The sequence below is a fragment of the Onychostoma macrolepis genome, chromosome 01 (assembly GCF_012432095.1).
Source record: "Onychostoma macrolepis isolate SWU-2019 chromosome 01, ASM1243209v1, whole genome shotgun sequence".
Lineage (NCBI taxonomy): Eukaryota > Metazoa > Chordata > Actinopteri > Cypriniformes > Cyprinidae > Onychostoma > Onychostoma macrolepis.
Window position 1 is genome coordinate 9,552,610 of NC_081155.1, and position 55,262 is coordinate 9,607,871.

Sequence of the window (55,262 nt, forward strand, 5' to 3'; positions counted from 1 at the left end):
TTGTTAAGTCTCCCTGATCTTCACACTTTATTAAAAAGACGCAATAAAAAGTTCAGAGAAAAATCAGATACATTTTTTATCATCATATAACATCTCATCCTTTCCTGGTGAAGTTTTTCCTGGTGAACTCTTCCAACAGCTCTCTTTAATTCATTTAGTGAGAATTCCACATCAAGATGTTCATTTGAAGGCCGTTTCTCCATCCTAATATTTGGACGTTCCTTTATACCTTGTTCTCTGTTCATTTTCATTTCTTCTGATATATTATCATTGCTACGTACTTTAACAAACACCTCTGCTAACATTTCTGCCTCATCAGCATTTGTCACAGCTATTCTTTCCCCATTATTTAAAACAGGTATTCCAAAAATTATCTTAAAACCACCCATCTTTCTAATCATACCCCATACTTCACTGCCATCAACCTTTTCTCCTATAGGATTACACTAATTTCTCCAGTAATTCTTTTTAGCATCTCTAATTACTCTCCTCACATTCACTTGTGTTTTTTATATATATATATATATAAAATAAAGTAATCAAATATTAACTTCTTCCTAACCTTTTTAAAAGCCTTATTTCTGACTTGTATTGCTTTATACATAATTCTGTCCACCACGGCACTGATTTCTTTCTTTTTCTCTCCTTTACTTTTCCCAATAACCTCTTCAGCTGTACTGTACAATACTTCACATAATTTCTCATATTTTTCTATATCCTCCATTTCCTCATTAATACTCAACTCTTGAAACTTAACTTCAGTAATATATTTAAATGCTTCCCAATTTGCTGATTTAAATTTCCATCTACCTACCTTTTCCTCTAAATTTTCACTAACATCTATGCCTATTTTACAACAAATAACATATGATCACTTCCTATCATAGAGTCCTCCTAAACATCCCATGTCAAGCATTCTGACACTATTGTTAGATCAATATAGGAACAGCTACCCCGAGCCAAATCAATTCTAGTAGCCCTACCATCATTCATACATACCAAACCCTTCAAATCCAGCATTTCTTCTATTATCTTGCCATTATGATCAGTATTATCACTTCCCCATAAAACATTGTGCACATTAAAATCCCCACACCATATAACTTTTTGACTACCTATTCCCAAGATACTTTCTAACACTTCCATACTTAGTCTATTGCAAGGATTATAAAAATTAATCACCTTGATACACTGTCCTCTTAAGAACACCTCTACTATGATTGATTCATGTTCATCACTCACTTCTATAATCCTATGTGAAATTTCATTTTTAACAAATATTGCCACCCCTCCACCATTACCTATCTGTCTATCTTTCCGAATAGATATATAACCTCGTATTACAAAATCTAAATGTGATTTCAACCATGTCTCTTGGATGCATACAACGTGTGGTTTGAATTCTTTATCATCTATCGCCTTTTTAAATTATTGCCCATTTGCAATCAAGCTCCTAGCATTCCACTGTAAAACTGATATTACCATTAAGAGCCTCCATATGAAGCCTGTGTATCTGCTATTTAACCTTTAAGTTTAACATTTACTTGTTCCTGAGTAATTCCCTCAATCTGAAGATGTTTTTCAGCTGCCTTGATTATTAATTTTATCCTCTCAGTTCTACTTTCAGTTTGTGCACAGTTTATTACTTCAGCTAAGAAAGTCATGGACTCAACTCTTCCAACTTTTAGAAAATCTTCATTTAATTTGTTTTGTGATAAAGGCCTACTATTTTTGTTCATCAGGACTGTTGCACCATTTCCTTGCCCAACTTCGGTCTGTTACACCTTTTTAACAGCCTCGGCATACGATATTCCCTTTTGCATCCTGACGTTCTGAATTTTTACAGCGTTCCTATGCACCTCACAACCCCCGAAGCCAGCACTGTGCTCGCCTCCACAGTTACAGCACTTTAAATGTGCCCCTTGCTCACATTTTCCATATTCATGGTTACCACTGCATCTAGCACATCGCTGTTTTCCCTTACAGACTGCCGCAACATGCCCATATTTTTGACATTTGAAACTCCTGATTGGAGGTGGTACATATGCTCTTACCGCATAGCTGAAATATCCAATATATACTCTCTCTGGCATTTTTCCTTCATCAAACTGAAGCATTACAGAAAGATTATCTTTCTCTTTATTAAGTACACATTTCAGTCTTTTCACTTCAATCACCTTAGCCCCCTTTATGTTGCTCTTTATTGAATCGATAGATACATCAATTGGAATTCCATGAATCGCTCCCCTTAACCAAACTCTCTTACTTGGTACTGTGCAACTCACCGATTGTCCTAGCATTGATTTTATGCCCTGTGCCACTTTCTGTTGTTTTTCATTTTTACAGAAAATCAGAATATTCCCATTAATCAAAGTCCTGGCACTCTCTACATCTCCTAGTATTTTCTTTATTGCTTTGGTCAGTTTTACAGGATTGATCACAAAATCATCTGCAAATTTCATCAGTACCTTGAAATCCTCCTTGCTTGTCCGTACCAGCATACTGTCCTTTTCACTGTCAGTTCCAGATTCTTGTCTACAAGTTTTCTTTCTTTTACGATTAACAATTTTACTCCAATCATTTGCTCCTGAACTCCTACCGCTACATTCTTCCTCCATCTTCGGATCACTTCCGGTACTACCGTCACTTCCTTCCATCAGTACTCCAGTCACAGTCAGTCCAGTGTTGTCAACCTGCCTGCGGACGTCGGAGACAATCAAACACAGGTCTTAAGAACACTGGGAAATTAATCAAGGGGACTAACATCCCTGTGTTTGTTACAGAGTTGGGAGGGTCTGTTTTGGACATCTGGATTGATTACCATTAGTATAATCACACAAATACCATGGTGAAGCTAAATGGCTACACTCTCAGAAATAAAGGTACAGAAGCTGTCACTGGGGCTGTACCCTTTCAAAAAGGTACATGTTTGTACCTAAAGGGTCCATTTTGGTACTTTAAAAGTACATATTAGTAATATGTACTTTTAAAGTACCAAAATGGACCCTGTAGGTACAGACATGTACCTTTTTGAAAGGGTACAGCCCCAGTGACAGCTTCGGTACCTTTATTTCTGAGAGTGTAGTAATAACCATGTTAATGTGTGGTTACTTTACTCTTACTTTAGTTATTTATTTGCAGTAAACCCGTGTTTAATTTTCATAAAGGTACATATGTAATTAAAACATTATGTAATTGAGTGCAGAAATGAACGTGAGTAATTTTACCTGATGCTGATATTACAATAGCCAGTCTTAACAGTTTACGTGATCTGGCTCTTGATTTTATTGTTGTTGTTTTTTTTGTTTTTTTTTCTTTGCCGGGAGACAAATATATAAAATGTGCACGCGGTAAGAGTGTCTACGGTAATTGACGTTGGCCAAAACACACAAGGAAACGTGTTGTGGAAAAAAAAATCACTGGCAATCATACACATCGCATTTGGATGGGATTAGTTTTCTCAGAGGGTCAGTGAGTTTGCTGAAAAACAGTAGGTAATTTGCTCTGGAATTATTTCAGAGGTTGTGTGAGAAAAACACAGACGTGGCAGATTTGGATGGGATTAAAATCACCAAGTACGTCTGTGAAACGCTAATTTCTCTAATGATCCCCTGGAAAACTAGTCCCATCCGAATCGGGCTATAATCAAACTAAACAAGAACAGGAAACAGGAAAAAACAAATAAGGACATGGAAACACTGGGAGCACGTGGAAACACAAGACACAAGGGACAAGTCTGACACATGTGGTTAAATGTACAAGATACAGTCATAGTTTGGGTCTGAGCAGTTTCAGACTGGAAGTCTATATTCTTATTTAATGCCAATATCCAATGATATCACTTCCCTCATAGGTTTAGCACCATTAAAACAAAAGTAGTCATCATTCTAAGGACCACAGCTCATCTGTGAAGATGTACTGGAAGACACAAAAGAACAAAAAAAAAAAAATGCAATTAGAGGACTTTTATGATAATGCTACATGCAGAAGTGTTAAGAATACAACTGGACATCAAACACACCGCAACGATGAAAGAAAAGCTCGCAAACACAGTAAGAAGAAAGTTTAATTTGAAACAAAAAGGATGTCAGAGTGGTTTCAGGAAATGAGAATTGTTAGATTCAATTACATTATTATTATTATTATTATGTCATTTTTATGTAAGATGTCAAGATGTCAATATTTCAGCTTTTCTGGGGTTTTTTTTTTTTTTACTTTTTACCATATGATCTTGTTTGAATATTTTACTACATTATTCCAGATGTTTGTCATTATAAATCAGTACTTGATATTTGAGCCTAACATGAAATGGGTGGATAATTCACCACTGAATCAAGGGTAAGAGATAAAACACTCACAGAAAACCACTGTGGATTTATTTGTTTTAGTCTTTTTATTCTTATTTTAAAAATAAGACCAACGAGAAGATTTGCTGAATACACAATGCTGAAAGACAATTCTCACAAATACATTCTATTAAAAGAATATTCTCCTCCTCTCTTATGCTTTTCTTAAAATTTCATTTCTGCTTTCTTTAGTTTACTCTTGAAACTGTCGTGCTGCTGTGAGTATGGTTGATTACTAAACTGTTTGTGACATTCCTCGTGTAATTACTAAATGGATGAAAACTTTCAGTAAACATTCAGATCACTAAAAATCTGACACATTTTATTCAGGTTCTGGGCTGAAGGTGAGCCAAATAACCATCATAGTAAAAATGAGAACTGTATTGAATCGTATCCTTCAAAACACAGCCTGAGCAACTGGAATGATCTCTCATGCTCTGATAAGAGAAAAGGGATTTGTGAGAAATAGTGTTTATCCTGTCTTATCATGTCTGTACTTGTTTTGTTGAATCATTAATACCTGTCTTTAAATCATTGTCTGTCATTTGTTGGTCTAAAGCGTTGAGGTGACAATCACAGTAGACTGCAGAAGTCTTAAAGTAGCCCTGATTCTGCCTATTATTCTGATGTTGAGTGTCTGTAAAATTGCTTTTGAATTGAATGGCTTTCTCTATAAATAAAGTGTTCAACAACAATTTTTACCATAGCAAACCATAGCATATTTGTTTTTATTTCATTCTTGTGTATCTGCTTCATTGTCCTTGATTGACAATTAATCAGTGTTATCATTTTTAATTGACTTTTTATCTAATATTGATGAAAGTATACATAGTATTGTGGTTGTTGTTTTAACTGCACATTTATTTGTTGTTATACTACGGGGCCGTTGAATGCTTGAATCTGATTGGCTGACGAACGTTCTAAGGCGTGCAATTATTTTCAGGGAACGGCACGGCGAATGTAGTTCCAGGCAGCTCTTGACCGCATTACATGACCATATCACTTCGCCAAATGATTTCTGTTATTTCAAAGGTCTTACAACAGCAAAATAACCAAAACCCACAATAACACTGGCCAAACAAATAAATGTAGTAAACAAATGGATAAAAACGACAGATTATGTCCATGTTTTTGCCACAAAATTATGCTTTATTATGTACTGAAAACACATACTCTATCTCTCCCGTTCTCTCTCCCTCAAAGACCGCACATACATAACAGTTACAGTTTGCACACACACCAGCATACATCGCGCTACTGTTGTTAGCGCTACTCTGACAATTTTAACAGTAAACAACTTAAAAACTACATGACTTCTCACAAGCGAGGTAACAACAACGGCGCTGTTCGTGAACAAAAGGAACAAAGTTTCACTATAACTAGAGATATTGCTGCCGAACACTATTGAGAGACGCACAGAGGTAATCTCTCTCTCTCTCTCTCTCTCATATAACTTACTTTTTAACTGTATTAACTGCATCCCAGTCAACAATTTGATCTCACAGTGATGTCACCATGAGCTCACAGGATACTTGTGACGAGGTCACAATGTGAGGTAACAGTGAGCTAAAAGTGTAACCTCACAGCGCCCTCACTGTGTGCTCATACTAATGTGAGGTCAAAGTGCACTCACTGCAAGTCACTACACAAAGCTATTATAAAAATTTTAGATTACTAACTCCTCACAAAGACTGCATACTGAATTATCATCAGTAACAAACCAATATCACCTGGTTGCAGTCTCTTTTTTGGGTTTCCTTGCCATAACAAATGCGCTTTTCAAACACAGTTACAGCAGCCCCAAAAAATATAATGTTATAAAGTCAAGGGTCAAGAGCCCAACTAAAGCAAACTCTACTCACCACGATGGTAACGTCAAACAAAACAATAAAACATCATCTAAATCTGTTAATTCTCAATAAGCGGTTTTGTAGATGTCTGACAGAAATAAGAACCCCGCTCATCTTTCTGAGTTCACAATGAGCTCATATATTACTCACACTGTGAGGATCACCGTATGAGAATGATGTGATGTCACTGTGATCATCGCGTGATCTCACGTGTTGACTGGGATTATTAGTCTGCTATCAACGGCTCAAGCCTCAGTTACCAGGTTTAAAATGACATTTTGGAATTAGCAATGGAGGCGTTGGATGAAATTTAAGTAGAAATACCGGACGAATGCCTTGAAATATATCATCTGATCGATGTCTTGAGGTGTGGCAACCGTACTATAAGCGGGATAATTGACTCCGCTTCGCATCGTGACCGCATCACCACCTCTGGTGTGCATTATTTTTCTAATAATCCAACGGCCCGTCGTCAATTATTCCTTACTTATATTAAATCTATGTTTGATTATTTCTTAGAGACGCAAAAGGCACAGATTTAATGGAATGACCCATATGCAGTCTATATAAACTATCCTATAGGCAGGCTCTCAACTAATTATAGTGTTTTTGAATGAATGAATGAATGAATGAATGATGCATTTATATAGCGCTTTATTGTGTATTGCTATACACCCAAAGCGCTTTACAATCATGTGGGGGGTCTCTCCTCAACCACCACCAGTGCACAGTAAAACCTCCAGTGTTAAATCAACACTCCCAGTGTATATATAATCCACACTCATAGTGTTAAAAAAGTAACACTGAAGCAGTGTTAAAGTTAATGAGATAATTAGTTTAGTAATTGAGTGATGATTAAGCATTAATGAAGAACACCTGCTGTTAACAAACTGAACCATTGAAAAAAAGAGACGAAACGAGCAGAAAAACAAGATCTACAACTGACTTCAACCACGGCCTTAGATGAAATCAACACAAGATAAAAGAAGACATTAAATCTCTCAAGATCTCAGCAGAGGATGATTAAACAACTCCACAAACAGCATCACCTGCTTCACACGTTACTAACCAGATTGACTTTAGATGTTGATGTTTTAGTTTTGTTTGAATTACCATTATCGAGGTCAGTGTTTGCTTTAGTTGGGCTCTTGACCCTTGACTTAAAACATTACAGTTCCTTTGGCTGCCATAACAGCGTGTTTGTTTAGACATGTTAGTTATGGCAATCAGGTGTCGTTGGTTTGACTTCTATAAAGAAATCACCAGCATTTAGTGATGCACATAACTGGTTTCATGCAGAGCATTGTCACTGAATGATTAAAATTTATTTTGTTCACATAAAATATAAAGCTTGATCCATCAGTTTTAAGATTAATCTGAAAGACTTTTGAAAGTAAATCGGCACTGAAAGGTTAAAACTGCATTATCATACAGACATCAAGACTCAGCGTATGAATCTCAACAATGGTGACAATCAACATATTCAGATAAACAGATACTCTGTGAACATTACAAAACAAGCTACTAAAAGTCACAACAAAATAGCAAAACAAAAGGAAATGGTAAGAATAAAAGAAAATACTAAGACAACTGCATAATTTATTCATGTCGCATTGCATGCTGGGAGCCATGGATTAGTTTTGATTGGTGCTCCCAGAATGCACTGCAAAATGGAGCTTTATGTTGATTGTCACCATTATTGAGATTCATATGCTGATTCTTGAAGTCTGTGTGATGAAGAAAAGTACATTTTCAGTGCAGAATATGTTTCAAAAGTCTTTCAGATTAATCTTTCAGGTCGTTATGTGCAGAATCTCAACAACAAAGTTAACTAATAAATCTATCAGTGACTATACTCCAAATTAATTCAGTTACTCAAGCCACTATACGCTGATTACATCTTTATAAACGTAACCAACTACTGATCACATTTTCTCTTGGCTTTTTTTCTTTTCGCCATAACTAACATGTCTAAACAAACACGCAGTTATGGCAGCCAAAGTAACTGTAATGTTTTAAGTAAAGGGTCAAGAGCCCAACTAAAGCAAACACTGACCTTGATAATGGTAATTCAAACAAAACTAAAACATCAACATCCAAAGTCAGTCTGGTTAGTAACATGTGAAACTGGTGATGATGTTTGTGGAGTTGTTTATTAATCATCCTCTGCTGAGATCGTGAGAGATTTAATGTCTTCTTTCTTGTGTTGATTTCATCTAAGGCTGTGACTGAAGTCAGTTGTAGTTCTTGTATTTCTGCTCGTCTTGTCTCTTTTTTTTCTCTTTCTTTCAGTGATTCAGTTTGTTAACAGCAGGTGTTCTTCATTAGTGCTCAATCATCACTCAATTACTAAACTAATTATCTCATTAACTTTAACACTGCTTCAGTGTTACTTTTTTAACACTCTGAGTGTGGATTATATATACACTGGGAGTGTTGATTTAACACTGGAGGTTTTACTGTGTGTGCAGCATCCACTTGGATGATGCGACGGCAGCCACAGGACAACAGCGCCAGTGCGCTCACCACACACCAGCTACAGGTGGAGAGGAGAGACAGACATAGAGCCAATCAAGTGCATGGGGATTATTAGCAGTGTTGGGCACGTTACTTTAAAAAAGTAATTAGTTATAGTTACTAGTTACTTCTCACAAATAGTAACTGAGTTAGTAACTGAGTTACATCATTATAAAAGTAACTAATTACCAAGGAAAGTAACTATTGCGTTACTTTAAAAAAAAAATTCAAATGTCAAATTTGGGTGCCCCTAATATTAAATATGTTAAATTAATGAAATGGACACTAAAAAGAATAAATTATTATTATAAAACATTGTACATGAATCTACACTATGTATCTACTGACACTTAGTATCAGTCAGTCAAGCATTATAATATAATATTATGATAATTTAATATTATATGATGATAGAACTTTAGTAATTAGAATAACCAAGTATGAATGCATATTTGTCATCAATATAAAACGCACTAAGGATTAACGAGCTGCTGGGTTCATGAATATTAATCACGTTGTCTGCGTTCGCTCAAAATGATTTGCTGAAATCAAAACAGTTATGATAATAGGTGAGCGCCAGCCAATGAGATTAGTTCCATTACAAGAGAAACCGGCAGTTCTTAAAAGCTGAAGAATTCCGAAGGAACTCCGTTATTTTAACAGGAAAATACAACAAAGAATATCGTTTACATGTAGCGCGTCAATTCTGCATGTTATGAAAGACTCTCGTGCTCTGTATCTTTCTTTGCGTGCGTGTATGTGAGAGAAAGCGACGGCGAGGCGTGCGCCTTTACACTAGAGTTTATGGTACGTCAAATACAGCTACACTGTGCATCCAACTGAAAAAATAAATTCTAATAATATAATATAGTAACGCCACATTTTATTGTCAGTAACGATAACGGCGTTGTAACGGGGAAACAGTAATTCGTTTGATTACTCGTTACTGAAAAAAATAACGCCCTTAGTAACGCCGTTTATTTATAACGCCGTTATTCCCATCACTGATTATTAGGAGGCCATGACAGGAATTTTTCATAACTGAATGTGACGAGACAAGAAGAAATAACAGAGTTGTTTTCCAAAAATTAAGCATACTTTTAAAAATATATGTAATTTGTATTAGTTTAAATTCTAAAATATTTCAACTCATTTTTCCTTCTTTTGCTTTATTCCTTTAAACTGCTGAAGACAGCTCTTTTAAAAACCACAACCATAAATATATTTTACTAAAAGATAAGTACTCTCGATTTCACATTTCTGCACTTTCACTTCTGCTATAGCTTCTGATTAACTTATCTTTGCATTACTGAAAAGGGCGTTTTTCTTCCAAGAATTCGAGGGAGAAGTCAGTGTCTCCTCAGAAAACAGATGAGAAAAAAACACTAAAAGGAAACAATGCAAATATTAGGCCTATAATTGTTACAAATCATAAATAAACATGACATCTGATGTGTTGTAAACGTACCACTGTGTTACATATACAAATATAGTCTCAAATACAGCAACTCCATTGGCTGATGAATGTGTTGTTGCATTAAGGCGGAAAAACAGAGCGTATTGACATGGTCAAATTTCACACGTTCTGTTTAAAGACTTTTGGCCCCTGTTCCTGCAGTGCTTACCAAGCTTTGATGACTGATGATCTGAGAGTAAGTTGACTCGTAAAAGAAAAGCTGAACATCAGTTAAGAAATGAAATACACCTTATATTTTATATTATTTAATATTCTTTAATAATTATTTTGAAATAAATGCAAAAATGCTTAAAAAGCAAAAACTGGATGAGAAATATACATTACTTCATTACAATAAATAGAACAATAATTGCATTGTTATTATAAAAATAAAAAATAGAGTTATATTGGTTGTTGTGATTGTTTTCTTGATAGTGTAAGTAATGTTTGTTTATTTAATCTGAAAAATGTGTTAATATTGAGTATAACTGGAACATGAATTTATGTTAAAAAAAATAATAATTAAAAAAAGTATATTTATTTTAATTTATTTTTTTAAATCTTGGGGCTGATAGAATTGAGCATTTGGGATTCTGAATAATTTAAAGCAGGGGTGTCAAACTAAGTTCCTGGAGGACCAGAGCCCTGCAGAGTTTGGGTGCAAATTAAACACACCTGATCCAGCTAATCAAGTCAGGCTTATTTGAAAACTGCATGGTTTGTGTGTTGGAGCAGGATAGAAACTAAGCTCTGCAGGGTTTGACACCCCTGGTTTAAAACCTGGCATATTCTGGTTGTGAGACTTCAAGTCTCTGGCAGATCAAACTCACAGAGAGCAGGGAATACAAAAGAACAGTCTAATAGTTTAATAGAAATCTCAGAAACAGGCAGGAAAACTCAGGAATCATACAAGCAAACATGTAACATAGACAATAACTGGCAAATGACCTGGGGTGAACTCAGGACTTAAGAACGCAGGGACTAATGAGATAATTAATGACACAACAGGTGGAAACAATGAACTCATCAAGACACAGACAAAACTAGGTCACAACAAAAACTCAAAACACACAGACATGTAACACTTCAACAAGACCCCCATACAATCAGATAACACCAAAGTCAATTTCTTTTTCTGGAAAAGAAACAAAAACAAAAAAAAACTATTAAGATATTCTCCACAGCCAAAGAATAACCAAAGCATTGATGTTTTTGGTCATGTATTAAACTCAGATGTACGTCACAATATGGAAGAAAAGATCTGTCAATTACCTAGAATACATCCTCATTAATGTAAATTATTATTATGCCCATTATTATACCCATTCAGTTAATTGTCATCAAAAATAAAGGTCCAGTTAGACCTGCTTAGGGTGGTCTTTTGGGTGGACAGATTCCTCTTGTTGGATTTTGTAGCTGCTAACATAGTTGTGTAATTCCGTACATGTGGCTGTGTCTGAGGAGAGTTTCAGACTGGAAGTTTATTTCCTTATTAAAAGCCAAATGAAATCACTTCCCGTGTAAATTTACCAATATTAGGCTAAAAGTAGTCATCATTCTTAAGATCACAACTCATCGGTGAAGATGTACGGCAAGACACAGGAGCAAAACATGGAATTTGAGGCCTTTTATGAAAGTGATGAAGACACTACTGGACCTCGAACACTGAGTTACATCCAGGCTAAAGGAAAAGCTATACAGTGCAGTAAGTAGAAAGTTTCATTTGAAGCAGAAACAGTTTTAGTAATGTTTGAGGAAATGAGAACTGTTACATCTACAATCTCAGTCACTGTTTTCTCAACAATATGTCAAAGTTTCTACATTTGTATTAAATACATTAACACAAAATAATTACATTAAAATATTAAATATATTAAAACAAAATAATATTTCTGTCTATTTTTTGGTCAACTGAAATTTTCCGATAACACAATTATGCTGATATATCAAAGTATCTCAATCACTGTGATTATAAAATAATGTAAAAAGGCATGTCTGTTATCTAAAGACAAGGGTAGATTATCTAAAAAGCCTGAAGTGAAACATAATTTCTAATAATGCAAAGTGTATTAACTGATATTTGTGTTTTATGTCCTGTTTGTCAGGAGGAAGTAGATGTTTGGTGTTGATCGCAGTGGGTCTCGGGCTCATATGTCTTCTTCTGCTGGTCTTCATCATACTGCAGAACATCACCATCACAGCAGAGAGAGACCTGATAAACAGTTACAAGAACACAGTTGAAGAGTTCAATCAAACCATCAACAGCTTACAGGACAATTACACTGATCTAATGACTGAAAAACACCAACTGCAGAACAACAAGCTGGAGCTGGAGACCAGAGTCAATGATCTCACTGCTGAGAAAAGCCAGTTACAGAGAGATTTTGACTCTCTGGGTCAGAGGAATCTGGATTTTGAACACAAAGTCACGACTCTGAGTGATGAACTGAAGAAGAATGTTTCTAAAGGAGGTTGGTATAAATCTGTTTTTGTATAAGTATCCCCCCCACCCCCACCACCAAAGTTTTCGTTATCCTTTTATGTATAGAGTTTAAAAAAAAAGAGTGTGTCTCTATTAGGAAATCAGTGTAGTCTAGATGGCTTGTTCGTTTCCAAAAAGGCGATGAGCTGGTCTGACAGCAGGAAGTACTGCAGGGATCGTGGTGGTGATTTGGTCATTATCAACACTGAAGAGAAGCAGGTGAGTTTGTGTGAGTGAGTTTATGTCTGTCAATGAATGAGAGAATCACACTTAATGTATTCCTGTTTTTATTCACACACAGAGGCTCATGTCGTCACTAGTCAGACTCAGTGAGAGAGCGTGGATTGGTTTGTCTGACAGAGAGAACGAGGGCAATTTGACATGGGTGGATAATTCAACACTGAAACAAGGGTAAGAGCTAAAACACTCACAGAAAACCACTGCTGATTTATTTCAGTCTTTTGTATTCTCATTATAAAAATAAGACCATCACAACCTTCAGAAAACAGCTAAAGACATCTTTTCTAAAACAGCCACAATTGTAAAATTGTCAAATTTGTAAAATAAAATAAAATTGTATTAAAAAACGTATTTTCTCTGTTTTAGTTTTCTGCATTTTCACTTCTGTACTACTTTAACTTACTCGTGAAACTTGCTTTTGTGGTGCTATGAATAATGTTGGCTATTTTATAATGAATTATTTGTGACTTTTCCATTTGTTAAATACACATAAAGGTATCTGCTTATTTCCTGGATCCTAAATGAGAAAACCTTTGGGATGTAATAACTGAAAATTTGGGATTCTGAATAATAAAAAATTTGATCCATGTTCAGGTTTTGGTTTGAAGGTGAGCCGAATGACGAACATGGAAATGAGGACTGTGTTGAAATTATGGTTTTTTCTTCCACCCTGAACAACTGGAATGATCTCCCATGTTCAGAGAAGAGAAAAGGGATTTGTGAGAAATAAGATTCATCTCGTCTTGTTTTGGTTTTGCTTATATTATCTCATGGAATTATTCTTATTGTGATTGCAAAATTTCTGCAAAATGTACAACATTTCCAGCAGATGATCACTATTCTCTTAGCTATAATAAACAAATAAAATATCTTTACGTTCACTTATTACGTGAATTATGGTTATGGAACACTAAACCTCTGATTTGTTCATGTTTTGCTCCATCACAAGCAGCTCTATATTAATATGATCTTATTCTACTGTTATCATGAGTCTCGTTTGTCCGACTGAAGTGTTGAGGTGACAGTCCCAGTAAACTACAGTGTTCAGATTGCTGTAACTTACCATATTATTCTGATATTGAGTGTTCATAAAACTGCTTTTGAGTTAATTTGCTTTCTCTTTGAATAAAATTGTAAATTACCATAGTAAACTGCTTTTTTATTTGCATTGCTCTATGGCTCTATTGAGAGGTTTCCTCCAGCCCAGCAGGACGAAGTGATGCTAAAGTGTTTTTCTACCAAATTAGATATTTACATGTTTCAATCTTCTGCAGTATATTCAACAATAATATAATTATATATATAAAATAGCTCAATAGCTCTATATTAATATGATCTTATTCTACTGTTATCATGAGTCTCGTTTGTTGCTCTGAAGTGTTGAGAACACAATCACAGTAAACTACAGAAGTCTAAAGTGTCCAGATTGCCCTGATTCACCCTGTTATGTTTATATTGAGTGTCTGTGGAACTGCTTTTGAGTTGAATCAGTTTCTCTTTTGAATAAAACGATCACTGCATTTTATTTGCATTGTCATGGTTACATTCTGGGTGCAGATACTGCACTTCCGTTTGGAATTTGCTGATAGCCTCACTTTCTGTTCAGTGATTCAAAGATTTAGGGTAAAGTGGAGGAAAACACCCCCTTAAGGACTTTTTTTTAAAACAAGATTTAAATGTGTACAGAATAGTTATCATAGTTTTAGTGACAGTGGCATCAGTAATAAACCAAGTATGAAAAAATGTCCAGTTTTCATGTCATTAGAATTAAAAAAAAAAAAATAATAATAATAATAATTTGTACCATGGGGCCGTTTTGCCCGACAGGTGAGGTAAAATGCTCCCTGTCTGACAAAGCAATTCGTCTTATGCATTTACAGAAAAATCAGTGCACAGGCAGTTTTAGCTTACATTAAAAATAATATAATCAGTAATTATGAATTACAAAATTATAATAGCCTATTTAAAAAATATTGTTAGCTGATCATAACCGACTAGCTAACTAGCTACCTGATGGTCACTAGTTAGGATACTTTATACTTTTTATACTTAATACTTTTTAATATAATTATATTTTCCTTAAATAACACAAACTCCCTATCTACAGGCCTTATTCTCATATCATATAGGCCTAGCCTAACTGAGATGTTCTACAAAACAACAACAAACACTTTTTTCTTACTGCAGAAAATTACATCACATACTGTTCAAGACTCATTTCCTCATGGTCCGTGTACTTTTGCGTCAAATTCATTTTTCGTTTTTTTAACCCAGAAATTAAATACGGAAAATGCGGTTTCTTCTATAATGGTTCGAACTCTGATGAATAGAATAAGCACCCAGTCAACACGTGAGATCACGCAATGATCACAGTGACATCACACCATTCTCATACGGTGATCCTCACAGTGTGCGTAATATGTGAGCTTATTGTGAACTCAAAAAGATGAGCGGGGTTCTTATTTCTGTCAGGCATCTACAAAAGCACTTATTGAGAATGAACAGAGATTTAGATGATGATGTTTTATTGTTTTGTTTGACGGTACCATCGTGGTGAGTAGTGTTTGCTTTAGTTGGGCTCTTGACCCTTGACTTTATAACATTATATGTTTTGGGGCTGCTGTAACTGTGTTTGAAAAGCACATTTGTTATGGCAAGGAAAACCAAAAAGAGACTGCAACCAGGTGATATTGGTTTGTTATTGATGATAACAGCGCAACCGTCACCTAGATTCAGTATGCGGTCTCTGTGAGGTTTTATTAATCTAAAGTTGTTAATAATAGCGCTGTAATTATACAGTATAATCGTTTATGAAGGATTTTAAAAGGCTGATAAGACACAAACATTTTGAACTACTGTGTTAATTAAACACAAAGAGAGACATCAAGAATCAGTGTATGAGTCTCAACAATGGTGACAATCAAAAGCTTCATGCTGCAATGCATGCTGGGTACCTAGTCTCTGTGCAGTGAGTGCACTTTGACCTCACATTAGTATGAGCACACAGTGAGGGCGCTGTGAGGTTACACTTTTGAGAAGGGTCTGTCTGCGGACTGCAAGAGAGGGGCGTACCTGGAAGGAGGCGTAACTTGAAGAAGGGGGCGTAACTTGAAGTTGTCCAAATCACACAGAACCACGCGAGATGTCAAAACGAGATGTTGTCGAGCTGCGTCCGAAACCGCATACTTTCTTCAATAAGTACTTACTTAACGAGCGCTAAAAGAGTACATACTCTACAGCCTGAATGCGTTAAGTATGAATGCGATTTGGATATCATCCGCTATGTTGACGTTATTATGTGACCTTAGACGTTATAACAAGCGCAACAACTTAAAATATATGAGTGACAGGTTTAATTAATCTAAAGTATCTTGATACTGACGAAATTTGCTTATTTTGTGGTCTTGTTGAAGAAACAGCTGCCCTTTTATTTTGTGATTGTAGTAGTCAATACATTTTGTGTTGATTTAAGTTCTTAGATTTGTAACTCCACTAATGTGATCCAGTTTTATCCTTAAAGAATTTTTAATTTTTATTATTACGAAAACCCAAAATTGTTATCTCTTGAAAATTTTGTTAATTATTGTATTTTTTCATCCACAAGCAAAAGTGTCTTAAATTTCCTGTTTTCTTCTTTTTCTTGTTGAATTTAACTTTTTTCATCCCTCAGGCTTCTAAAAAAAAAAGCATCATGATGAATTATTCAAAGATATTTAACCTTGTCACTGTGCTTTTTTTCTGTGTATATTATCTCATACTATGATGAACACATGACATTTTTGTTTACTGTTTTATGCCATTAAGATTGTTCATTGTTAGATACAACCATCTTTCCCTGATCTTTTATGTAATAAGTTCGCCAATAATAATAATAAAAAAAGAGGGACAGGTGCACTAACACCTCATAGCATCACTAACTCAACTATCTAGTGCGGTTTTCCTCAGCATTTGAAATGTCAGCACAAAGGACATGTCGGCAGCTGCTCGAAGATCTCGCCTTTGGAGAAGACTGTTGATTTTATACTCTAAAAATGAAAGTATTTCTACTTAAAAATTAAGATTACCCCAGAATGAATTGCATTGTTTGCCCACCCCAACACTTACACGCAATAATAATGATAAGTGCTAACCAATAATTAAAATTATTAAAATTAAAATAGACTTTGTTTTTTTGTTTTGTTTTGTTTTTTTACTTAAAATGACATTTTAGTAAAACAAGCAAAATGTAATTTTTGTCGTGACATAGCTATACATGAATACACACTAGTTGAACAAATGCAGTCGATGTGAATACATCAATTTTCAGTCAAGCAATTAATACATGAATTAATAAAATATATTTTATTTAATGACAACAATAAGAAACATGAATAAATGAGCAAAAGAATTAATAAAAGCAAGCATCACAATAAATACATATACAGTGGGTACGGAAAGTATTCAGACCCCCCTTAAATTTTTCACTTTGTTATATTGCAGCCATTTGCTAAAATCATTTAAGTTCCTTTTTTTTTTTCCTCATTAATGTACACACAGCACCCCATATTGACAGAAAAACACAGAATTGTTGACATTTCAGTTTTTCTTTTTTTAATAAATCTGCAAAAATATCACATAGTCCTAAGTATTCAGACCCTTTGCTGTGACACTCATATATTTAACTCAGGTGCTCTCCATTTCTTCTGATCATCCTTGAGATAGTTCTACACCTTCATCTGAGTACAGCTGTGTTTGATTATACTGATTGGACTTGATTAGGAAAGCCACGCACCGTGAGCTGTAAGGTCTTATATAGACAGGTGTATGTCAGAGCAAATGAGAATCATGAGGTCAAAGGAACTGCCTGAAGAGCTCAGAGACAGAATTGTGGCAAGGCACAGATCTGGCCAAGGTTACAAAAAATTCTGCTGCACTTAAGGTTCCTAAGAGCACAGTGGCCTCCATAATCCTTAAATGGAAGACGTTTGGGACGACCAGAACCCTTCCTAGAGCTGGCCGTCCGGCCAAACTGAGCTATCGGGGGAGAAGAGCCTTGGTGAGCGAGGTAAAGAAGAACCCAAAGATCACTGTGGCTGAGCTCCAGAGATGCAGTCGGGAGATGGGAGAAAGTTGTAGAAAGTCAACCATCACTGCAGCCCTCCACCAGTCGGGGCTTCATGGCAGAGTGGCCCGACGGAAGCCTCTCCTCAGTGCAAGACACATGAAAGCCCGCATGGAGTTTAAGACGGTGAGAAATAAGATTATCTGGTCTGATGAGACCAAGATAGAACTTTTTGACCTTAATTCTAAGTGGTATGTGTGGAGAAAACCAGGCACTGCTCATCACCTGTCCAATACAGTCCCAACAGTGAAGCATGGTGGTGGCAGCATCATGCTGTGGGGGTGTTTTTCAGCTGCAGGGACAGGACGACTGGTTGCAATCGAGGGAAAGATTAATGCGGCCAAGTACAGGGATATCCTGGACGAAAACCTTCTCCAGAGTGCTGAGGACCTCAGACTGGGCCGAAGGTTTACCTTCCAACAAGACAATGACCCTAAGCACACAGCTAAAATAACGAAGGAGTGGCTTCACAACAACTCCGTGACTGTTCTTGAAAGGCCCAGCAAGAGCCCTGACTTAAACCCAATTGAGCATCTCAAAAATGGCCGTCCACCAACGTTTACCATCCAACCTGACAGAACTGGAGAGGATCTGCAAGGAGGAATGGCAGAGGATCCCCAAATCCAGGTGTGAAAAACTTGTTGCATCTTTCCCAAAAAGACTCATGGCTGTATTAGATCAATAGGGTGCTTCTACTAAATATTGAGCAAAGGGTCTGAATACTTAAGAAAAACTGAAATATCACATGGTCCTTTTTAATAAATCTGCAAAAATGTCAGCAATTCTGTGTTTTTCTGTCAATATGGGGTGCTGTGTGTACATTAATGAGAAAAAAAAAAAAAAGAACTTAAATGATTTTAGCAAATGGCTGCAATATAACAAAGAGTGAAAAATTTAAGGGGGTCTGAATACTTTCTGAACCCACTGTATATACAAGTCAACAACAGATGAAACAAAGCTTCATTCAAATTATTGCTCTAACAATCATGTATTTACAGACGGTGAACCCCACATCCTACTGCCATCTCAACACAGATGTGTCAATTCTGCAGCTGCGCTGTGCTTCACAATCTTGCTCTTCTCAATGGGGACATCGTTGACCCAGAGGATGAGGAAGACCATGATGATGCCCCCTGAACCACACAACCTTGAAGCAAGAGCGGGAGAACATGTGCAGGAGAATAAACTTGACCAATATCACATCCTCAATGTATTTTGATCTTTCTCTAGATGTTCTCGCTGGCTCTGGGGTCGCTGATGATGAAGAGACCACAGCAGCATCTGGTCCAGATGAGGGCAGGTGGAGTGATGGAGCGTCTCATTCATGGCACTGGACCATTTCCAGGATGCTGCTGTGGACTCTCCATCCTCACTACTCACAGCAGTCTGCAGACATTTCAGATCATACAAAAACGCCCAAACATAATACAAAAGCAGTCATTTTAACAGCACAATGTCATCTGATCTCTGTATTAGAAGTAACAAAATGATCTTACTTTATCCTTTTGTTTGAGGTTTTCCCTTTTTTTCACAAATGTCGCTGTCACCTTGCCTTGCAGGTCCTGCTCCACCACAGAAGATCTGCAGCAAATGCACAGGAATCAAGAATCAGAAATGTGCTGTAATAGCACTGTTTGAAATTACAATAATTACAATAAACTACAATTTAAGATTTAAAAGATGTTTTATTGATGTCTGTAGTGTACTCACTGAGAGGCTTTGATGGCAGCATTGCTTCATCAGGCACTCTTCAGCGGATAAACACTCGTGTGTCTCATCTGTCCCTGTAACATCCAGACAAGAGTCAGTCAGCTCTGTGATTTATCTGCTCAATACTGCATTTACATGTTGAGGTAGTTGCTGATGTAACTCCCTTTTTATCCAACACAAATGTTCCTTAAATTATCAATATTACTAATGGATAAATAAAATAGATAACTTATGTTTAGTTAATTTATGTAGATTTGTTTGTTTAGATGACTTACTTTCATCTAAAGCAGTGTTGACAACAGTGAACTCTACATAACAGCACACATACATAACACACTCAGATCTGTTTCATGTCTATTAGATGTGCTCATCTGCAATACCTATCAAAGATAATCCTGTCAGATGTTAAATAGACATTTAGTAATCATCTTTAAGATGTATATGGTTTTTGTAAATCAAGACAGGGTTTAGATTAAGCCAGGATTAGGTCCTAGTTCAATTAGGACATTTCAGTAGCTTTTATAAACGTGCCTTGGATAAAAACACTACTGATGGGCATCTTGAGACAAAACAATTATTTTAACATCAGTCAGTTCAAGTTGCTTTCAGTTAAAACAGCCCAGACATGCATTTTAGTCTGGGACTACTCTTGACTAGCCTTGTCTGTGAAACCGGGGATAACGTCTTTACACCTTTGCTTATATATTGGGGAGAATACACTTGTGACAGCCCGGTTGAAGAATAAAGGATTTAACTCGTGCACTGATGTTGTACTGTCTTCCTTACTGTGTTTATTACTTGGGTAAAGTTGGTTATATATTCACACATTCACAACATTCACACATTTCCGTGTTCAATAACTTTCTAATTATATGTGCAATAAAGTTATTTTTGCAGATTCTAATCAGCGACATCATTGTCAACCTACTACATTTTTTTCACAATCGATCAAATTGGGCAAGTATTGTTTTAATGTCATACTTACTTGCGAATGTCTGCTGAATGTCCAATGTAGTGTGATTAACAAAGTAATTGAATGCAATAGTCCGAATGTGCGAATATAAAACCAACTTTACCCAAGTGAACAGATGAATAAACAATATTCGAAATTGTAATGAATTCACATTCATAAAAATAATACAAAAACAATCGACCTTTCAGCAACAGAATTATGAGATTAATACTAACATTCATTCTAAACAACATAAAATTACTTGTAAATAAAACAAACATATAAAACTGGTGTAGAGACACCATACGCCATATATATATGCGTGTATGTAAAGCGCATAAATGTTCTTGACTACCTTGTTCTCCTTTCCAACCAGGTGCCAAACAACAAAGTCAAAACAAAACGAAACACTGCAAAATAAATCAGCAAACAGTGACTAAATTCACTTGAAAGTGTCCTTTAATCTAACTCCTTGGTCCGCCTTCATGCGCTATCTCAGTATGTCGCACTCTCGGCGGTTTAGTGAATCACAACACACTGAGCCATCTAACCAATCAGAGCCCATTATGCATTTTTGAGGGAGGGGCTTCATAAAAACAGGAAATAATCGAGGTGTTTGTCAGAGAAGGGACAGAGCGGTGTGGAATAAAGGTAAATTATATGAAAAATAATGCGTTTTTTAAAAAATGAAGCATGAACTCATGTTAAACTGCACCCCATAAACACAATCAAGCCTAGAAAAAAAAACAGTAAACCACCCCTTTAAGATCATAAAAATATGGAAGCTAAATGTTTTCATAAAGCAGTTATGGTGGGTGCATCTGTATAGAAACACTCAAAAAAGGTAGAAATTAAACTTAGCATTTGCATACATTACAAAAGAAAGAAAAAAGTGCTTTATATCATTTTTACGATTTTTAATGAAATAGCAATTTTGAATAATGAATAATGAAAATTAGTTTGTTCCTGCTTATTCTGTTGATCAGAGTTCGAACCATTATAGAAGAAACCGCATTTTCCATATTTCATTTCTGGGTTAAAAAAACGAAAAATGAATGAAAAATGAAAGTACACAGACCCTTTTCTATATTAATTTGTCCATTTTTCAAATGTTTATTAAAAGTTCATTTTAAAAAATCTGAAAAGAAGGTAATATTTTACTTTTTCGGGTAACATTTTGTGTGTATGGTTCTAATTTCAGTTTTGGTTTTCAGCATAGCATTCAAAAATACAATAACCGTTCTTTTTCAATTTTTTTGGTCTGCGTTAAAAAACGAAAAACGAATGTACGCAAAAGTACACGGACCCCTCATGCATAGTCGTTAGGACTAGAGGAGAGAAAGTAAGGGAACAAAACAAGAATCCAAATTTATGAATTAAGAAGTTTCAGATAATCAAGCTCAATGTCATAAAGTACCAGGATGTCCATACACCAGAGGGCGCTAAGTATGCAGAGACACATATCTTCATTCATCAAGGAGAGAGTGCGGATTGGTTTGTCTGACACAGAGAATGAGGGCAACATGAAATGGGTGGATAATTCACAGCTGGATCAATGATAAGTTCTAAAACACTCGCAGAAAACCACTGCTGATTTATTTTAGTCTTTTTATTCTTAATTTAAAAATAAGACCATCAACAAGAAGATTTTTTGAATACGCAGTTCTTCCACCAACACAGCCAGCACAACCATGAAAGACACTTTTCACAAATACATTCTATTCAAAGAATAATCTCCTCTCTGAAATTTTCACTTCTTTTAACATTGTGTGCAGTGTTCACTGAGGATTTTTCTGTGTATGTTGTACATTTAAGCATCTATCCAAGCAGAGTTATGTATCTGTAAAGGTCTATACCTGTATTTATTGTCTGTGGCTAAATGCAGCATAAGTGGCTCAGTGGGAAATGCTGTCTCCTCACATCAAGAAGATCTCTGGTTTGAGTCCCAGCTGAGCCAGAAAGTACAGGTGCATCTCAATAAATTAGAATGTTGTGAAAAAGTTCATTTTTTTCTTGCAAGTTATTTCAAAAAGTTAAACTTTCATATATTTTAGATTCATTGCATGTAAAGTAAAATATTTCTTTTTTTTTTTTTTTTTTTTTTTTAATTTTGATGATTAGAGCTTACAGCTCATGAAAGTCAAAAATTAGTATGTCAAAATATTAGAATATTTACATTTGAGTTTCAATTAATGACCATCCCTACAGTATAAATTCTGGGTATCTCTTGTTCTTTGAAAACACAATAATGGAGAAGACTGCTGACTTGGCAATGATCCAGAAGATGAATATTGTTGCCCTCCACAAAGAGGGTAAGTCACAGAGGGTCATTACTGAAAGGTGTGGCTGTTTACAGAGTGCTGTATCAAAGCATATTAAATGCAAAGTTGACTGGAAGGAAGAATTGCATTGCAACAGGGATGACTGCAAGCTTGAGAATACTGTCAAGCAAAGCCAATTCAAACACTTGTGAGAGCTTCACAAGGAGTGGACTGAAGCTGGAGTCAGTGCATCAAGAGTCACCACACTCAGACGTCTTCAGGAAAAGGTTCACTTCTGAACCAGAGACAACGTCAGAAGCATCTTAACTGGGCTGTGGAGAAAAAGAACTGACTGTTGCTCAGTGGTCCAAAGCCCTCTTTTCAGATGAAAGTAAATTTTGCATTTCATTTGTAAATCAAGGTCCCAGAGTCTGGAGGAAGAGTGGAGAGGCACAGAATCCATGTTGCTTGAAGTCCAGTGTGAAGTTTCCACAGTGAGTGATGATTTGGGCTGCCATGTCATCTGCTGGTGTTGGTCCACTGTGTTTTCTGAAGTCCACAGTCAACGTAGCCATCTACCAGGAAGTTTTAGAGCACTTCATGCTTCCTGCTGCTGACCAACTTTATGGAGATGCAGATTTCATTTTCCAACAGGACTTGGCACCTGCCCACACTGCCAAAGGTACCAAAAGTTGGTTAAATGACCATAGTGTTACTGTGCTTGACTGGCCAGCAAACTCGCCTGACCTGAACCCCATAGAGAATCTATGGGGTATTGTCAAGAGGAAGATGAGAGACACCAGACCCAACAATGCAGATGAGCTGAAGGCTGCTATCAAAGAAACCTGGTCTTCCATACCACCTCAGCAGTGCCACAAACTGATCACCTCCATGCCACGCCGAATTGAGGCAGTAATTAAAGCAAAAGGAGCCCCTACCAAGTATTGAGTACATATACAGTAAATGAACATACTTTCCAGGAGGCCAACAATTCACTAAAAATGTTTTTTTTATTGGTCTTTTGAAGTATTCTAATTTGTTGAGATAGTGAATTGGTGGGTTTTTGTTAAATGTGAGCCTAAATCATCACAATAAAAAAAACAAAGACTTAAACTACTTCAGTCTGTGTGCATTGAATTTATTTAATACACGAGTTTCACAGTTTGAGTTGAATTACTGAAATAAATGAACTTTTCCACAACATTCTAATTTATTGAGATGCACCTGTATTTCCTCACAATCTAAAGAAGTGTGAATTACAGTTTAATTGTCTAAAGGTGTAGCTGTGTGTTTTACTGTCTATTGATGGATCTGTGGCTGAATTGTGTTTTTTTTTTTTTTTTGGCTTTTTAATGGCTCAGTTTTGGGGTTTCTGGCTAAAGACTGGTCTCTATGTGGTTTACTGAAGGCTGAGATTGGGTAGCACTATTAAAACTTGTTCTGGCCCAGTTCAGGGCAGGGGCCGGATTCAAGAAACATTCTTAAGAAGAAATTTCTTCTTAACTTCCTTTTTTTTTTTTTTTTTTTTTTTCTAACTTAAGAAAAAAGTTAAGAATATTTTGTCTTCCCAAACATTCTTCTTAAGAATATTATTAGCTTTTTTCATAAGATTGTTCTTAAGACAAAACTTAAGAAGAACTCAAATTCTTGAAAAGAATCTTCTTAAAAATCGTCGTAAATAACTTCTTAAACAGTAAGAATTATTTAATAAATTTATTGGGTTATTTCAAATTAATTGTTATATTTAAGCATTACAACAACATTAGCTACATATATCAGTACAATCCTTACACCTCCAATTTGAAGGCTGTGTATGTAAGAAATCCATAATTACTAGATAAATAGCTCAAAAGTGCAATAAACCAACAAAAATATGAAAATCAATTTTTTTTTTCAACATATTTGACTAAATACAGAAATATTACAAATGTCAAACCTCAAACTTGTCAATGTAAAAAACTTACATAAAACACTTTGAAACTACATACAATTGATTTGGACTGATTACATAAATTATTTTGTGAGATACACTCATTTTTATAAACGTGCGTTGTGAAGTCAAACCGATAATATATTGCTTTTGAGAGCAATATTGATTGAACAACTAAAAAAGACAATGTAAAATAATCAGTTACACCACTCTAAAATCTGTAATTTATCAGAACTAAAAATGCAGAAAGGCTGTGATAACACTTGTCACAATTCCTGACTAGAATAATGCAGAGGGGCATGTGGCATGCCTCACAGACGAATGGAGTGCATTTGAATTTGTGGGGTAAAAAAATATAACATTTTGCTTTTGAGAGCGATGTTGATTGAAAAATAAATACATAAAGAACATCTCAGTTATTCTTGTGTAAAAACAAAACAAAACATAAATACATAAAACAAAAATAAACTCCACTAGAAACGGATTCTGGAGCAGATGAGCAGTCGGAGAGTTGCGTCGTCGGACGCAAGTAACGTTACCCTTTTGGTTTCGGTTTCTATTGACTTTTAAAATAGACACGCAAACCGGAGCGCAGGCGCTCCCGTCGGTTTTATAGGGTTAAACTTACTTGAATAAAATGTTCAATTACCATCATTACCATAGTAAACTTGTCATTTTTGTTTTCATTTCATACTTCCTCCTTGTGTATCTGCTTTATTGCTATATGGAGAGATTTCCTCCAATCCAGCAGGGCGCAGCAGAAAGCAGGTTTATCAGTCTGAAGTGATCAGAGAGATTTAAAAAAACCATCAGATCCAGAGCTCTTACTGCTGTGTTTCCTGCATCATCAATATAAAGGTCCAGTTTGGCCTGTGTAATAATGTTTGAATCCATTTGATTGTTCACAGAATCCTCTTGTTGGCTTTTGAAGCTGAAAACATGTGGCTGAATGTACAAAACACAAACATAGTAGTACAGCTCAGAGAGTTTTTAACTGTGACTTGAGGACTTTATTCTCACCAAAGGCGAGTGAGAAATTAAACCACTTCCTCTGTAGACTTAACACTCTTAAAAATACTAACCAGCATTTTTAATATCACAGCTCACTGTGAAGACATACTATCAGACACAGTGAATAATGGAGTTAGAGGCTATTTATGAAAATGTTGAACGCAGAGATATTCAGAACACAACTGGACCTCAAATTCAGAGTCACGGCCAGGATGAAGGAAAAGATCTAAAGCGCAGTAAGAAAAGAAATTACTTTAAAGCTGACATGATTTTGCAGATGGTGTTGTTAAAAGTGTATTAACATTGACTTATTTTTGTTAATTTTAAAAGAGTGTTCTTGTTTGCAAATTTCGTCATAGCACTTCCACATGACATAAAAATATACTTATAAAACATGAAAAGACATGTCTATTACCAAAAGCAATAGCAGATTACCCTTACATAGGTTGATTTGAAACTTGATTTCTAATAACGTGAAGATCATTAATTGATATTTGTGTGTTTTGGTTGTATGGAGGAAGTAGATGTTTGGTGTTGATCACAGTGGGTCTCGGGCTCATTTGTGTTCTTCTGCTGGTCTTCATCATACTGCAGAACATCACCATCACAGCAGAGAGAGACCTGATAAACAGTTACAAGAACACAGTCGAAGAGTTCAATCAAACCATCAACAGCTTACAGGACAATTACACTGATCTAATGACTGAAAAACACCAACTGCAGATCAACTTCAACTCTTTGAGTCAGAAGAAGCTGGAGCTGGAGACCAGAGTCAAAGATCTCACTGCTGAGAAAAACCAGTTACAGAGAAACTTCAACTCTTTGAGTCAGAAGAAACTGGAGTTAGAAAGCAAAGTCACTTCTCTGAGTGATAAACTAAACATGGACGCTTCTAAACGAGGTTAGTTCACATCTGTTTTAGTGTAAGAAATTATTTTTTTTCTAGTTTAGTTATTTATGCATGCAGTTCTAAAAAAAAAACAAATTGTGTGTTTCTGTGTGAAAAACTATGGTTTAGTTTGTTTTTTCATATCCAACGAGTTGAAGAGCTGGTCTGACAGCAGGCAGTACTGCAGGGAACGTGGAGCTGATCTGGTCATTATCAACACTGAAGAGAAGCAGGTGAGTTTCTGTGAGTGTCTGTTAATGAATTAGAGGAGTCACACTTATTCCTGTTATTGTTCACACACAGAAGTTCATATCTTCATTAGTCAAGGAGAGAGCGTGGATTGGTTTGTCTGACACAGAGAACGAGGGCAACATGACATGGGTGGATAATTCAACACTGAAACAAGGGTAAGTGTACGGCTGTACTTTGTTACTCTTTTTAGTTTTGATGATGATTCATAGAAAATCTTATGTATGTTATTCAGGTTTTGGCTTAGAGGTGAGCCAAATAATCAAGATGGAAATGAGGACTGTATTGAACTGATGCCTTCACATCCCGCCCTGAACAACTGGAATGATCTGCCATGCTCAGAGAAGAGAAAAGGGTTTTGTGAGAAATAGTGTTTATCAAGCCTTGTTGTGGTTTTGTTTCGAAGTAGTGGATATTCATTTGTAAGGAAACTGTGAAATTGTCTTTTTTTTATTGCTATAACAAACTCTAGGGTGATAAACTCATAATTTGTTTTTTTTTTAAATCACTGTGTATTCATTTTGGTGTTTTTCCTCATATTTTCATTTTAAATAAGTAATACCGTCACAACATCTAGAAAATAGCTTAAGAACCTCCACGAACACCACAATCAAAGCAAAACTTTACAGAAAAAAAAAAAGCAATGGTGCAGAAAAGTAGTTTCTGTAAATTTGCATTTATCAGATGTTATTCGGGTATTGGCTTAAAGAAGAGCCAAAACATGCAGGTGGAAACTTATGCTTTCAGTTACCGTCCTGAACTGAACTGCCATGCTCGGAGAAGAGAAAAGGTGTTTGTGAGAAATAAGTTTGATCCCGTCTTGTGTTTTTAATGGAATTATTTTATGGAATCATTTATGATTGTGATTGGTTGTGTTTCTGATTGAGATCTTTAAATACTTTTCCCATTTTTATCACATAATAAGGCAGAATAGTTTCTTTAATAAATGCTATTTCAATTAGCACTGCATTATTCATGTACTTTATTTAGAACCTGAGGATGATTTGAAAAACACACAAACTTTGGGGAAGTCGTGGCCTAATGGTTAGAGAGTTGGAGAGTCCCACATTTCCTGCCACTTTTTATACGTGTGCTCTTTAATTCTTCATTTTATTTCTACTTTACTCAGTGGAATTTGTACCTTAACGTTCATGTTTCATTGCTTGTTTAGCCAATTTATCGACTATTTCATTTCCTTGTACTCCTGCATGTGCAGGTACCCATAGGAACCTCAAGACTATACCAATTTTCCTGAACAGATTTATAAGTACTTCATAGATTAAATCCTTTCTTGATGTTGATTGTTCACTTATTATACTATTTAAAGCTGACAAGGAATCTGAACAAATGACTACCCGTGTAGGCTTAACTTCCTCCACCCATTGAATAGCTAATAAAATTGCTATAAGCTCTGTTGTAAATACTGATACATAATTAGTTATCCTTTTCTGAATGTTGACTTGTAATCTTTGGATATATACAGCTGCAGCTGAATTTCCTGATGTAGGATCTTTAGAACCATTTGTGAAGATATGGAGCATTGACGAGTAATTTAGATCTAGATATTGTTGAACAATAACCTCCTTAGATATTGTTTGCTCATACTTAACCATATATCGAAGATGAAAATCTACTTGAGGCATAGGAAGCAACCAAGGAGGAATATTCGGTATTACAACAGAGGGACTAACTGGGATTTCTGTAATACCCAAAATCGTAGCATCACTAGTTGCTGTCCATCCAAAACTTTTGATTTTATTATTCCCATATTCCCAACAATCTTCAGTATGTCCTTTACTGGATGTAATTCTGAGTGCCCTTTTACATCTATCCAATAATTCATAGTTAAATTCAATTTTCATAAACTTATAGGCATTTCTCCCACCTCCACTTGTAAGGCTGATATAGGAGAAGATCTGAAAGCTCCACAACATATTCTTAAAGATTGTGCCTGAACTGTTTCTACTTTTTTAATCAGGGATTTCGATGCAGATCCATAAATTATGCATCCATAATCAAATGCTGACCTAATCAATGCATTATATATTCTTTGCAAAGATTTTCTACTAGCTCCCCATTCCATTCCTGTTAAACATCGCAGTATATCATTACTTTTTTTGCATTTATTTACCAACTTCTGAATATGTATCCTAAAGTTCAACCTGGAATCCATCCATATTCCTAGATATCTAATATTTTTAACTTGTTCAGTTACTTGTCCATATGACTTCACTTTTATTTCAGGGATATGATTTATCTTCGCAAAACAGATTAGTTGAGTTTTTGTCACTGATAGTCGAAAACTCCATTTGTTAGCCCATTTTTCCATTAACCACTGATTGTATAACTCTTGTCACATGAGATACATTACGACCTCTTTTCCACATCGCTCCATCGTCAGCATAGAGAGATCTTCCTATATCTATTTTGACATTTTGGAAAACATCATTTAGCATGATATTAAACAATACTGGACTGCACACACTTCCTTGTGGTGTACCATTATCTATTTTATATATCCTGGAATATGCAGCCCCAGCCCTTACCTGAACAGTTGTATTAAGTAAATGTTTTTGTAACCAGTGTCCATGATTGAAAACAAGTTAAAACAACTTAATTTTTATGAGTATTCAACTTAATAATTGTTAGTTTTAATACAATTTTCTAAGTATATATAGTGCAATATAGTTTATTGGTTGAACTTAATTTCAGAAGAAGTTGCCTTAACTCAAAAAAATAGATGCAAACTGTTGCATTATTTTTTTTTTGTTGCGTCCAAACAATATTTTTTAGAGTGTATGTGAAATAATCTCTTTCCTTTCTAACATATAGTTCAATCTATACATAATCATACGTTCCATTAGTTCACACAGCTTTGATGTTAATGCTATAGGTCTATAACTTGCAGCATTATGCTTGTTCTTGGCTGGCTTTAACACAGGAATAATAGCCCCGTATTTCCATGAAGAAGGAAGTCTCCCTGATCTCCACACTTTATTAAAAAGACGCAATAAAACGTTCAGAGAAAAATCAGATACATTTTTTTATCGTCATATAATATATCTCATCCTTTCCTGGTGAAGTTTTTTTTTTTATCTCTTCCAACAGCTCTCTTTAATTAATTTAGTGAGAATTCCAAATTAAGATGTTCATTTGAAGGCCGTTTCTCCATCTTAATATTTGGATGTTGCTTTATACCTTGTTTTCTACACTGTAAAAAATTGCTGTAGTTTCTACAGCAAAATTTTACAGAATTTTACTGTTTAAACATTTTACAAGATGTAGCTGTAATTCGCAATGCATTATGGGTCAAATAAGGTTTTACAGTTGTTAACTGTATATTTCCATGTCAACTGTAATTAATTTACAAGAAGCAGGTGTTATCACTGTAGCTCCTGCTTTTTACACTACTTTACTGTAGTGTGGCATTATGGGATTGCGCGCGCATCGTTCAAATCTGAAATCCAGCGGACTGGAGCAGTGCCAGAACGATTGAAGATTAGAGGCTTTATTCATAATTCCTGGTAAATTCACTTAAGAAATATATCATTTTATATTTATTTAAGTTAATGTATAAGTGATATCATGTCACAATAGCCTGCTATCCAGTGTTGCCAACTTAGCGACTTTGTCGCTAGATTTAGCGACTTTTCAGACCCCCTAGCGACTTTTTTTCCAAAAAAGCGACTAGCGACAAATCTAGCGACTTCTTGGACAAACCTTAGCGAGTCTCTGTGATCGCCGACTGCCGCAACGCGCGAGGTCAGCGCGTACACACCTCTTTCTCTGCATCTGCTCTGTTCAGCGAGCGGCTGAGAGGAGCAGCGCGTTCAGTTAAAATAGATATTATGTTGTTTCTCTAATTTTACATGCAAATATAGCCGATATCACAGCACAGAAATTGTCTCGTCTTTTGTGTATTTGATTTAATCAGAAGACGGCTCAATTATAAATCAGGATTTTTGTGCAGATTTTGTCTTGAAAGGGAGATGTAACGTTAGTCTTAAAGGGCAGCGTTTCAGTCAGTATTTCATATTTTATTCTTTTGTCTGACATCAGAAACAGTAAAATATATAAATGAAAACAGTTATTATTAATTTGGCTGCATTAAAATACAGTATGTGAGCACAGAGAGACAAACAATGTAAAAGGCAATACAACGTGATGACGTCATGAATATGCTAATTAGCGTATGACGTCGTTTAGCGACATTTAGCGACTTTTCAAACTGGCTTTAGCTACTTTCCATTGAAAGAAGTTGGCAACACTGCTGCTATCACACATTTAGACAAGCGGCCTTGGTATGTGCAGTAAAATGGAAATTGCTATCATAGCATAGTTAGGCTAAATGCTGCATTTTTCTCATTTTGGCAGTTTAATTTTCTTATTGAGAGCATTTAAAGTAGTGTTTACCCAACTTTTAACGTAATGCCCAGTTTGAACGATTATCATAGTAACGTTAACTACTATCTGTCGAAATAACTGACGAACAGCAAAATATGTGAAATTTCATTTGTTTATATGTGTTCAACTGTACCATATTGACGTGACATCTTACTATAATTAGAAACAACATGTAAATGAGAAATTGTGTCTATCCACTGTAGTTGTACTCGACTTGTCCGGGGCAATTTTTTTGTGAAATACATCTTTACATGCCCGATTAGACAAGTTAGCCTGATTAAAACTCGAGTGAAAAATAAAAACTAGGGAAGCATCGAAACGCAAGACTGATTCTGATTTTGCTAATATTACATTCAACAAACAAATAACCTTAACAGCGCACACAAACTCACGGAAGAAACATGAGGTAAATGTTCAAACTGTTGAGTTTATTTATAACATCTGATATTGTTAAGTAGCATAACAAGTGATCTGTTGCTGATTATCACGATTGCAAATGTTACGTAGTTCAATAAACAATTAGTTAACATTAAGTTACTTACTTTTTAGACACAATATTGACTGTTGTTTTATTTCACCAACGAAAATCGTTCCAAACAAAGATCAAAGCAAAACTCAGCTGTGTTTTTACTGAATGATTCAGCATTCTGAACGAATCGGTTCAATGAATGACTCAATTGACTCACTCATTAAATTATTTGCTGCCACCTAATGGCGGTTTAGTTTCACGTTTAAAAATAAATTTAATTTGATTGGTGGTACAGTTCTACAATGTATTGCTATAATTGAATTTATTAATCAAATGTAAAAGTTTATTTTAAATTATATGCCTTTTTGGGTGTTCATTTTGGTCTCATTTATGTAAATGCATTTTTTTTTTTTTAAATCACAAGATAATTTTCATTATTTCTTGTAGGTGCAAAGAATAGCAGCTGATGTGGAGAAATGTTTGATGCTTCAAGACTCTCTGAAGCTGATTATATTAGGTAATGTATTAATTTTTATTAATTCTCTTGTAAATCATTTGATAAACTTGTATTTTAGATTACATTTTATATTGAAATACTGTATTGTAAGTTACATTATTGCTTCTATTTATTTATTTCAGGTGCACCCAGTGGCTTTTGACTAGGCCTATTCGAGGGTCACATGGTTGTGAATTCATACCTCAACTTTGTGTCTGGATTTTCAGTCTTATTACAACTTCAGTCTGGCGTCCCGGGAGCAGGCGTCTTTTGCACACTTGAATTAATTTCAAAGGTAACATGTTTTACTTGAGTAATTTCATTTGTGAAAAAGGTTACTTATTTAGTTTAAGTATTGTATAAGTGGCATTTTTACATTTATTTTATTGAGCTAGTTTCATTCAATACTGAACTTTATTCTAAAGCTTCTGCTTGTTTTTATGTGCAGATGTTTTGTTGGAATCACAACACTCACTGGATACAAGACGGATATACAGAGGCAAAACAAGTGGAAAGGTCTCAGAGAAGAGGGATAACCCTCATGTGTGTGCTTATCTCAGAAAGTTGATGGACTTTCAGTATGTATTTATTAAATTGTCTTTTGCAGGAATATTCTAAATTTAATATAACATAAGCTCAAACAACAGAATTTGTGGTATAATGTTGATTCCAGCATTTTATTTTAATCCTTTAACCAAAATTATACAAATTCTGTTGATTGGCTTTTTTCAGAATTTTTTGTGATATAACAGTTATTTGTAGTTATTTTGTGATGCTATGTTATTTTTATGATAAGATTTTAACTGTTGAAAGACTGACATTTTTATTTTTACCAGTAAAAGCCTTGCAATGTCTTTCTGCCAGTTTTAATAAATATTTATTTGCAACATCTTTGACTTGGTTTTTATTCATTTGTAAATGTATTAAGATAGTTCTCATGATAATTCATTTAAATCAGTATTTTACTGTTTACTGTTAAAATTATTCTTTGCAGCATTTTCATTGTTAAATTATTACAACATCATCTTGGATTTAGGGTATTTACAGGATTTTATTGGCAACTTTTGTTGCCAGGTAAATACTGTACTTTAGTGAGATTACAAAATATTGCTGTAAAATATATTTACAGGATTTTATTGGCAACTTTTGTTGCCAGGTAAATACTGTACTTTCGTGAGATTACAAAATATTGCTGTAATATAAATTACAAGTTTAATTCAAAGTTACTGTAAAATACTACAAATTACTGTATTTCACATACAGCAATTAACTGTGATTTGCTTTGCAGTATTATACTGTAATCCATTTTACAGCAATTAACATCATTTTTACAAGATTTTATTGGCAACTTTTTTGCCAGTAACATCCTGTAAATTCTACAGTACATTTTTTACAGTGTATTCATTTTCATTTCTTCTGATATATTATCATTGCTATGTACTTTACAAGTACAAACACCTCTGCTAACATTTCTGCCTTATCAGCATTTGTCACAGCTATTCTTTCCCCATTATTTAAAACAGGTATTCCAAAAATTATCTTAAAACCACCCATCTTTCTAATCATACCCCATACTTCACTGCCATCAACCTTTTCTCCTATAGTATTACACTAATTCCTCCAGTAATTCTTTTTAGCATTTCTAATTACCCTCACCATTCGCTTGTGCTTTTATAAAATAAAGTAATCAAATATAAACTTATTCCTAACCTTTTTAAAAGCCTTATTTCTGACTTCTATTGCTTTATTACATAATTCTGTCCACCACGGTACTGATTTCTTTCTTTTCTCTCCTTTACTTTTCCCAATAACCTCTTCAGCTGTACTGTACAATACTTCACATAATTTCTCATTATATTTTTCTATATCCTCCACTTCCTCATTAATACTCAACTCTTGAAACTTAACTTCAGTAATATATTTAAAAGCTTCCCAATTTGCTGATTTAAATTTCCATCTACCTACCTTTTCCTCTAAATTTTCACTAACATCTATGCCTATTTTAGCATAGCGATCACTTCCTAAACATCCCATGTCATTCATTCTGACACCATTGTTAGATCAACATAGGAACAGCTACCCCGAGCCAAATCAATTCTAGTAACTCTACCATCATTCATACACACCAAACCCTTCAAATCCAGCATTTCTTCTATTATCTTGCCATTATGATCAGTATTATCACTTCCCCATAAAACATTGTGCACATTAAAATCCCCACACCATATAACTTTTTGACTACCTATTCCCAAGATACTTTCTAACACTTCCATACTTAGTCTATTGCAAGGATTATAAAAATGAATCACCTTGATACACTGTCCTCTTAAGAACACCTCTACTAAGATTGATTCATGTTCATCACTCACTTCTATAATCCTATGTGAAATTTCATTTTTAACAAATATCGCCACCCCTCCACCATTACCTATCTGTCTATCTTTCCGAAAAGATACAGTGGGTACGGAAAGTATTCAGACCCCCTTAAATTTTTCACTCTTTGTTATATTGCAGCCATTTGCTAAAATCATTTGTTCATTTTTTTTCCCTCATTAATGTACACACAGCACCCCATATTGACAGAAAAACACATAATTGTTGACATTTTTGCAGATTTATTAAAAAGAAAAACTTAAATATCACATGGTCCAAAGTATTCAGACCCTTTGCTGTGACACTCATATATTTAACTCAGGTGCTGTCCATTTCTTCTGATCATCCTTGAGATGGTTCTACACCTTCATCTGAGTCCAGCTGTGTTTGATTATACTGACTGGACTTGATTAGGAAAGCCACACACCTGTCTATATAAGACCTTACAGCTCACAGTGCATGTCAGAGCAAATGAGAATCATGAGGTCAAAGGAACTGCCTGAAGAGCTCAGAGACAGAATTGTGGCAAGGCACAGATCTGGCCAAGGTTACAAAAACATTTCTGCTGCACTCAAGGTTCCTAAGAGCACAGTGGCCTCCATAATCCTTAAATGGAAGACGTTTGGGACGACCAGTACCCTTCCTAGAGCTGAAAAGTTTAATGCTTCATGAAGCTTCATTTCACCATCACTAATTTTCAGCTTTTCAGCCAAGTGGTTCACAAAAGGGTTAATCAGATGTTGATGTTTTATTGGTTAAAATGATGCCACCATCATGAAGATCAGTGTTTTATTTAGTTGGGCTCTTGACCCTTTTAATAACTCAAAGTGGTTTGCTTTTAAGCAATTGTAATATTCCTTTACAACAAGCATTTGCACATTGGTGAATTAAAAGTTTGAGGAAGCAGATGACTTCACACTTTCTGTTATTAAACCACTTGAATGAACATCATGAAGGTTTCTCTCTTTGGTTTATTGACTGACATTCAGCTATCACAGAACTACAAAAAAAAGTCCAATTAAACCAACATCATCCTTATGCTTAAATATTAGAAAAAAGAAAAACGATGTCACTCAGGCTTTTAGACATGAACACTTGTCATACGATCCTCAACAGTGGTGACAATAATTATTCATGCTGCAGTGCATGATGGGAGATTTTAGTATGGTGTTACCCAGCATGCATTGCAGCATGAAGCATTTTGTTGATTGTCACCATTGTTGAGATTCATATGCTGGTCCTTGATGTCTGTGTGTGTCTAAATAGTGTTGGATTTAAATATTTGTATACATTACATAGATTTAAAAGTTGTTCACCATGACTACTAGAAAAACTGTTTCAACACATGCTGTAGTTTAACAGGCTTGGTCACTCAAAACCTGAACGTAAAACAAAAAAAAGACAGCTTAGATGTAAACATGTCAGCGCCTGATGACTATTTCATCATATGAAAACTTCTAAAAGTTGCTCACTGATGTCTCTGCTTTATAACAGCATATGCAATGTTACAAAGAGAGATCTAACACAGGAAGTCAAGGTTCAAGAGCACAACTAAAGCAAACACTGATCTCCATGATGGTGGCATCATTTTAACCAATAAAACATCAACATCTGATCCTCTGTGATTCTCAATAACAGAAGGTATTCATCACTAATGCACAATCATCATTTAATTAGTCTCTCAATTATCTCATTAATTTGAACTCTTTGAGGACTTGGGGTTTGACTTGTGACTTGAAAGGAATGACTTGGTTCCTCCTCTGGTGAAATCAGCTGCTGAGTTCATGGGTGGAATAAACATATGGCAGGACTTTTACTTTCTGACCCCTGGACTTTACACCTCTGTCTGTAATATATCTGCTTGTTTTACACTCTTTGGCCACTAGGTGGTATTGTGTGCAAATTAAGCCTTGTAGCAAATTAGCTTAAAAGGGAATTGTATATAAATAATTACAATTAATTATGATTAATTACAATTATTTATATCGGCTGACAGTAATAACTGTAGCAGAATTAAGTTAATCGACAACGAATTGTGATTCCCGGGAAAAACGGGACGCCTGGTCACTCAATCAATAACCCTTCGGGTGCTGAGGCTATTGTTTTTACTATTTGTACTATTGCTTTTGGTAATAGACATGCCTTTTTATGTTTAATAAGTATGTTTTCATGTCATGTGGAAGTGCTATGACAAAATTTGCGAACAAGAACACTTTGAAAAAGTTAATAAAAATAAGTATGTTAATACACTTTTAACAACACCATCTGCAAAATCATGTCAGCTTTAAAGTAATTTTCTTTTCTTACTGCGTTTTAGATCTTTTCCTTCATCCTGGCCGTGACTCTTGAGTTTGAGGTCCAGTTGTGTTCTGAATAACTCTGCATTCAACATTTTCATAAATAGCCTCTAACTCCATTATTCACTGTGTCTGATAGTACGTCTTCACAGTGATCTGTGATATTAAAAATGCTGGTAGTATTTTCAAGAGTGTTAGTTCTACAGAGGAAGTGGTTTCATTTCACACTGGCCTTTGGTGAGAATAAAGTCCTCAAGTCACAATTAAAAACTCTGAGCTGTATTACCATCCCAGTCAACACGTGAGATCACGCGATGATCACAGTGACATCACACCATTCTCATACGGTGATCCTCAGAGCGTTTCTTATTTCTGTCAGACATCTACAAAAGTACTTATTGAGAATTAACAGATTTAGATGATGATGTTTTGTTTGACGTTACCATTGTGGTGATTAGTGTTTGCTTTAGTTGGGCTCTTGACCCTTGACTTTATAACATTATATTTTTTGGGGCTGCTGTAACTGTGTTTGAAAAGCACATTTGTTATGGCAAGGAAAACCAAAAAAGAGACTGCAACCAGGTGATATTGGTTTGATACTGATGATAACAGTGCAACCATCACCTAGATTCAGTATGCGGTCTTTGTGAACAGATATTAATTTAAAGTTTTTGTAATAGATCTGTGATTATACAGTATAGGAACTAACAGTGTCATAATCATTTATGAAGGATTTTAAAAGTATGATAAGTGACAAACGTTTTGAACTACAATGTCATTTAAACACAAAGAGAGACATCAAGAATCAGTGTATGAATCTCAACAATGGTGACAATCAAAAGCTTCATGCTGCAATGCATGCTGGATACCTAGTCTCTGTGCAGTGAGTGCACTTTGACCTCACATTAGTATGAGCACACAGTGAGGGTGCTGTGAGGTTACACTTTTAGCTCACTGTTACCTCACATTGTGACCTCATCACGAGTATCCTGTGAGCTCATAGTGACATCACTGTGAGATCAAATTGTTGACTGGGTTGTCCTTGATTGACAATTAATCAGTGTTATATTGTGAAGAGAGACTGATGTGTTAATAAAGTAAAATGTTCCTCCTACACTTTTCAGATCACTTTACTCAAGCTTTCACATTCCCACTTTTAGCTTTGTGCTTTGTGAGTTAGTGTTTATTGAATGCTGTAAGTGGATATCACAGTACATGTGCGCAAAAAAATCAGTGTACACCAGACATTCAGAAGATGCTTTCCTGTTTAATGGCCAACACAACATCAACAAATTACACTGCACTTTTAAATTGATAATTGGCCTTTCGCAGGGAGTTTGATTGACAGGCGATCTGACCAATCTACACAGAATTTGCCATTTTGTCCAACAAGCAAACGTCAGTGGACTTGAACTTGAAAAATGTTATGTACTGACGCCTTTCTGTGGTTGAAACAAGATACCTTCTGATGTTCATTCATGTTTATTCTGTGGTATAACTAGTAAAGTTGAAGAGATTATCATGAGGCACGATCTGTCAAGACATATTAAAGAGCCACAAAACAATATTCATTGTTGGGATTTCTTACAAAATGACAAAATTTGAAAGCTGATACTTTATTTCATTCCTAATGTCAGTTTCCTCTTTGTTCTGCAATGTATTTTTCACTGTGTGAGAACATGATGTGTGCCGTGAGAGCGCCATGGTTTGTTGGACATAGCAACAGTTACTAAGGGGGGCGGGTCTTTGCGAAGGGTCAATTGTTTGGCTGTTTTTGTGTGTACTTGCTCAGTGTAAAAAAAAAAAAACCTGGAAGGCTGTATCAAATATAATTTTTACAATTTTTATGAAATTAATGACAGTAACAGGGTTGACGTCATAGTCACAGGACTGACCAGAGTAACAGGGATGACATGAGACACATTCTTCAGCACACTGCACATATTTGTTTGCATAATACTGTATACTGTAGTTGTGCAATTTTAAATTACATTATATTGTTTTGCACTTACTTGGCACAGTAAATTTTTCAGTTTAAGTCAGTTCACTTTTGATTTAGCACATTACATTTCTAGGAGATCTAATGTTTTAAGGGTGTTGTAATTAGATAATACGTTCCATCTGTTTGTCTGTGTCCCCTCACAGAACTTAAAATATACTGATCTGTTTCAATTATTAGGCAAAGAAGATGATCAGATGGTCTTTCTGTGATCATCTGAAACCAGACCAAGATCTTGACTTTCTTGAACACTGCAAGACTGAGTGAAGGTCTACAGTCACATTGCTGCTCTTGTTTGTAATTTAATTTACAAGGATACATTATTGACTATGAGTTATGAAAAAAAATTGAGAACTTTATTGAGACTGATCATCCTATCCGGTCATTAATAAAAATAAAAATAGTAATAGTAATAGAAACAATACCAATAATACTAAATAAAATGTAACTCATGCTCATATGCCACTGAATAATATAGGCATTAGCTCAATAAAACTGCCAGGGTGAACTTTAAACATGTTTGCATTTTACACAGACAATCTTTAAAAACAGAGTTACACCTAATCTGTTATCCCTGTTACCCACATGTCAAAACCTGTTACCCTGAAAAGTAACAGGTTGACAGTAACAGGTTTGAGTAGTTTGGTTTTGAATGGTCAAGTTCACAAAAGCACATATTGTACACTTTGAAAGGATTTTACTTGTAGATATTGATTAAAGAATAATTGTTTACATTTACATTTTAAAAATGGAACATCATTGACACTGCATGATGTCCGCCCTCAGTCAAAATTCATAAATCGTCAAAAATAGAACATTATAGAGGAGTGAGAGAAACATGCTTGTCTTTTAAATGTAGGAACCCTGGTTAAGAGATGATGTAACCTCCTAGAAATGATGTCACGTGAATGTACATTATTTTACAAGGGTTTTTTGATGAGGGGAACAGTGCTGATATGAAACCAGGGGACACCAATAAAATGAGTTATGTTTTATAGAAAAAAAATGCATAATTATGCCAAAAACATTGCTTAACAATGAGACTGTATTTAGAACAATATGCAAATATGATTTTTATATCATTTTGCCTTCATTTTGCAAAATAAAAATCATGGTGTGGGACAGGCCAAAAACCTTACCCTTACTGGCATAAATGCTATTTAAATTATTTAAAATAATATTTTATTGACTTTTTATCTAATATTGATGAAAGCACATTTATTTGTTGTTATATTAAGTCTATGTTTGATTATTTCTTAGGGACGCAAAAGGCACAGATTTCATAGAATGACCCATATACAGTCTATATAAACTATCCTATAGGCAGGCTCTCAACTAATTAGTGTTTTTCATAACTCAATGTGACGAGACAAGAAGAAATAACAGAGTTGTTTTCAAAAAAATTAAGCATACTTTTAAAAATATATGTAATTTGTATTAGTTTAAATTCTAAAATATTTCAACTCATTTTTCCTTCTTTTGCTTTATTCCTTTAAACTGCTGAAGACAGCTCTTTTAAAAACCACAACCATAAATATATTTTACTAAAAGATAAGTACTCTTGACTTCACATTTCTGCACTTTCACTTCTGCTATAGCTTCTGATTAACTTATCTTTGCATTACTGAAAAGGGCGTTTTTCTTCCAAGAATTCGAGGGAGAAGTCAGTGTCTACTCAGAAAACAGATGAGAAAAAAACACTAAAAGGAAACAATGCAAATATTAGGCCTATACTTGTTACAAATAAATAAACATGACATCTGATGTGTTGCAAACGTACCACTGTGTTACATATACAAATATAGTCTCAAATACAGCAACTCCATTGGCTGATGAATGTGTTGTTGCATTAAGGCGGAAAAACAGAGCGTATTGACATGCTCAAATTTCACACGTTCTGTTTAAAGACTTTTGGCCCCTGTTCCTGCAGTGCTTACCGAGCTTTGATGACTGATGATCTGAGAGAGAGTTGACTCGTAAAAGAAAAGCTGAACATCAGTTAAGAAATGAAATGCACCTTATATTTTATATTATTTAATATTCTTTAATAATTATTTTGAAATAAATGCAAAAATGCTTAAAAAGCAAAAACTGGATGAGAAATATACGTACATTACTTCGTTACAATAAATAGAACAATAATTGCATTGTTATTATAAAAATAAAAAATAGAGTTATATTGGCTGTTGTGATTGTTTTCTTGATAGTGTAAGTAATGTTTGTTTATTTAATCTGAAAATGTGTTAATATTGAGTATAACTGGAACATGAAATTATGTAAAAAATTATTTAAAAAGCATATTTAATTTTCATTTAATTTTATTTTTTAAATCTTGGTGCTGATAGAATTGAGCATTTGGGATTCTGAATAATTTAAAGCAGGAGTGTCAAACTTAGTTCCTGGAGGGCCAGAACCCTGCAGAGTTTGGTTGCAAATTAAACACACCTGATCCAGCTAATCAAGTCAGGTTTATTTGAAAACTGCATGGTTTGTGTGTTGGAGCAGGATTGAAACTAAGCTCTGCAGGGTTTGACACCCCTGGTTTAAAACCTGGCATATTCTGGTCGTGAGACTTCGTGTTACAAGTCTCTGGCAGATCAAACTCACGGAGAGCAGGGAATGCAAAAGAACAGTCTAATAGTTGAAAAGAAATCTCAGAAACAGGCAGGAAAACCCAGGAATCATACAAGCAAACGTGTAACATAGACAATAACTGGCAAATGACCTGGGGTGAACTCAGGACTTAAGAACACAGGGACTAATGGGATAATTAATGACACAACAGGTGGAAACAATGAACTCATCAAGACACGGGCAACACTAGGTCACAACAGAAACTCAAAACACAGACATGTACCACTTCAACAAGACCCCCATACAATCAGATGACACCAAAGTCACTTTATTCTTCTGAAAAAACAAAACAAAAACAAAAAAAACTATTAAGATATTCTCCACAGCCAAAGAACAACCAAAGCATTGATGTTTTTGGTCATGTATTAAACTCAGATGTACGTCACAATATGGAAGAAAAGATCTGTCAATTACCTAGAATACATCCTCATTAATGTAAATTATTATTATGTCCATTATTACCCCCATTCAGTTAATTGTCATCAAAAATAAAGGTCCAGTTAGACCTGCTTAGGGTGGTCTTTCGGTGGTCACAGATTCCTCTTGTTGGATTTTGTAGCTGCTAACATAGTTGTGTAATTCCGTACATGTGGCTGTGTCTGAGGAGAGTTTCAGACTGGAAGTTTATATCCTTATTAAAAGCCAGAGTCAAATGAAATCACTTCCCGTGTAAATTTAGCAATATTAGGCTAAAAGTAGTCATCATTCTTAAGATCACAACTCATCAGTGAAAATGTACGGCAAGACACAGGAGCAAAACATGGAATTTGAGGCCTTTTATGAAAGTGATGAAGACACTACTGGACCTCGAACACTGAGTTACATCCAGGCTAAAGGAAAAGCTATACAGTGCAGTAAGTAGAAAGTTTCATTTGAAGCAGAAACAGTTTTAGTAATGTTTGAGGAAATGAGAACTGTTAAATGTTCAATTTCAGTCACCGTTTTCTCAACAATAAGTTTCTACATTTGTATTAAATATATTAACACAAAATAATTACATTAAAATATTAAATATATTAAAACAAAATAATATTTCTGTCTATTTTTTGGTCAACTGAAATTTTCCGATAACACAATTATGCTGATATATCAAAGTATCTCAATCACTGTGATTATAAAATAATGTAAAAAGGCATGTCTGTTATCTAAAGACAAGGGTAGATTATCTAAAAAGCCTGAAGTGAAACATAATTTCTAATAATGCAAAGTGTATTAACTGATATTTGTGTTTTATGTCCTGTTTGTCAGGAGGAAGTAGATGTTTGGTGTTGATCGCAGTGGGTCTCGGGCTCATTTGTGTTCTTCTGCTGGTCTTCATCATACTGCAGAACATCACCATCACAGCAGAGAGAGACCTGATAAACAGTCACAAGAACACAGTTGAAGAGTTCAATCAAACCATCAACAGCTTACAAGACAATTACACTGATCTAATGACTGAAAAACACCAACTGCAGAACAACAAGCTGGAGCTGGAGACCAGAGTCAATGATCTCACTGCTGAGAAAAGCCAGTTACAGAGAGATTTTGACTCTCTGGGTCAGAGGAATCTGGATTTTGAACGCAAAGTCACGACTCTGAGTGATGAACTGAAGAAGAATGTTTCTAAAGGAGGTTGGTATAAATCTGTTTTTGTATGAGTATCCACCCCACCCCCCCACCCCCCCCACCACCACCACCACCAAAGTTTTCGTTATCCTTTTATGTATAGAGTTTTAAAAAAAGTGTGTCTCTATTAGGAAATCAGTGTAGTCTAGATGGCTTGTTCGTTTCCAAAAAGGCGATGAGCTGGTCTGACAGCAGGAAGTACTGCAGGGATCGTGGTGGTGATTTGGTCATTATCAACACTGAAGAGAAGCAGGTGAGTTTATGTGAGTGAGTTTATGTCTGTTAATGAATGAGAGAATCACACTTAATGTATTCCTGTTTTTATTCACACACAGAGGCTCATGTCGTCACTAGTCAGACTCAGTGAGAGAGCGTGGATTGGTTTGTCTGACAGAGAGAACGAGGGCAATTTGACATGGGTGGATAATTCAACACTGAAACAAGGGTAAGAGCTAAAACACTCACAGAAAACCACTGCTGATTTATTTCAGTCTTTTGTATTCTCATTATAAAAATAAGACCATCACAACCTTCAGAAAACAACTAAAGACATCTTTTCTAAAACAGCCACAATTGTAAAATTGTAAAATTTGTAAAATAAAATAAATTGTATTGGAAAACCTATTTTCTCTGTTTTAGTTTTCTGCATTTTCATTTCTGTACTACTTTAACTTACTCGTGAAACTTGCTTTTGTTGTGCTATGAATAATGTTGGCTATTTTATAATGAATTATTTGTGACTTTTCCATTTGTTAAATACACATTATATATGTTTATTTCAGTATCTGCTTATTTCCTGGATCCTAAATGAGAAAACCTTGGGGATGTAATAACTGAAAATATGGGATTCTGAATAATTTAAAATTTGATCCATGTTCAGGTTTTGGTTTGAAGGTGAGCCGAATGACGAACATGGAAATGAGGACTGTGTTGAAATTATGGTTTTTTCTTCCACCCTGAACAACTGGAATGATCTCCCATGTTCAGAGAAGAGAAAAGGGATTTGTGAGAAATAAGATTCATCTCGTCTTGTTTTGTTTTGCTTATATTATCTCATGGAATTATTCTTATTGTGATTGCAAAATTTCTGCAAAATGTACAACATTTCCAGCTGATGATCACTATTCTCTTAGCTATAATAAACAAATAAAATATCCTGTTTCTTATTATGTGAATTATGGTTATGGAACACTAAACCTCTGATTTGTTCATGTTTTGCTCCATCACAAGCAGCTCTATATTAATATGATCTTATTCTACTGTTATCATGAGTCTCGTTTGTCCGACTGAAGTGTTGAGGTGACAGTCCCAGTAAACTACAGTGTTCAGATTGCTGTAACTTACCATATTATTCTGATATTGAGTGTTCATAAAACTGCTTTTGAGTTAATTTGCTTTCTCTTTGAATAAAATTGTAAACTACCATAGTAAACTGCTTTTTTATTTGCATTGCTCTATGGCTCTATGGAGAGGTTTCCTCCAGTCCAGCAGGGCGAAGTGATGCTAAAGTGTTTTTCTACCAAATAAGATATTTACATGTTTCAATCTTCTGCAGTATATTCAACAATAATTTAATTATATATATAATAGCTCTATAGCTCTATATTAATATGATCTTATTCTACTGTTATCACGAGTCTCGTTTGTTGCTCTGAAGTGTTGAGAACACAATCACAGTAAACTACCCAGTCAACAATTTGATCTCACAGTGATCTCACCCTGATCTCACAGGATACTCGTGATGAGGTCACAATGTGAGGTAACAGTGAGCTAAAAGTGTAACCTCACAGCGTCCTCACTGTGTGCTCATACTAAAGTGAGGTCAAAGTGCACTCACTGCACAGATACTAGGTACCCAGCATGCATTGCAACATGAAACTTTTGATTGTCACCATTGTTGAGATTCATACACTGATTCTTGATGTCTCTCTTTGTTTTTAAATGAGAGGATAGTTAATGTTTGTGTTTTATGCGTTTATCCTTCATAACTGATGAGACTGCTGGGTCCTATACTGTATAATCACAGAGCTTTTATATTTAGAAACTATTGATTAATAAAACCTCACCAAGACTGCATATTGAGTCTAGGTGATGACTGTGTTATCATCAATAACAAACCAGTATCAACTGGTTGCAGTCTCTTTTTGGTTTTTCTTGCCATAACAAATGTGCTTTACAAACACAGTTACAGCAGCCCCCAAAAATATATAACATTATAAAGTCAAGGGTCAAGAGCCCAACTAAAGCAAACACTACTCACCATGATGGTAACGTATGTTTCACTTGTATCTTATAACAGAAATCTGTTAGCTGGGCGTGCACTCATGAGCTGATCATGTGACACCACTGTGATATCTCTGTGATAGTGTTGAGAAACAGGAAGTAGAATGTCCCCCAGCGACTGATATTTGATCTGCCTCCTCTCAACCTGCTCAACATTTTGAGTTCACAATGAGCTCATATATTACTCACACTGTGAGGATCACCGTATGAGAATGGTGTGATGTCACTGTGATCATCGCGTGACCTCACGTGTTGACTGGGTGACCTGCTCATGTCTTTATTGATGCTTCATTGCAGTTGCCTTTAAAACAAATACAAAAAAAAAAAAATGCAGTAAATCTTAAATTCCATTAAAAACTATAACAAACTAATTCTAAAACTAGAAAGGCAGCTAGCCATGAAACTAGTTTAACTTAGCTAACATACGATTTTATTTTCTCAGGCTACTGGCCAACATTAACTAACACCTGAACTAAATTTCACATTAGTTAATCTGCTTGTTAAAAACAATTTTAATTCGGTAACTTAATTCAATAAGCTGACAAAAGTCGTTTGAAACGACAGCGCAGTTTTACCATGGTAAAGTTCTGTAACCGCCATGTTGACGAGTAAGGGCTTTCACACAGGACGCGGAATGCGCTGCGCTGCGCTATGAAACCCATTCATTTCAATGGCTTGCGCGGCGCGAAGGCGGTCAGTTGCTGCGCCGACCAAAGCGCACGCGCACCGGAGCACACCAGCGGCGAGCTTGCGCGCGGGCCGCGGTCAAAGTTAAAAATAGTTCAACTTTTGCCGCTGCGCTCTGTGACGTTTCCCCGCGCAGCCAATACAAACGGGGCATCCAAACAAGCGCCAAACTCAAAATGGATGAACAGTTGATTCTCTGTGTGTCTGAATTTCCAGAGCTATACGATACAAGTTTGCGGTCGTATAGGGACATCGGGAGAAAAGCTGTGTCATGGAGACACATCTCTATTCAAGTTGGCATGTCAGGTGTGTTTAAAGTTAGCACGGGACAGATACATGTTTTGCTGCTGACCGAAAGGTGGAACAACAATCCAATGACTAGACGTATAGAACTCCCGCTAAAAAATTTTGAAAACTCCGCCTACTTCGCTCTGGCGAGCATAGCGCAAATCGCCTTGTATCTGAAGGGCTGCGCTGAACCCAAATGTTAATGTTAGGTAAACTGGTGTGCAAAAATCTTACACGAACATACATATATTTTTACCTTGCTTGCTGGTCTTATTCTCTCTTAAGGTGCATCGACACACAGCGTAGATGTTCTCCAGAGCTCTCCCACACTCGTGGGTTCCGTGTCTTCCTCGGACGCGAGTGGCGTGGCGCGCGGCGCAACTCGACAACAGACAACAATATAAAACCCATTATATATACTATCTATAGTGGATGCGGACAGTAATGTGATGCCCTGGTATATTTCTGACGTGCAGATGTACTCCAAGCGCTCGCGCTGTTTCTGAGACAAAGTACAAACGGATTTTCCAATCATTACAAGCGATGTAAGGCGTCCAGTAGTCAGTCCCAAGCTGTTGCAGCCTGTTAGACACGATGTAGAGCAAATTGTGTCAATCCAAATGTAAGAAATGAGGAAAATAAAACGACCTCAGTATAATGGCGCCAAAGAGACGTTACAGTATATACAGCAATTTTAAAAAATACAATAAGTCTCTGTATGTGGGCTCTGACGTCACAGAAAATTCCCATGATGCAAAGGGTATTACAGTTATTTACTGTAAAGGGAATTTGCAGTATTACACTGGGTGATATACAGTATATAACTGTGGAAATTACAGAAATGTCTAACAGTGTACTATTTGGCTGAGATTTTGCCCAGTTATAGCTCATGTCTGTATTCCAGATCTGGGCCACACAAGGGCCGTAATTCTTTGTTGCATGTGGGCAGAGTGTAACTGCCTGTTTGGCCCAGAGCTGGGCCAGATGACAGTTGCTATGTGGGTTATTTGTTGTTATGGGTACTGATTACGTAGCTCATCTGTTTCTTATCTGGTTCCTCCTTCTGGGGTTGGCTCCTTCTATTCATTACTTTATTATCTCTGTTTATTATAGTCTGACTGCTACATTTCTCTTCCCTTTTCTACAAGTATCTGTGACACTGTCAACCTGTGTATTTCTTAATATTTTGTCTATAAGCCCAAGTGTGCCTGTAGAAAGGTGCAAAAACAAATTCTTCAGGTAAAAAAATGGTAAATAATTACACTGCTTCAAAGAGGATACCAAGTGACCAAGGTCTCGGTGTGGTTCCTCTTAAACTTACTCTGCTGATTCTACCCCTTGATTCTAGATTGCCATGATTCACCGTTATTCTAATATTCATAAATAGTGTCTGTGAAACTGCTTGAGTTGAAATTATTTATCTTTGAATAAAATGTTCAATTACCATCATTACCATAGTAAACTTGGCATTTTTGTTTTCATTCCATACTTCCTCCTTGTGTATCGGCTTTATTGTGGTATGGAGGAGCTTTCCTCCAGTCCAGCAGGGCGCAGCAGAAAGCAGGTTTATCAGTCTGAAGTGATCAGAGAGAGATTTAAAAAAAAAAAAAAACCCATCAGATCCAGAGCTCTTACTGCTGTGTTTCCTGCATCATCAATATAAAGGTCCAATTTGGCCTGTGTAATAATGTTTGAATTCATTTGATTGTTCACAGACTCCTCTTGTTGGCTTTTGAAGCTGAAAACATGTGGCTGAATGTACAAAACACAAACATGGTAGTACAGCTCAGAGTTTTTAATTGTGACTTGAGGACTTTATTCTCACCAAAGGCCAGTGTGAAATGAAACCACTTCCTCTGTAGACTTAACACTCTTAAAAATACTACCAGCATTTTTAATATCACAGATCACTGTGAAGACGTACTGTCAGATACAGTGAATAATGGAGTTAGAGGCTATTTATGAAAATGTTGAACGCAGAGATATTCAGAACACAAATGGACCTCAAACTCAAGAGTCACGGCCAGGATGAAGGAAAAGATCTAAAGCGCAGTAAGAAAAGAAAATTACTTTAAAGCTGACGTGATTTTGCAGATGGTGTTGTTAAAAGTGTATTAACATAGACTTATTTTTGTTAATTTTTTCAAAGTGTTCTTGTTCGCAAATTTCATCATAGCACTTCCACATGACATAAAAATATACTTATTAAACATAAAAAGACATGTCTATTACCAAAAGCAATAGAAGATTACCCTTACAGAGGTTGATTTGAAACTTAATTTCTAATAACACGAAGAGTATTAACGGATATTTGTGTGTTTTGTGTCTTGTTCCTCAGGAGGAAGTAGTTGTTTGGTGTTGATCACAGTGGGTCTCGGGCTCATTTGTGTTCTTCTGCTGATCTTCATCATACTGCAGCACATCACCATCACAGCAGAGAGAGACCTGATAAAGAGTTACAAGAACACAGTTGAAGAGTTCAATCAAACCATCAACAGCTTACAAGACAAGTACACTGATCTAATGACTGAAAAACACCAACTGCAGAACAACTTCAACTCTTTCAGTCAGAAGAAACTGGAGTTAGAAAGCAAAGTCACTTCTCTAAGTGAAGAACTAAAGAAAGAAGCGTCTAAACGAGGTCAGTATGCATGTGTTTTTATGATGTTGTTTCTTTTGTATCTTTCATGTAGAGAGTTTTATAAAGTGCGGGCTTTTGCATGGTTCAGGTTGTTTTTTCATGTCCATTGAGTTGAAGAACTGGTCTGACAGCAGGCAGTACTGCAGGGATCGTGGTGGTGATCTGGTCATTATCAACACTGAAGAGAAGCAGGTCAGTCTGTGTGAGTGTCTATTAATGAATGAGAGGAATCACACTTATTCCTTGTTATTCCTATTCACACACAGAGACACATATCTTCATTCACCACGGAGAGAGTGTGGATTGGTTTGTCTGACACAGAGCAGGAGGGCATCATGAAATGGGTGAATAATTCACCACTGAAACAAGGGTAAGTGCTAAAAATCACTGTGTGTTTGTTTGTTTTAGTGTTTTTGATTCTCATTATAAAATGAGGCCATCACAACCTTCAGAAAACCTTCTGAATACTAAACAACCACAAGTAAAGCCGCTTTAAAAACTGTCAATTTGATAAAGAAATATCTTCTTCTCTCTTTTATTTTTATTTTCACTTCTAATCAAACTTCAACTAAATTACTTTAGTTTACTCTTAAAAAATTGTTTTCCTGAAAAACTGAACATCTGATACATGTTAATCAGGTTTTGGTTCAAAGGTGAGCCGAATAACTACAATGGAGATGAAGACTGTATTGAACTGAATTATAAAAGAGAGACCCTGAACAGCTGGAATGATCGCAAATGCTCAGATAAGATAAAAGGCATTTGTGAAAAATAGGGTTCATCCCATCTTGTGGTTTTGCTTCTAACATAAACATTCTTATTGACGCATTCTGACGCATTAATATTTTGCTCCATCACAAGCAGCTCATTATAATCTTTTCTAGATGATATCCTGTTTCTCATTTGTTGGTCTGAGGTGTTGAGGAGACAATCAAGTCCAACGTGTCCAGTTGCATTGTTTATTTTCCCTGTTATTCTGATATTGAGTGTCTTTTAAACTGCTTTTGAGTTGAATTGCTTTCTGTTTGAATAAAATGTTCAATAACCAACATTACCATTGTAAACTTGGGATGTTTGTTTTCATTTCATATTGTACTTCATTCTTGTGTATCTGTTTTATTGCTGTATGGAGAGATTTCCTCCAGTCCAGCAGGACACAGCAGAGAGCAGGTTTATCAGACTGAAGTGATCAGAGAGGAAGAGAAATATAAGCTCAAAAGTAGTGATGGCCAGATGAAGCTTCATGAAGCTTTTCAACTTTTCAGCCAAGTGGTTCACAAAATCAGATGGGTATAAACGGAGGTCGGAGCCAGCTGCAAATGGGTGGGCCAGCCGCAAGTAGGTGGGACATAAGCTGCAAGTGGGCTGTACAAACCAACAGAAGATTTTGATTGGTTTATTTAATGTCATGTGGGTTGTAGTATCGGTTCGTGCTCCTGGTGGCAGTAGTGGGTGACTTTTGTTGTGATCCGTCAAAAAAACAAAGACGACGAGTTTCAGCGTTATTGTAGATGAGTGGAAAAGGTAAGCGTGTTGCACAATTTTTGTTTGTTTTGTAGAAAGAATTACAAACTGTGAAAAGTGCATTTTATTGGTGGCTTTTGTACAACATTTTTTTAGTACCACACACAGCTTACAATATATATTTTCTACAAACAACTACAATTTGCTCTGCAGGTTATGGATACCAAAGACCGTAAGCAGGTAATGCAACTTAATTGCTTGGCAATGTAATTTTTTTATGTTTTGGACTGCACTGATTTATAAAGTGTAAATGTTATAAACGTTTGTAAATAGATTTAGGATAGTTTTCTAAAGAATAAGGTACATTTTCAAAAGTATTAGAACACCTCTCCTAAAACCTCCTAATCCACATTGTAACATAATTAAAACATGGTTCAAATAATTTTTACTTTTTATTTTATACTACTAATAATCAGTTAAATAAATATGAAATATGTTAATGTGTTTTAGGATCACTTTTTAGTCTAGTTCAGGTTCAGTAGTTGTGGTTTTCAAAAGGAATACTTTGTCTAAAAATATTAATAAAGTCTAATTTACTTGGCCTCATGTCGTCCCTTGGGGCTTAAAAGTTCTGGACACCATTTACTTGCATAGCATAGACCTACAGAGCTGAGGAATAATCCTTGAAATGTTTGTACATGTTCAACAAGAGAAATAAAGTCATGCATATCTTGGATGGAATGGGGAGAGAGTTTTAAATTTGGGTCAACCCTAGTGCTCATTGTGCTTCTTGTGTACCCACCAGGTTAGTCTGTCATTTGCTGTAATTAGATTTTTAAAAATATGCAAAATAAAAAAATGTGCAGTACAGGTGGATGGTAAGTAACAGCAACATTTTCTATATGTAACACACATTTACCTCTCGAGTGCAACTGCATCTCACTTTAATATGTTCCTAAAATCTCCAGTGTTGAAATCCCAGTGTTAAGGACTTTTAGAGTAAAGAGTTAAAGTTGTGGTGTTGAATTTTAAAGGATTAACACTAGCTAGAGTAAACGGCACCCTCTGGCCGGTGTTAATACGGAGAATTACCCTCATTAACACTGTTGAGAGTTATTAGTGACATCCGGGACATTTTCTCGTGTGCGAGCCTAATCTGTCTGAAATATTTTTCACAGACGCCATTTTCTTTGCTTGCGATGCGGAGCATATTAGGACGGAAAACAGCGATATAAAGTGTTTAATCCTACTCACAAAGTGTGTTTTGTAATATCATATCGTTTTATAATTATTTCAATGTGGGTGCGCCTAAAAACGTTTATCAATTTCCTTTCACTCGCGATGCGGAACAGAGGACTTTTCTAAAAGGGAATATCCGAAAGTAAGTGTTTTAATCTCATTTAAAATATGTATTTTATAACATCATATTAATTTATAGCCATACTTATGTGTTGTGCTCTCCTAAATGTTTTTTTTAGAGAGATATTTTCTTTCTCTCGCGGTGCGAGCAGATGAGGAAGTTGGTTTTAACGAGGAAAACGCCAAAAGTAAGTGTTTTACTTCATTTACGATATGCATTTTATAAAATAATATTACTTTATGACAATATCTATAGATGTGCGCGCCTAAACGATCCGAAACGTTTCTCACAGATGACATTTGAAGGGAAGTGTTTTACCTCATTTATGTATATTGCAACGTCATATTGTCAAATCAAACCACTGTAAACTACCCAAATCTAAATGACAATATAAGTCATTTGTTCTAGTGTCTTATGACCAATTTTTGTGATTTCATTAAGCATGAATTGATGTGAATTTTGATGTGTCCTTATATTGGATTTGAGTGCTGTTTTCATTGAATTAATTTGAAAATAACACTTTCAGTAAACTCAAACTCTCTATACTGAGTGACTTACATTGTTCATCATTCAAAGTGATTTTGTGCCCTCACAAGTCTTGAAGAATGGCACATGAGTTGCAATTAACTACTTTAGACACTTTATTATCTTATTATCTTTAAGCATTAAATTGTGTTTTGTATTCAGCAAAAGTGTCCTATGGGTTTGGAATTACAATTTTTAGTAAACTAGTTCTTTAATATTGTTACAGATGGTTCATGCTGGCTTAACAGAAAAATCAAAAGAAGATGATGTGCTTGAAGAGTATGAAGCCACCAATACATGGGTAAGCCACAATTGCACATTTTAAGATTATTGATTGTCATGTTTATTTAAAAAAAAAAAAACATTAATAATAAAGAGTCTGATTTATTTCTAATATATATATATATATATATAAACTGTAAGTTTTTGATATGCTTGGACTGTCGTTTATTTATGTGCTGTCCCATTTATGTGCATTAATTTTGATAGGAGTCGTCCAACCTCAGTGCAGAGAGATCAATGTGCACTTGGAATTGTGACTTTGTCTCTGTCGTTAGAAGACCCATTTTCTAGTAAGACTGACTTTCTTTTTACAATATACATTTACAGTGAATTAAATGCTTTTCCTTAAAGGGATAGTTCACCCAAAAATGAAAATTAAAGGGTTAGTTCATACAAAAATTAAAATTAGCCCATGTTTTACTCACCCTCAAGTCATCCTAGATGACTTTCTTCTTTCAAAAGAATCCAATCTGAGTTTTATTATCCTGGCATTTCCGAGCTTTATAATAGCAGTGATTGGGTGTTGCTGTTCAACAGTCCAAAAGAAGTGCAATAAAGTGCATCTATCCATAATAAACAGTGCCTCACATGGCTCTGGGGAGTGAATAAAGGCCTCCTGTAGTGAATCAATGTGTTTTTGTTAGAAAAATATCCATATTTAAAACAAACACTTTCCTCTAGCTTGCGCTAACTGTCGTGTGCGCAAACCATTCCGGGTGGATGACTTAGGACTTTGGTGAAGTTTTGGCTCCAGTGAAATATGCTAGTCTCACGAGAACCAATGTTTGTTTACAGGAGCAAAGGAAGAAAATTTTCCTTACTTTAGCAAAGACAAACCACTCTCTTCTTGGCTTACATCGCAATCCTCCGACATTTCTCTTTACAAATCCTTGTTTTGTATTTCTAATTTGTGATTCGTTTGTTTTGCTCTCTGCTCTTCCGCTTTCGTCATTTCTCACCGGTGCATGCACTACACCGACGTCCTGCGTCATCCGCCCGGAAAGGCTTCCACGTACAACATTTAGCGCAAGCTAGAGAAAAGTGTTTATAACGTTTTAAATTTGGATATTTTTCTTACAAGAACACATTGATTCGCTACAGAAAGCCTTTATTCACCCCCCAGAGACGTGTGAGGCATGTTTTATTATGGATGGATGCACTTTATTGCACTTTGGACTGTTGAACAGAAACAACCACCCACTGCCATTATAAAGTTTGGATTAGCCAGGAAATTTTTTAATATCATTCCGATTGGATTCGTCTGAAAGAAGAAAGTCATATACACCTATAGGATGCCTTGCAGGTGAGTAAATCATGGGGTAATTTGAATTTTCGGGTGAACTAACCCTTTAAGTTATTATTTACTCACCCTTTTGTTTTTCTAAAGCGGTATGCACTTTTTTCTTTTTCGGACCTGCTTGTCCTTATAATGTCAGTATATGCCAATAAATATCAAGCTTTTGAAAAAGAGGCAAAAGGATCAGAGTGGTCGCATGTATTTCTTCTGTAGATTATTCAAAATATAACCTTTTGTGTTCCTCAGAAGAGAGAACGTCATACAGGTTTGGAACCACGCGAGGATAAATAAATAATGACAGAATTTTCAGTTTTGGGTGAAGTTCTTGTATTGCAATTCATACTTGTCTCTGACATTTCACCTGATAATAGTTTTGATAAATGGATGTGGAATGATCCTGTTTTGGTTTTGTCCTTATATTTATTTATTTTTCAATTTTACAGGGGCAGTTTTGTGATGCTGTAAATAGAAGTGGATATCTTGCTTGGCTGAAAACTGCAGAGAAACGCATCTCATCGTGCTGAAAAAAAGAATGAGAGTATTCTCTCCAAGGAGGTCCAAACACCAGCATAGACTTTGATTAGTGAGCATTAACATGCATTCAGCTTTTACGGTAATGAATGGAATGCTGTTGTTTAACCTCCTAAATGTCAGCATTATAAACCTTATGACATTAATGGACCAAATAAGAATGTTTTTTGTGTCTTTGCACTGATTTGCTTCTACATTATGATGTTTAATTGTTGTAAGAACATGTTCTTTACATGTATTGAAAACATTAAGTGTGAAGACATTTTGGTGTAGGGAAAAAATATTTACAATGTTTCAATAAAATAAATAAATGTAAACGTGTATTGTTTTGTGGGTTTATTTTTTAATATTTTCACCTGAACACTGGTGCAGTGTTGACCAGTTAATCCATAAGTGTTAACTTTCAACACCAACTTTGGTGTTCTCATCAGCTATTCTGGTTTTGATATTTTACATGTTAAGAGTTTGTTAGTTAACACTGTCAGAGTGTTAAAAATGTTAACTCTTTCAAAAGGGTTAATTTAACACTTTAGCAGTGATTCCCATATGTACACTGGGTAAGTGTTAATTTTAACTCTGAGGGAGTTAAATCCACTCTTTTAAATTTGCTGTGTAGGCTACTGTAGAAGA

At 35.5% G+C, this 55,262-nt stretch overlaps 4 protein-coding genes and 1 long non-coding RNA gene across 6 annotated transcripts; all 5 read left to right on the forward strand.

Annotated features, from left to right (window-relative positions):
• The first annotated feature begins 11,041 nt into the window (after positions 1-11,041).
• LOC131546668 (C-type lectin domain family 4 member E-like) lies at positions 11,042-14,344 on the forward strand. Its single transcript, XM_058786445.1, has 5 exons — positions 11,042-11,874; positions 12,275-12,640; positions 12,749-12,870; positions 12,953-13,062; positions 13,486-14,344. The coding sequence occupies exons 1-5, from the start codon at positions 11,754-11,756 to the stop codon at positions 13,619-13,621; spliced, it is 855 nt and encodes a 284-aa protein (XP_058642428.1). The 5' UTR covers positions 11,042-11,753; the 3' UTR covers positions 13,622-14,344.
• An 11,639-nt stretch (positions 14,345-25,983) lies between these two features.
• On the forward strand, positions 25,984-28,364 carry LOC131543558 (CD209 antigen-like protein C). The gene is made up of 5 exons (XM_058781000.1): positions 25,984-26,092; positions 26,374-26,757; positions 26,875-26,978; positions 27,049-27,152; positions 27,230-28,364. Exons 1-5 carry the CDS (start codon positions 25,984-25,986, stop codon positions 27,363-27,365), a joined length of 837 nt encoding a protein of 278 aa, XP_058636983.1. The 3' UTR covers positions 27,366-28,364.
• Positions 28,365-30,443: 2,079 nt separating this feature from the next.
• LOC131548837 (uncharacterized) lies at positions 30,444-32,915 on the forward strand. The gene is made up of 4 exons (XR_009273254.1): positions 30,444-30,518; positions 32,315-32,384; positions 32,507-32,658; positions 32,812-32,915. It is a non-coding gene; the product is annotated as an uncharacterized LOC131548837 (long non-coding RNA).
• Positions 32,916-42,279: 9,364 nt separating this feature from the next.
• LOC131521866 (C-type lectin domain family 4 member E-like) lies at positions 42,280-44,695 on the forward strand. Of its 2 annotated transcripts, none has more exons than XM_058748098.1 (5): positions 42,280-42,520; positions 42,915-43,280; positions 43,406-43,527; positions 43,610-43,719; positions 44,057-44,175. In XM_058748098.1, the coding sequence occupies exons 1-5, from the start codon at positions 42,400-42,402 to the stop codon at positions 44,079-44,081; spliced, it is 744 nt and encodes a 247-aa protein (XP_058604081.1). In that variant the 5' UTR covers positions 42,280-42,399; the 3' UTR covers positions 44,082-44,175. The 2 variants fall into 2 exon arrangements, with proteins under 2 accessions (XP_058604081.1, XP_058603338.1); XM_058747355.1 differs by having other exon boundaries at positions 42,282-42,520; positions 44,155-44,695.
• Positions 44,696-46,484: 1,789 nt separating this feature from the next.
• Positions 46,485-50,153, forward strand: LOC131522963 (CD209 antigen-like protein 2). The gene is made up of 5 exons (XM_058749294.1): positions 46,485-46,550; positions 48,871-49,173; positions 49,262-49,365; positions 49,440-49,543; positions 49,813-50,153. Exons 1-5 carry the CDS (start codon positions 46,544-46,546, stop codon positions 49,946-49,948), a joined length of 654 nt encoding a protein of 217 aa, XP_058605277.1. The 5' UTR covers positions 46,485-46,543; the 3' UTR covers positions 49,949-50,153.
• Positions 50,154-55,262: the final 5,109 nt, after the last annotated feature.

Coding starts and splice junctions, on each gene's coding strand:
- LOC131546668 (XM_058786445.1), top strand. CDS start 11,754: ATGTACGGCAAGACACAGGAGCAAAACATGGAATTTGAGGCCTTTTAT. Junction 12,871..12,952: donor TCAACACTGAAGAGAAGCAG/GTGAGTTTGTGT, acceptor ATTCACACACAG/AGGCTCATGTCGTCACTAGT. Junction 13,063..13,485: donor AATTCAACACTGAAACAAGG/GTAAGAGCTAAA, acceptor ATCCATGTTCAG/GTTTTGGTTTGAAGGTGAGC.
- LOC131521866 (XM_058747355.1), top strand. CDS start 42,400: ATGTACGGCAAGACACAGGAGCAAAACATGGAATTTGAGGCCTTTTAT. Junction 43,528..43,609: donor TCAACACTGAAGAGAAGCAG/GTGAGTTTATGT, acceptor ATTCACACACAG/AGGCTCATGTCGTCACTAGT. Junction 43,720..44,154: donor AATTCAACACTGAAACAAGG/GTAAGAGCTAAA, acceptor ATCCATGTTCAG/GTTTTGGTTTGAAGGTGAGC.
- LOC131543558 (XM_058781000.1), top strand. CDS start 25,984: ATGGAGTTAGAGGCTATTTATGAAAATGTTGAACGCAGAGATATTCAG. Junction 26,758..26,874: donor CATGGACGCTTCTAAACGAG/GTTAGTTCACAT, acceptor ACTATGGTTTAG/TTTGTTTTTTCATATCCAAC. Junction 26,979..27,048: donor TCAACACTGAAGAGAAGCAG/GTGAGTTTCTGT, acceptor GTTCACACACAG/AAGTTCATATCTTCATTAGT.
- LOC131522963 (XM_058749294.1), top strand. Junction 49,174..49,261: donor GAAAGAAGCGTCTAAACGAG/GTCAGTATGCAT, acceptor TGCATGGTTCAG/GTTGTTTTTTCATGTCCATT. Junction 49,366..49,439: donor TCAACACTGAAGAGAAGCAG/GTCAGTCTGTGT, acceptor ATTCACACACAG/AGACACATATCTTCATTCAC.